The following is a 72,089-nucleotide window of genomic DNA, read 5'->3' as shown; positions in this document are numbered from 1 at the left end:
TTATCGTTTTTAAAGTTTTTACAAGTCTGTTGCCATATAAAAATACATGATAAAAAAGAATTTAACTGTATTTTTACAATGTATTCTGTTACATAGAACATACGTAATAAATCAGTATATTTTTAATAAATTTATTATGTCCATATTTATAGCTGTACGAATATAATGTTTTACGATTGATTGTATTACGAGTGAATGTGCGGTATACCTCGAATAAATAAAGAGGTAGATGCAATCTGAATTACAAATACCCTGGAAAGAAAATTCGTTCGAGCGAGATGTTTCGTCGAATACAAAAGAACGAACACGACGAATGCTGAATAAAATCTAAGCGTCCCACTCTCAGAAATTTTTCGTCCTTCGGGATCGAAAAGGGCTGGTATCGCTTCGCTACGACACGCTAGTAAAGTATTACTGTCGAAAGGACTAGCGCGAACCTCGGGCATGTCAGGCGTACATTTCCGCATCAAAATCGGGACAGTGCTGTATCGGAAGATCGAGAGCATCGCGAAGAGAAAGAACTCTGTGTTACGTACATATAGGTACGAACATCTGGTGCGACTCGCGAGTTAACAACGGTCGAATAAATTCCCGACGATATTTTCAATCCCGCACCAGGAACTCGAACGGAATTCTCGCAACATGAAAAGTCACATGAATGCAACAGAAACGCTCAACGTTACGTACAATAGCGGAAGGATTTACATAAGAACAGGAGCTTAAAGCATAGCATAAAACGATCCATGAGATGCAACGCTATAACATGTTTATTACTGTCTTTATACCACTGGCACTGGCGGGAAAAAAGAAAAATACACATAGGTATTTCTAAAAATAAGTTCCTTTCTTGACATTCAGTAAAAGATTGTTATTTAAATACTCATAAACAATGTAATTATTTCCATATATCATTGTTACTTCAAATATCAATAGATAATGAAAAACAGATTTTGATTAACGATACTTCCAAAACTTATATCATCATAATTCTCTCCATCCAACGAGATGGGTCGCTTTTGTACTTAACATAATACTTGATTATCGGTTTTATAATCATTACATAAAATCGGATTAGATACCACTTTAGTTTTGACAATCTGTAAATAATGTTGATGGATTATTGAATTAATGTTGGGGTAATATTTTTAATAAATTTATTTACACAGATTTTCTGTACATTAAGGTCTTAAAATAATGCCAATAAAGCATTAAATTATTAAATTGCTTGTCAATTTAATTTGTGATATTACTGTAGTAGTTCAGTTGCGTTTCTAAGTCTGAAAGACTAATTCGGCGCTTAATTTAAGAAACTACAAATGTAATATATAAATTTACATGGAATTATTTAAAGCAATGAATTGTTCAAGATCCAACTATAGTCGGTATAGGCATTACTTCTTACTAATATCTCTGTATTTGCATTACTGAAGAGAACTCCAAAGCGAGTCGAAACACGTACAATTAATTTAGAATAATGATAATATCATTCTTCTCGTAAAGTAATAAAAATTTTGACGTCACAATTTGTCTCCCTAATTCTTTGTCGCGCTGTACTCTCATTAGCCTTGAATTTCTTTATATTTATCGTGTTTTAATTCTATTATACACGCATGCTGTTCAGTTGTGCGATCAAAACGCTATTATGCTCTTTTAAGCTTATATTTTTACGTAAACGATTCTTGGGACATTAAGAAAGTCTTCAATCAACATGTCGACTGCTGGCCCAAAGCTACTTCTAGTAACCCGATTCATGCAGATTGCCCGAATTGAATATCAGGATTAAATCCGGCTCGGCTATCTCTGTATAACGGAAGTTCCCAGGCGGTGGTAACTTGGCTCAGAGATCTCGGTTTCCCTTCGCGAGATAGTCTCTTGCTCGCGGATCGAATCCCGATCTTATCCGACGTAACTACGCACACTTCTCGAACCGCCTTCGTAATGAGCGTTAAATCCGATTTGCTAGCTCAGGTAAACTGATAATAAACTAATGGAAACGAAATAAATCTTGCGCTTAGGTCGACGGCCGTGAACATAATTTGCGCGGTTCTTCTATCGCACGATTTTGATATGCCGAAACAACTTATACGATTTATGCAAGTCGATTGTCTCGAAGTCTGATTGCGATTTTAATTGTCATTTCCTACCGGTGCAAGTGCAAGTCTCTCATTTTAAGATCAATCTCGCGTCCGACGTGGTTTAATATATCCAAAATAAAAATTTAACTCTCCACTTTTACTAAAAAGAATTTTTCTGTTATTATCATATTCCGTTTCACATAAAAATTATTTCAAACACTTTCATTGCTCTGTCTCTTATTTTAATTTAAATATTTTATTCAAAGCCACACACAATAAAAATAAGCAAATTCGCTCGAAGATATTTATCGATCAGAAGCATTTTGAATAACTGCAGAATCATTTTATTCTGCTGTAGAAGGATATTGTTGACGCCGGTTCAATGATCTCGAAAGCCGACGTCATAATGGTAAAAAGCAACGCTTTCCTTACGTATATATCCAATGTCGCTCGACCCACTTCGCTTCGCATAACAGGCGATGCAAATTTTTGTCGCGCCGCGCGATCGCGAATGTTATTGCCTCGCGGTCTACTTCCGAAGCAAATACCGCGAGATTCTTTACGGATGGGAACGAACGCGGAAACTTTGCAAACATAAGATATAAGCACCGATTATTATAGATACCACGACAGTACCACGGGATTTCACGGCCCTTCATCGCGATTTAGTCGTCCGTCAATTTTTTGCAGCTGAATAAGTATACTGATAGTTCAAACAGTTTTTCTTTATTATTGCACCTTCCTTCTTGCAATGGATTGTGTAGATGAGAAACAAGCAATTTCTCATCCTATCGAATAAAAATTTTATTTCATTTATATATATCCATAATATATTTTTAAATTGTATTAAATTATAATTAATATGAAAATCAAATAAAATTCTTGATACTCTTTAACTTAAGATAATTTAAGTTATAAATATATGTAGAAGATCATATCATGTTTAGATTTCTGTTATTTAATCTTTTAATTATCAAATAACCAGATAAGCTTCTTAATTAATTTATATAACCATTTCGAAATAAGACAATTCTACAAATTATTTTAAAACAATTTTTGAACTACAAATTCAAAAGTCATATAGGTAAGAAAGTAGGATAAGAGGAAAGAATATTCTTTATACACAGCTTGTAATTTTTTCACGAGCAAGTCTGCATTATTCAAACTATGTCCGAGTATTTTGCGAGGCAGGATTATTTACTTCGATCCGAAGTCGCGAAAGAGGGTGGATCCTCATCCTACCCTGCCCCCCTTCTCCCTCGACTCACCTCATCATACTTCCTGACGTAGCGAAGTTGCGAGACGTATAGTGAAGTTAGAGGAGGACGGATTTTAGCGGATTAGAAACTCAGCTTGCTCTTTTTCGTAATGACATAGGGGGTTCTTCCTCGACGAGGAAATGCGATCGCGCGAGTTGGCGAACACGATGCGGGACGCGTCACCGAGTCAGGCGGAAGAGGAAGGCTGAGAGAGGGAGGGATGCACACACGGATGCATGCGAATTCCGCGTGGCACTCGGATATGTCCCAAGTACATGTGCGATTCGCAAAACTTTCTAGTTTGGAAACTTACCAACGGGTAAATGGTGATGGTATAAGACCGCGTACCTTATGAAGAGAAGGGTTTTCTAGTTCGGCGTTATATTCTAAAACTTGGCAACTATGGCTTTTAAAGATTTTTGGGAGCGCCCGGTGCCATTCCGCACAGGGCTGCCAAAGGCCCCAGGGGCGCAACCCTGACGTTTTCATCTCTAGACGCGCGTGTGAAACGTATCAGAAGTTGATCAATCCATTATCAATCGCTCCGAACGAGAATAGAGTAATATGTATAATATTTATAAAACTTTTTAGGAAGTAAAATTGGACCAATTAAAAAAGAAAGAAATTTGGATTTTTGAGATAATATAACAGTTGTGTTGTTTTGTTATACATATATATTATATATAATAAAAAAAAGTCACGCCTCTATGTTAAAAATCAATAAAAAGTAGGTCTTCAAAATTCTAGAAAAAAACGTAACGTTTTACAATAATTTATCGAATAATAATATAGAAATTTTAAGTTGCTTAGGGAATAAATCATTGTTTATCAGATTCTATTGTTAATTATTAAACACAAAATAAATTTTCGAAGTTTAAAATTAGTTCTAGAAAAAACACAACGGTTCATATCATAAAAATAATTTATAGTACAATAAAATGGAAACTTCGAAGAAATAAACCATTGTTTACTAGAACTTCATTGTTAATTATTATACGGAATATCTTGATCATTCGTATATCTTGGCGGCGAAACTTTGCAAGCTTCATAATATATTCCTTACAGAGTTTACTAACTAAAGAATAACACTTCGCCTTTGACTAATACTTTAAAGATAAGCAGAGAAGTAATCGAAAGTTTAATGTATGTACGATGTGGATATAAGTAATAATCCTGTCTCCATGCCTATTAAAACTTTGAATTTTTATCGACTCTCTCGCGATAGCCACCGAGATCGATAAAACTACCTAACGAGAACTAAAGATGTAATAAATATATAAACTCGCACTCAAGGGAACGAAATTGGGAACGTAGACAATTGCGCAATAAATTATTCATTCGCGCCTATTGTCGCGAGAGCCAATCCGGCTGCGTTGACGGCGTCCACTAATGCATATAGTCCATCGCGATCAACGCGAATTCAACGACATTCAAAATCGTGTACATTTCCGGTGGCCGTTTTGGAAGTACAAGCTTTCGAACAGCGCGGCGATCTGCATAAATTATGCAACCATTAACTTCGTACGTGGTCGCTCATTCAGCCTCGTTTCGTCGTACCGAAAATTTGAGAACCGGCGCAAGCTCTAACTTTATTCATTTATACATTTGCGGTCGTCATCTGCATTTCGCGTTTCAAATCTCATTATCATGCTTACGGATATTGCATTTGGCGAGTGACTGCGAATTCTGATACGCGAGAAGCAAGCCATGAAGTTCAAAAAATTTGTATCCCCTAATTACCTCATATAATACGATAAATTCAACTTGTCTAACGTATTACAAAGAAATATAGGAAATATAGGAAAAAAACGTTGTACGTTAAAATTTTTTTAAAGAAATGATATATTTGTCCGTGAATGTTCGATATACGGTGAAATAGTATCGACGGCGTTTAGTAGAGAGGCCCTATAAATAACTCGCAATGCCAAGCCATAATTTTCTACCGCGAGGCGAACCATAGCCGTTAATATCGACCGATAAAGCCCCCAATATGTATGCAATCAAGAGGAAGTCGATCGTTTCCAAACTATCGAAGAAGAATGTGACGGGGTGTGACAAGAAAATTGCTTTTAAACCACAGTCGCATCCGCAGCTACCTGTTGGAACTAACTGCACTTTTCTCGCTCTTGTCCCTCGGCTTCTTTGTTCATTTCTTACGGGATGTACTTGGACAAGATCGATTCCATATACCTCATGAACGAACTCCTTCCGATTATTGTCTATGTTTTCTCATTGAGTTCCCATAACTCTTTCTACTAAAGCGGAATTTATTACTCTACTTTGAAATAAAAGGTTTGATTTAAAAGGAAAACGGTACAAAGACCAAGATATTTAAAATACTGAAATTGTACATGTTATGAATACACGATAATAAATCTCAGGCAGCTTATCAAAGACATGTTTTTTTTTTTTTACTAAAATAAATTGACAGGTTTAATTAACCTCTTTTAACGTTTAAAGCGTTTAATTTATTACATTAAGTAAAGGAATGTCACAGATGGTCAGAGTTAGATTTTACAATTAGTGTCTAATATTTCTATAAACACTATAAATACTTAAGTAAATAAATTTTTAAACACTTTAAACTGCGTGTCAAGCACAGCCCGTCTTAAAAAACCCAGTTCTAAATTAAAGTTGGAAATAGTATTTAATATAATATCACAAATTAAACTGGTCATTAATTTTAATAACATAATGTTATCAAGGATGTTAAAACATTGAATTTAATTTAATTTTCTAGATAAATTTCTAGATAATTTTATTGGCTTTTAATCGTTTTACATTCATTGATAAGCCAATTCATAAACGTCAGTATGATATAAAATTATAATCGCGCGTAATAATATCGCAAGTGGATCTATTAAATCAAGCGTATAAAAGATTCTTAGCTTAATATTCATCGATTACACGAGTACATTACTCATTGAATACGAAACTAGGACAATAGTGATTTATCGAAGTTCGGAACTAATAATTTTTCGACATTTATCTGACAAAGTACATTTAGACAAGGAAACGTGTTTTTCCTTCTTTCACATAAAACTATAAAAGATTCAAAAATTTGAGAACAAATCCTTTTTCGAATTCAATTAATATTTAATTATGAAATGTAAAGTTTCAATCTTCATCTGTATAATGCAGCTTCGTAACGCAACGAGCATGAGGAGGAACATGAATTTCTTGGCCACAGTGAGATCACATGTAGATGCAGCGAATTTACGTTCGACGTAGCATTGCGGCCTCATTTGCTTCTAATGTGGCACGATATCAGAGAAATGAAGCGCTTGCGGGTCGTCCAAACTAACCACAGGATTGAAACGCGCATCCATCCTCGATGAAACCCTTCCCTTTTCCCTGCATCGTTATATCAAGTTTCGTGTAACAAGTTAACGTGTCTTACTATTACATATACTCTGTTTGATTTTCAGTTATTACTAAAGAAATATGACTCTCTCATCGACGTAATTTTCCTCTTGATATTATATCAGTCAAAGCGAAAACATAAAAGGGAAGAAGAGAAAAAGAGGAGGAAAAAAGGAGAGGATACGGTATAGAACTAAAGAACGGTTCCGCGAGAAGTCGCGAATTCAATGAGACGACACGCCTTTCCTTGATCCTGTGCGAAAAGTCGTCGAGTTCAGCGCGGTTAAGAGCGTCGTACCTTCCAATAAGCACTCCGACACTCTCTCTCTCTCTCTCTCTCTCTCTCTCTCGCTCCTTTTCAAGAGTCTTCGGAAGCTGGATATTACGATATCCGTGCGATCGCGTTAAGAGCTTCGACTTCTGTTCGCGTAGCGCCTTGAAAAATCGACATTGCTGAACCCAGCGTGAACTCCATTGTTATTGGTATATTCGACATACGTAATACAATCTACACATGAAGAGGAAAGATTCTTTGTCCTTATAAACGGTCCGACAAGCAATCGTTTTGTCGCATCATGTCCGAAGAGGAAAGGTTGGAGAAAAGAATTTCGCGAACCGTATTTGCAAATCTCCATCAATAAATTCCGAACCGACGATTTGTATTATTCCTCAAGAGTTATTTCAATTTTATATCGAATTCAACGAGCTTTCTTTTCTTTCGAGTGAAACTTGAAGAATTTATAAACAATAAATTGAGAAAGAACAAGTTATTTTATCACTCATTTTCTTAAACAGAGACTTTCTTTCACATCTCGAAATGGTCACAAACAGATTTAAGAATACTCGATAAATGAAGCAGAGTGAAATTTTGAAAAATGATTGAAGATTTAGAAGACGGATATTTTAAATTTAAGAGATACTTGATTCGACAAAGCTGACAATGAATGTTATAAGATAAAATAAACGAAGGGAAAAAATTTATACGCTGAGATTGAAATATCTTCTCTTACTTTGTGCGGATCAATTCAACATTCTTTTTAGTACAAAGTGCTTCTTCACAATTAATGTGACTGTTTTGAAAAGTTTCAAAATTAATTGTTGCTTTTTCAAGTCGTACATCATTTCAGGGGATTACGTGCACTTCGCATAAACTTCGCGTCACAAATCCGACATGGCACGCTACGCTAAGCAACAGAAACAAACGCCGTCGTATAAAGCGAGTACAAAAGGCATGAATAAATCACCGGGGCCGGGTTGGAAGTTTGCGGGTCGAAAGGAAACTTTTCATAGGACGGTCGTCGATTCTAACGTGGAGGTAACTCACCGGGACAAATTCAAGGTATGCCGCGCTGGCGTACACAATTTTTACACAAACACGACCGTAATTCCTATCCGACCGTGCGCGCTTGTTCTGGTAAATATATAGTGGCATTCGTGGAGGTGACTTCGTTCGCGAGTTTTCTTCCGATTCCACTTGCGCTGAAGGTAATTGGAAAACGTTTCATCACACGAGAAATTGGCAGCTACACGAAAATCGTGGGAACCTGAATCCGTCTCCCCCCCCCCCCCCCTCCCAATAAGATCGTTTAACGATGCGTATTTAGATATGAGATATATCGGCAGTAACTCCGATTAATTTCTAATTTTCTTTAGCAATTGCTATAAATTCCTAACTTTGATTTAGATAAATACCATATTAAATAAATGTTGCAGCGTTTGCAAGAATTTGAATTTGCGTTGGATTTAGACAAACAGAAACCACTGATGCAAATTACATGTTTATATATATAAGGCTTGGTTTTTCATTTTCTAGTTAACTTGTGGTTTATACTTAACATTCTTTAATCTGATGATAATGTCAAAATTATACTTTTCTAGTATTTTTAAGCTATAAAATTAATCATTAAATTGGTTTTTGATGACTAATTTTGAAGTCACCACGCTATACAAAATTTAGTAATTAACATAATTATAATAGAAAAATATAAATTTTGTCAGGCATATCCTGCCTGATGTCTCATGCCCTAGAAACCGTTGCCCTTTTATCCTCCACGGAGCTCATGGGTTAAAACCCGCACTATTATGCTACTTGCGCGTTTCTTTTCTTTGAAATACTATCTAGCTAAATAACGATTTATATTCTTTCTTTTTTTTTTTGGTTTTTTTAAAAATAACTTTACATACATCTCTCTAAAGATGTTGTATGTAAGAATCGTTTAATAATTTTTGTATACTTATAAAGGTTGAAAATTAAATCTAGACATGAACGATCTGCCGTGTAGTGAATTTATGCGTACGTTATATAGATATGTTCACTTATATTATAAATAGTTATAATACAGATGAAAAATAGAGAACCGAATTTTAAATTTTTAGTTTATGTTTCGATCGAGGAAAAAACACTTTATTACAAACGACTAACATAATAATTCACTTTTCTGAACACATTGACTAAATCAAATCTTGACCTAACCACATCCAATGTTATTTTACAAATAAAACAGAAAATAAGCAGATAGGAGAAAAGTTTTGAATACGAGGCGGTTCTGCGTAACAGTTTTGCACAGGTCGGGCTTTAAGCGAGGAGAACTACCATTTTTCACACGTAAACTGTAGGTACTATGAGTGAGAGAAATGTAGATACTCTGTAGATAGTACAGTTTTTGTCCGAAAAAAAATGGTGTTTCTTCACGGCAAGCTGACCCGAAAAAATTGTATTTAAAACAGCTTTCGAAAAAAATGGTGTTTCGAAACTGCCCTCCTCTTTTCTACTCATATTTCGCTCCGGATCGGGGACATAACGTTTCGCCTTTCAGTGCGCGCACACAGGATCCTTATTCAATTTCCACGGGCGCGGTTAACTCTTTTTCCTTCCTAACGCAAAGTTCACGCGACGAATTACACAAATGGACTGCCACGAATCGGTTAACTCGCGCAGGGATATCCAATCGCGTCGTAGGCGGCCGAGGAGTTCCCGGAAATGAATGCGGGCCCTTCAGTTCATTATAAATCATACGCTCAGTTATCCACCATTGCGATAGAGCCACTTTGATAAGGATTTCTCTATGATGTGCGCCGCAGAAAGCCTTTCGAGTTGCGCTCATCAGAAAACTAGGCCTCTCGCTCGTCTGCATTTTCCACGACAGAACCGCCCGCGCTGTCGCCGTTGTCGCTGCAATGCGCTTGCTATTCCGACCGCGAGCTGAAGAGGACACTCGAAGCCCCCGGTGCTCCCACTAAACGAATCTTTAGGCATAATTACTGCTAGACGAAAAATTCTAGGTGAATGCCAGGCACGTTGTCTGGGCGGCCCGACTGACGGACGGTAAACGTGATTTTCATTCCGGAACACGACGACGCTGACGAAACGCGCCTTTTTTCGCGCCGTAGGGGAAGCTTTTCATGCATGAGGCGTGCCAGATCATTAATTTGTCATACGCAATCACGACTGACGTCTGTAAAAAGTAAACTATCTGCAGTCGCTGTATCCGTCAGAACATGCAAGAACAGGGAAACGAAAATTGTAAACGAGAGAACTTGTCACGAATAATCCATTAACATGTGTGAAATATTTTCTGTCACTATCAAACGATATCATCAAGGATGAGATTTTTTATTACACGGAAGAACAGTTTTGCTGAAATATCTAAAAATTCAATTGAACAGTGATCTGAAAATAATTTTGTTGTGGACTATCAAAATAATTATGTAAAACTCTTAAACATTGATGACAAAAGGCCACAAAAAAATATTGATATTGCAGTAAATAATTTAAGCAATCTACGTAATTATTTTGGTGGTCTAAATGAATTTATTTTCAAATCTAGCTTTTTTAGATATTTCGATAAAACAACTCTTTCCGTACAATCATATTTATCTTCTTGTTTTTAGTAATCATCAAATTAAACATTATTTACAACTCTCAAACACACTTTTTGTCCTAAATGTATCTGTTCGACAAACGCGTATATTCTGCCGTAACGCAATTGTGAGAAGCGATTGCTGTCAATAGCAAATAGTTCTTATGGACAATATATATTGCGCGCGCGTATACATGCGAGTAAAAGCATCGTGGGAGCTCATCCTTTTCCAGAAAGAAAGAGAGCGGATCAATTCTACTCTGTTTGTTTTTGAACATGATGGGAATTTATGGCGAGGAGTACGCCCGACGCCAACCTTCTCGCGTAGCAGATGGTTACAGCACGACGCCGAGATAAGACCAAGACAAATTCTCCGTGGTGGTGGCAAGAAGAAAAAAAAGGGGAAGGATGGAGAGACGAGGTGAAACGACACGAAAATTCGTCACGGAAAAGATCGATGTGGCGTAAACGCCATCGCGCAACGATGCTCTCGTTAGGAATCCACTTTCTTCATCCTCAGCGAAGAAAGTCTCGATTTTATCCTGTTGAGAAAATGTACTCCATAATAACAGCCTGATGACGGCGTTTAATAACGTCAGACGAGCACGACGGTCTCAATCTTTCGACAAAGACATGTTACTAAGACTGGAACAAAATCGTTAGGAAAACCGAACGCCTCTGATATTATTCTATATTTTTATTATTTAGGTACACGATAAATAATATCGACTAACTTTCTCATAATCGATCATATTATTTATATACGGATAATTTTGGAAATCGTATGATTGATACTTCTTTTTGCAGACAATTTTTACATATTTTTAATAACGCTATGTAACGAGATAAATATATAAGATTAATTGTGGCAGACTCCTTTAAATAAAAAAGAATTTTAAATAACGCATCTATAAATTAGTTGAAATTTTTTAATGATTTGTTGTCTAGAACATTTTTAATATCGTTATTTTCCAAAAGTACGTATAATACCTTAAAGATATTATTGTCCAAAATCTTTTGCGCAGTTTTTATTATCACTTTCCTTTTGTTCATAATAAAATGATAGTATTTCGTATACAAATCCTTTTACAGCATCGTTTGTGCAACTGCACTTGAATAAATGAGCGAGCTTCCTGGCAATCTTCGCTGAACAAAAAGACACATAGATATACATTTACGTACATAAGATTTATTTAGCCTCGTAAATTTTTCTTTTTCACGCACGTCTTACTTTCCAAATCTATGTACGTATACGTCTCGTCGTTCATGCGTACCACGAGTAAAATTTTCCGAATTCGTGAGATTCCACTCGCGGTCGAACAGCGAGAGGCGCGCGTAAAGTATCTCAAGAGCAACATTCTTGTGCCCTTATCGTAGCTCTAACTGATTATTCCCTTCAAGCGTTAATCTCGGCTATGCGATGTCAGTATTAAATCCGGCGACCGAAAGCGACGAAAAGATCGCGCTTCGGGTGGGAAAGATAATTTTTCGGGGTGATTTCTCTCCGCGTCGGTATCGACGAGATAACTCGGTGGCGCGCGTTTCCATTAGCATCGGTTAAAAGTGCTTTCCATTAGCAGCGCCGTCGGGCCACGCCGAACAAAAGGGTTTGGGTACCAAAGGCGAGCGTGCGCGATGGTGGGTTACTGAAATGAGGACGATGAGAGAAGGGCGGTGGAGGATCGGTGGTGGTCGTCGAGGTCGGAGGGCGAAAGGACCGACAGATAATGGGTCTTGCTGCGAGCTCTCGGCCTAGGCGCGTATCTACTCAAAATAATATCGCGGGACGATGAGCCGTCATCAATCACGCTGCGTAATGAAAAGCCCAGGCGTTAAGGGTGTGTACACGTGCGCGAGATTGTAAATGGCGCGGGGATTGCTGAAGTAATGCGCGACTACAGTATACACACTGTATGCCAGTGTACTGAAGAACAAATTTAACTATTAAGCTGATATCATATTTGTCATATGACAAATTTTTCACCTGTTAATTAGCAGGGTAAAGAGGTTCTCGGGTTCCTCTATCCTGTAGTTAATCAACAGGCTTGAAAATTTGTCGTACGATAAAAACGAACAAATGTAATATTGATCTTCATCGGATTACTCTTCTATTGTCCAAAAGGATTTTGACTAGTCGTTCATATACTACTCTTTTCATGCTTTCGTCGTTCTATGCGGAAACTGAGTTTCTTTCTTTTACGTGGAGAAATATATTAACTATACTTGGTTAACGCGTTATTTCATAAGTAATTATTATAACCGAAACACTTGCTATACGATAATAATCTCAGATATCTATTATAGCTTCTCGGTTACACGATTCAGTCAGAGCTTTGCGTAGTAGCGATATGTGGTCTGCCCTAATTAATTACGGCGTGGTTTAAGCAATGATTCATGACCCATATATTCTATTATTGTTTCTATATTCCTACACTCAGCCATGCTCTTAAAGAAAGAGATGTTGCCGATGATTAATCCTTTGTCCTTTCTAGTTAAAATAGTTTAATTAGAACAATGAACTGTTCTCCCGCTTAGATTGTTAGATAGGTAGAGAGATAGAGAGAGAGAGAGAGAGAGAGAGAGGGAGAGGTCGATGAAACAAGAGATGACTAGATGAACGTTTCCGGTTCTCCACTTCTCAGACAGGTTGCGCACTGTATGTGACCTACCCTGCATAGCGAACAGTTTAGCCGGCAGTGACCCGTAAAGTGATCCACTAGAATCTTAGCTGCGTTACGAGAGAGAGAGAGAGAAAGAGAGATATATGGTTGGCTAGATAGGGATGGGGGAGGGGGGAGAGAGAGAGAGAGAGAGAGAGAGAGAGAGAGAGAGAGAGAGTGAGAGAGAGAGAGAGAGAGAGAGAGAGAGAGAGAGTTCCTGCTGACGGTGCAACTCTCTCTGCAATAGAACTTGTGATTAGCTAGTTACACAGAGAAGCTCGTCTGATAGGCATTTTACCACGATGCAGAGGCCTGCTTACGAGGAATGCACCTGTGATATGTCGATCAATCACTCCCGAAGTTGCCTTGTGAGACTGACAGAATGAACAGCTCAAAGGTCTAGGTCTTATCAAACTTGCAATACTATTACAGATATCGATCCACATCTTTGGCATAATTTCAAAAGGGTAATTCTCAAAAATGGACGCAACACGTAGCATATATTAGCACTAATTAGTATCGTAACATTTTTCTTATTTTACACATCCTTATAGGAATTGTTTGGAAAGTATAAGTAATTAATTATTCATTTTATATTAAAACTATTAAAACCTGTTTTTCAGTATTTTTAAAATACTCTCAAGATAATTTCCATTATATAAATTTATAAAAAATTTTTATCATTTGATATATTATTTTATTATTAATTAATTTATATTTATTATTATTAAACATACGTTATTTGTGCATATTTCAATTTTACATTCTCACACATATTTTTATTCTTGAAATTCTTTAAAAAAAAAAAAAGTTTAACACGTTCACTACTGCATTTTTGTTTTCGTGGGAAATAAGTCTTCAACTGCACGTAACTCGAATCGTTCGAAGGGGGACAAAGTTTCAACAGCCAATAAAGATACGTTGTTCCTCAGTTGCAAACGGAATTTCTGCGTGCATATAATCGCCGATTTATATCAGAGAAATGGCCAAAGGGGACGAGTTTCGCATAACGCGCATTTTAAACGTCACCTCGTAAAACGGAACTTTCGCAGTTTTTTACACGACAGTAAAAATATGCGGATGAAGTTATTAAAGTCACTGAGCTTACCTTTTCCTTGTAAATGCGACAAATTCCCAAGTCCCAAATACGTCTACTTAAGATTGTACAAGAAAATGTATAGTGGTACTCCGGCGGTTTTAAGGCGACTATGTCAACTATGTATTTCTGTGTCGCATTTTTATTTACCTCGGTATTTCAACTACACTGAGCTTAATCGACTGTGACTGCATAATATTTAATGAAGATTAAAATTGAGACGGTAAAAGATCACGAACCTGTCTTGTTCAACTACTTGACAACTGCTTTATTATAGTGATATTGTAAAACACACCGAAAGCAACAAACGCGATAACGAATCTACGCTGTTACTTTTACAATTATAGGAATCTTAAATGTAGTGAAATAATTTAGAATGTTAAAAATAAAAATATTCAAAGTATATTATTCATGCGGAATAATATACAGAACGAATGATTTTGCCAAAATATCTAAAAATTTATAGCTAATTAGTTAGATATAGTATATCTGAAAATAATTTTACTGAACTAAAATAATTATACAGAACGCTTATTATGCTTGAGTTTCCTACGTAATTATTTTGATGATCCAACAAAATTATTTTCAGATTTTTATATGCTACTTCAGCAAAATCGTTCTTTCCTTACATTCTAATAAAAAGTAGACTATTAGAATTAAAACTAAAATGGTGTTAACATTAAAAAGATTAGAAAGTTCTTTCGACTTGATACTTTTTTGAAACCAAAATTAATAATTTTAACAATAAATCTTCATTGCAATTTTGAATGTATCTATTTAAGGCGAACCTTATAATGTTGTTCAGAAAATCTCTGACGAATAATTTAATTGTAGTCGAAATCTGTAAACAACTGCTTTTATCAATACACTCCTATTACGTGAACAAACCCATGCACGTACTGTAGTCAGATAGACAGAAATGATCTCGTGAAATCGGATAGAACTGCAGCACGCGGATCTATACGCTTTAGCATTAGCAAACATAGCACCGTGCTGTAGCATGTACCGTAAAGCGACCGCGCGTTCACATGATTAGAGTGCTTTTGTTTCAATCTCATAGCTCGCGAGGTAATAGCGACGCGAATTTACGATCTGCGTAGGACGCGTTTGCATATATACGTTTAATTAGCGGTCGCGCTGCTGTGCGCGAGGTCGAAGAATGGAGCTACTGTGAAATTAGAGACACCAGAAGCGACAATTACTACGATAACGCAGCCATGTCGATTTGTTCCAGAGGCGACGAGAGAACACCTCTTACGTTCGATGACTGTACTCGGCAGACAATGGCTAATTGGGAACAAGTAGCACTCGAAAACGCATCGATTTGCCGGCACGGGTGTCGCGCGAATCGACGGAACGCCATTAACACGCCGAAAACGTACTGTTTACACGAGCTTGTATTGTTCATAAACGGAAAGATTGCGCGGAGAAGTAACGGTTGGAATTCGCTCTTCACCGATTATGTGCCTCAGTAATTGGCAATAATTCCCCGAGCTAACAAGGCCTTATTTTCATTGCTGTTTGTTCAGCAAGTTCGAAAGCTTCTCGAAGAGTGTGCGACGATAGAAAGACTAGAAAAAACAGCGCGGTTTTCTTGTAAATATTTGTGCGAGTGAAAAGGAGATATCCATATAAAATCGTTAATTACAAATTAATAAGATGCTCACAACTTGTGATCATGTTTTGCTGAGATGTGAGAATTTTCGGTATTTGTGATTTTGATTACATGTTACCAGTAGTTATTACTACTGTAATGTAAGTAATAATAACTATATTTTAATTCTATCGACAAATATATATACATAATTGCACCTTAATTGCACCAAATGATAGTTATATTATAGTAATAGCTATAAGTTATAGTTATTATCATCAAATAGTTACAATTAGTACAATTTAACTATAATTTGTGATCATTTCTTGTGATACCACTATATATTTTGCTGATATACAATTATTACATTACAACAGGAATAACCATAATTATGGTAACGTGTGGGCAATTAAAGTAATATAAGTATGATATATGTAGTTTAATACCGTAAATACCAACTACTTGTCTCTTATAGGTCTTTCGCACACAATTAAATGTAGAAAAGTTAATAAATTTTGCATGTCTAATAGAGAATATAAATATAGTAAATAAAATACAAGACAAAATGTCTACTAGTAAAGTAAAATAATATTTATAGGTCACGTTGCGTTCAAAAGATTAATTACAGGAATTTCATAGAAATTAAGACCCTTTAAGTTGTATAAGTTACTTTATTGTATATAATACTAGATAGTTTCGCAAGCCCTCCTTGCTGCGAAGTTTTTCTCGTTCGTTCAATCTCGAGCTTCATTCCGGGACTATCTCTCTAAATGATAACTGAAAAGTTCAACAAATTTTCAACAAATATTCGCAGCTACGCACGCAATCAGGCAATGATGTCACTTCAAACTCAATTACTGAAGTGCTGTTACCGCAGATTGCTAAACAAATCGACGATAGCTTTCCAAAAAGTCGTCAAACGGGAAAGCGGCGCGGTAGAAACGCCACGATATCACAAAATTTGATTAAACTAACATGACTCCGCTGATGAGTTTAAGTTTCGCGCTCAAACTCGGCGATTGCGATATTTTCTCGTAGGTCGCTCGAACGTCGTAATTAGTGGTAATTACCATCAGAGTGGACACAGCAGTTCAGTATTTCATTATCGATAATAATCGTCCCGTTTTACGACGTCGAAACGCTGCCGGCGCGCGAGGCTGAAAATGGGGTCGGCGAGCGAGCCGGTCAGCGCGCGAGAGGGCGAAAAGTCAATCAGAAATCGGGTGTTGAGGGCCAACTCGGGGTGGGAGCCAGGGGGAGAGAAGTTGGTGGAAATGGCGGATTAACCCGAATAATCTGTGGAATAGGCGAGAAGAGGAAAACTGGGAGAGTGCATGTCGTGCGCGTGTATACGTGCGAACGTGTGCGCTCGTGGGAGAGAAAGGATGGGAAATGTATGAAACGGGAGAGAAATGACGGAAAAAGGGATGGTGGGAATACATATAGAACGATAGCCTTGGACCGAGCGAGCTGAACGAGTTCAGGACGCCTTGCACGTGACGCCTGTACAATCCGCTAATTGAAGGAAAGCAATTAAAAATGTTTAATCGAACGTTCGTTTATGGCGGACGGGCACGGGAGGGATAGAGATATCCAATTGCACTGCCGTCAATTTCTATCAGCGCCGCGTGTTGTCCGACTTATGGATTATAGTCTTCTCGTTTTGCTTCTAATAGCGTAAGCTTATCGATCAAACATATTGATATCGATGCACCGCGATGTGTATTGTTATGCCATATTGCATAGCGTTGTTGCGTGCGAGATTATTATCCCCCTTTTCCCTTTTCACACACACGCACACACACGCACGCACGCAGATATGCATACATTTCATAATTCCGCACAGTATGGACAAATTGAAAGAGATTTTACGGAGAAATGTGTACCCATGATTTCTATTGACGAAATAAAAGCGGAAATCCAGCAAGATATCCCTGTCACATGCAATATATTCAACTGCTCCCAGCTGGAATAATCGAATGATTCGAATGAATTCATATCATGCCGGTCCTGATTACCCAAACATTAATTACATAGAATTTAATCATTCCTTTTTGATCAAGATAGAACAAGCTCGTTTAGTTTTTTGTCCTTGTACACAAATATATTATATAAGAAAACAAATAGAAGAATAATATACTTCTTTTTTATTAGATAGAAGATAAAATTCCGCTGGTATCAAATAATTTTTTTTATGTAACACAGTTATCAGAAAATTATTCATAAAATTAATACAAAACTTTAATGAATCTCTTTTTTTAAGTAAATATTACAATTTAATTAGTCCTCTTTTTTTCAAGATGTAAACCTGTTTAGTTTTTGTCTTGCATATTGTACAAATAAGAATATAAATGAAAGAATATACCTTTTTATTAAGTAAAAATGAAATTCAGCTGGTAATATAAAATCTCATTTTTTTTCGTGTTAAATTTAGCATAATTAACATAGTTATCAGAAAATTATTCATAAAGCTAGCAGAAAACTTTGGTGAGTCTCCTTTCTAATAAATATGAATAATTAATAAATTGTACTGTTTCCATTTATTCCGGTAACTTTAAAACTTTCGTAAATGAATTCTAGTAAAAGAAAATACCGTCGTACATTATATTTATTATTTCATTATAGTTTTTAATAATGTATAAATTGAGATTATAATCATCTATTAATAAAAGTTCTTCTTACACAAGCTATATAATGGCATTAATTCTTTGTCATCGTTAAACATGACTTTGCATTTAATATGATATTCTCATTTGTCGTATGTTCTACGTTAGGAACACTTTTTTAAGATGACCTCTTTTTATCTATTCTATTACATCCAAGTAAATTAAATTGATCATTTTGCCCTAATATTTAAATTTTTACACATCAATTATCATTTCTAATAATATATAGCCTTCTAAAAAATATGTACTGTAGTTATGTCAGCAAATTATTTTTATCGCAAAGATTTAAAATTTCTTAAAATGTAGTCTTCATAAAACTTCTCATCTTCATTTGTATTCTTACTACACTTTATAAGCTATTAAGTTTATAACGTAGAATTAAATAGTCGTTATATGTATTTAGCACGATGTAAGAAGCTCATAGGATATTAAAAACGAAATGAGATGTTAGAATATCATCTTCTCCCCAGTCTTGTCAACACGTGCATGGAGTGGTGCATTTTCCATTTCCTGCGAGTTTGCGTACTCTCGTGCCATTTCCGCGAGTTTCATCTTTTTCTTGAAGGAAAACATCATGACTTCATAACGAGCTGGCAAGATGCCGCTCTTTACGCAGTCAGAGCACACTGGCAACGTAACTTAATTATGTGCTATATTGCAAGACTTCTGATGGAATAGCTAGGCAGAGTTCTTCTCCTGGAAAATCATAAATATTTTCATTGGACCATTTCCCGGTTTACCGTGAAAGAAGACAGATCGCGATTCGACATCATTTGACGATAAGGGTGGACTATGCAGGGCTGACTATGATAGAGCGATTACATATAGAGATAAGAGGCTCCTCTTCGTGTATTCCACGAAGCGTTACGTCCTATTTTATGTCCCCTGTTTTAATGACCATCGTGCTACGCTGTATAATGTAAATATCTTTTATTTAAACATGCACGTACGTTGTACATGATATTAAAATATGAATAACGTTGTAAAAATTTAAACACTGACCGTTTTGCGCAGCTCAAAACGGTAATAAATGTAATCAGTTTTTTAAATGTATCTTTTAATGTTTTCGGTTTTGTAATATAACATTAAATTTTTATGCAATCAAATTAAATTTTTATACAATAAACATATATTATAAACTATTATATAAAAGAGTCCTTATTTAATTTTACAATAGTGTATATTTATTAATGTATAAAATATATTTACATATAAATATAATAAATTGTCCATTTTTTTCATTTATTTTCTTATTTCTAAATTTTCATCAATATTGAGATTAGTTTTTAATCATCGTATATGTGTATTAATATTAAAATATATTTTGTTATTAACCATGATTATAATAATTCTCTATCTGCAACTTGAGACTTTTTGATACAAGTGAAACTTCATTCTTAAATTTTTTAATTTTTGCTTAAATTTCAATTTAAATTTCATCATTTGAATTAAAAATTATTTCGTACTGTAATAGAAAAGTGTTGAAAGGTAATTTTTTTAATCTTTAAAAGTCTCGTATAATAAAAATACTTGAGCTGATAAAAAAAACCCCAGACTGCAAACGAAGGGTGAAGTACATGGATTATATATTTATTTTAGAGAGTTACGTAAAATATGTAACTTTCTACAACGTAACTCAATTTTTTAACATTCCGTTAATTACCTAATGAGTTAATAAAAAGGAATCTTCATCATCTTTGGAAGCAGTTCATTGCGTTTTTACATAACTCAGCTTAACTGAGTTTTATGTAACTCAGTTATATAAAAGCACGATGAACTGTATCCCAGAAAAGGGGATGAATCTTTTCTTCGTCGTACCGTGTCGTTAATAACCTTTGACCCAGTGCGTAATTAACAGCGTGTTATGCCTTAACATTAAGGAGAATCTGAGCTGCTCTGTGAGAGAACGCTTGTCGTACGAACCTCAGGCAGTTGTTCGCATTGTCCGTATTGTTCAGGAAAACAATGCTGGTAGAGACGAATGGACCGCGGGCGTTGTACGACGACCTGTGTGTAGAAACTGTCGGTACGATGTGGAATCCGGTGACCACTCTTGTTTCCTGGATTTTGAATCTCGTGCCGAGAGTTTGAGATGGTAGGTAATCGCCTAATTCATATAGCTCGGCGAGCTTGCAAAGAAAGTTCAATAATATGATGAATTCGTAACCTAATTCATCAGAGTGTGAGTATCAAATGAAATTGATACAATAACACATTTAACCTTTAAAAAATATAAATAGGACGGTCTATTGATGAACAAAAGCATCTTATGTGAAGCAGAATTGGCCAACCTTTTGGCTAGCATACTATTATAGAAATTCAAAATCTTTAATGTGTTGCCACTCTGCTACAGAATTAAACCAAAAAAACTTATCTTAATGTGTATTTTTTTCTTTTACTTTGAAAGCAAAATAACTTTTATTTAATAAAGTTTATTTCTTTCAAAAAACCATGAACTTTAGTAATTAAGGGCGAATGAGAGTGCAGCGTTGTTATTAGTATGCACATTAATAAGAAGTGGATTTGTTCAAATTACTCCTTTATTCTAAATAAAATAACAGAACTTAGGATTTATTTCTTTCATTGTATTTTGTTTTACATTCGTTTTAAAGTAAACTACAAACTATAAAGTAAATTAAAATATTAATCACAGGTTGCATGTGTTATTTATTTTCATGCTTGAAGCATTATTCTATTTTTGTCCTTTGATTGGCTATCGGATAGAGTTTTCTAAAGAAATATTCGATAATCATATCCAAGCAGAATGCAAGTTATGTCCTAACATTAAAATTACGTCAAAAGGAGTTTAAATTGATTACTAAGGCCTCATCTGCAATAGTCGCATAGTTTGTGTCGTAAGTTGCAAACTTGTTGAGACATCAATATCAATATTATAGTTGACGTTTCAGATTGACTATCAGAACAAACTTGCGATCTGCGACATAGCTTGTACGATTATTGTAGATGAGGCCTAAAAGTTACTTTTCAATTATTTATGATTTTTTTTAATGTTATTTTGGCGTTATTGACTTGTTATTTTACTTGGACATCAAAATCATTGTTATGTGACAAAAACGCAACAATTAAATATAAACATATAATGCCTTTAGTACAGAAATATACGAAACGAGCGTAGTCGTCAGAGACCGAAAGTATAAAAAAGATTTTATATAGTAGCGTACGATTACTATTTTGTTGCTATTATGTGCCTCTTACTTTTTGATTTTTCTCTGATGATGCTTCTTTAGACATACTTCTGACAATAGACTATTCCTGTTATGGAGGATCACTGTTACTTTGATGTAGAGAAGTGTAATCATGAAGGATATTATCCTTATTCCTTATTCATCAGAACATTTGTAAGAGAGAGGGGACAAAAGATATTTTTAATTATACCTCTAAAAATTATACCTTCACACATCAATAAAATATCCTATTTTTCATAATAATAATTCCTATCACAAGGTAGAAATAAAATTGATTATAAAATTATCAATTTTGATTGCACACATTAAAATAGAATTTTAAAATATGCATCACAAGAAATGTACACGGTAAAATATTAAAAAATTTTTAAATCTTTTTTTATATTTTTATACACAAAATTAATTTTATTCATTAAAAGTCTATAAATATAATAATTTAAACATTTACACGTATATTTTAATATACATATATGTATATTTTTTAGTATAACGAAATTAATTAAAGCCATCTTTTAGGACCCACTGTTTCTTCCTTGAATATTTGAATTAATATTTATATGTATTAAATAATCTTCGTATCGTTCTTCATTCGTACTATATAAAAAGTGCACCATGCAAAGTAATTTTTCTTAACGCAATGTTACCATTTTATTTACCTAAATACGTACAATAATAGTCATTTGCTTTTACTGTTACTATGACTCTTCATTATGTTAAAATGATTTCGGACTGTAAATGCAAAGAATATCAACGTATAATCTGAAGTATTTTAGTGAGTGCAGCATTATTTTCGACATTCCATTATCGTTTACTGTGTTAGAATCAACATAATATAATACTAGGACCGTGTGTAATCTTTTTCATGGACGTTAGCCGGAGTACACAGAAGGCAGATTGTACATCGTGGCATTACATCAGAATAAGCTAACAGCGCTCTGACCTAAATGAGAGACGAAAACATTAATCTACTTCGTGATAAACCGTGTTTTCGCGACTGCTGGCGCACAACCGGTCGCGGAACCCTTTTAAAAGCGAAACGTGAATTGAAAGGCGACGAAGCGTATTATTATAATGGAATACCTGAACATTAGATATACCGTCTGCGACAAGAGCACTTTACTACTAAGGCAAAAAAGACGGTAAAGCAGAAAGGACTTAAAGAGCTATTTTATTTGAACGTTTCAACGTGAATTGCATACCGAATGCACCTTTAAACGAATCGTTATATGCGGTTTTTGAATAAATATTAAACGATATTTGCAAAACATTAAACGGTTCGGTACGACAAGATTTTAATGTATTTAAGTAATTAATTATCTCTATCGAAAATAGTGCGATAACAAGTCTGTGAATAACATTTATATTCGTTTAAATAATTTCGTCGATTTTGAAGTAGTAATAATTTTAGCCATATACGTCACAAAATAGATTAAATCGATTACTAAAAAGAATTGAAATGAAATTGCGCATTCATTCTGTGTGTGTGTTTTACACGGTAGATAGTATAACATATGAAATAATGAGGAAATTTATGCATGTTTTGCATAATTAGTGTAATGTTCGATGATCGATTTTCTCAACTTATGTTTCCTCTATCAATTGTTATTACAAGAATTGTTAAAACTTTTTTATGTGTTAATAATGATCCTATATATATGGAAAGAACAGTTTTGCTGACGAAAAATTCAACTAGACCTACAGATTTAAAAATAATTTTGTTAGAACCATAAACGTAATAAATATAAACTGTGTATTTCTTCACATCAATTTTTGTGCTTTGCGAACAAAAGAACATATTAGAATTTCTCTTCAACTTGATACTTTTATAAAGAGAAAGCGATATGTTTCAAGTTGCTTACTTTCTTAAACAAATATTGACAATTTCATAGGAATGAGCAATCTATTCTTACTATGTATATCTACGGTTAGATCACATTGAAAGAACAATTTTGCTGAAAAATCTAAAAATTTGGTTACATACAGATCTGTTGCAAAATATTTTGATATCCTGATAACCAATTTTATTATCTTACTTAATTGTTGTAATGTTTAGTAAAATTATTTTTCAGATCTGTATCTAGCTAAATTTTTAGATTCTTTAATAAAATTGTTCTTTTAAAGTATGAAATAATTATGTAAGACTCAAGCTGATTAAAGCTGGTTAAAATATTAAAATTTTTTAAGCATTGCTCATTATGCTTGAATGTCTTACATAATTATTTTCAAATATTTATTAACAATCTAACAAAATTGTTTTTAGATAAATATCCAGTTAAATTTTGGAGATTTCAGCAAAACTGTTCCCTTCGTGTAGCACAAGTTCGTTTATTTCCGACATACAAACCGCGCATTAAAAATATTATATTATTTTCTAGAATTGTTTTTTCCATTCTTTACTCTCGTATATATATATATATATATATATCTCACAGATTTCACCATTACATTGTCAATTAAAAAATAGTTTATTTTCTCTTCTAGAGAAAATCTTACTTCACTCTTACGCCATCGAATTTTTACTCTAAAAATGTTTATAGATTTTGCACATTGTTTTTGTACGTTTATAAGGAGTTCTTACAAATTAATTAATCACAGAGATTTTTTTTAACAGACTTTTATGCCACACTGTAGCTGTATGATGTAAATTATGCTATCTAAGAGCGTTTGAGATTCTTGCAGCGTGTAACTATCTTTACTTTCTGCGTACGTACATCGCACGCCAAAAACTCGCGGGTTACATCATCGACGATTTATTCGCGAAAAATAACGCGGCGCCGAAATAAACACTAAAATAAACCGAGTTTTCCTCTTTCCGCCTCGCGCGTTATCGCGTTTGGCAGAGTTTGGACTCTTTTCAAATATACTCCCAGGCACTCCGGTCACGTGTGCTATAAAAAGATTTTTTCCTCATTTTTTTTTTATGTTATATACGCAACGTATGCACTGCTAGCACTAAAATCTCTAACGTTCATATATGGTCGAACGTGCCACGTATCTACTTTGCCTTATGTACGATATACTCGATACTGCAAGAACGCTGCAGTTTCTGACGATGCAGATTAAGAATCAATATCTCTCTACATTTCTTCGCGTTAAAATTAAAAGTTGCATTGAAAGTGTCGGTAAAATGCTTATTTTTCAATCGAAATATTCTGAAATAGTTTGAATAACCATTTCACTTACAAAAGCGAAAACACCACGGAGAGATATTTGCAAACTGCCTGCGAGAATATTGGAAAATCGAAGTTGGAAAGCATCGAATATTGCGTACAAATATATTTTTATCAATTTTTAACCATTCTTCGCGTAACAGCTTAATCACTTTTTTCTCGCAACTCTTTTATTTGGAATATCTCTGTGTAGCATACACGTATAAATTGAAACTCCGTTCAGATAAAACTCTTTCGGAATTCGAGGAATAAGATGCCGCTTTCAATTTACATCGCTTGTATTGCAAGAGAAATACTACATCTTCAATAGCTTATTACTCGAAAGCCATCAATGCCTCGCTATTAAAATTGACGGCATTCTTCTATATTTGGCCTTTGGCATCGATCACTACACGGAAAGCGTTCAATGCCCGCAATGACATTCCGTATAACCGACGTAAAATAAGGAAGAAGAGGCGAACGGAGGCGAAGAAGCAAATCCATCGTGGGTACTTTAATTCGAAATTGATTTCTCCTACCATGCCATCCTCTCTTTTCTAGTACAACCCTTCCTTCAGCCTCTCAGTCCTTTCTGCCGTGTCTCGTCATCTCTAATCTTTCCGATCGATTTAAACTCAATCGTTCTTTCGCCCTTCCTCTTTCACTAGTAAGTTTCCGTCCTTTTGGCGTTCTTCTTTCGAGGACACCTCTCTCCGTTGACCCGATTGCTCAGGTTTTTCCTTCCACCTTACTGTTTCGCAACTGCCTTTCGTGCGACTTCGATGCATCTCTCCAACCCTGACGTCCGTGCCATTTCACTCTTAAGTAATTCGCCCAACCAAAACGATCTTATTCTCGTCCATTTCCTTCAATTTCATTTCCGCTCGACAAGCAGCGACGGCGGCGTAGCGATATATGACGATATCGAGTCAACGATAGAGAAGGTAAATGCGAATAAATTCTCAAGGGATGTTGTTAGATAAAATGCGCAACTTTCTTTCTAAAAATATTACTTTTATCGTATACACTTATCATTTCAGTTTAAACTTTTAAATGATAGTAGAAATAAAAAACGTTCTAAAAGTATATAATTGTAAAACAAAATTACGTTTTTATAAATACAAAGTATACATTGATGCATCGAAAGACCGATTTTGCTGAAGTATCTAAAAATTTAGATACAAATCTAAAAATAAATTTTGTTGATCTATTAAAACAATTACATTTATAACATAAGCATAAATTTTGTAAAAAGTTTTCAAATTCTAACAATCCATACAGATATAATCCGAAAAGACTATTTCCACATTTATATCTAATTAAATTTTAAATATTTCAACAAAACTGTACTTTTTTCGTACATAAATATGTGCTCTATATTTATTAAAATAGATATTCAAAAATATATTACAATAAAAATTTTAAGGCTATTTTAAATTATTATTTGCAACACAGTTTTTCGATTCCTTCCACTTATGTCATTCGCATCACAAATTATATTCTATTTAAAATTTGGATAGGAGAAATGTGTGTGTTGTGTGAAAAAAAAATATATCCTGAATATATAAGAAAATCTCTATCAAGAACAAAATTGGAGCAATTGTAACGAAAATACCAAACGTGACAAATAGGATCCACTTTACTTTCAATTATACGAACGTTGCTGCTCATTAGTGTTGGAATGGACCTAATTGAACGTATAAATTAAACACTAAATTAATTGTTTTCAATTGCTCGATGTTGCATCCCATGTGTCATTATCCATAGCAAATATAGTTCGCAAATTAGAAATATAGGGGGTTAAAAGCCTTTACTAGAATTCAACGCAAATGGCTTACTGTTTAGTCTCATTACAAATAACGAATTTACTTAATCGCAGTGCCAATCTATTTGATCTCAAATTAATGTGTTGTTGAAATCTAACATTGAAACAAACATTTGAACAAACCAATAAATGGTACGTTGATAATGCGCGGAATAACGTATCATTATTCAATTTTTTAATAGCAAAATTGGCTTTAAAGCAGGAAAATTTATTCCACTTTCTCGAAGTACGTAATATTTTTAATGTTTAATTTTTCGTGGATAAAAGTCGACGTTTCCATCAACAAAATTATTACTGTAATTCTTACGAGCAAATACGTAAACAACTTTTATTGTTATTCCCTATATTAATTGCGCTGATAACGTGATACAAATTAAAATTTTGCATACGCTCGAAAATTCGTACCAACATTGAATAATTTCGTTGATATTTACTGTGTATATTATTGCTCATTGTGACAATCACAATTATAAGTTTAATGGTGTGAAGCTTAAACTCATGCGGGAATTGATTATTTGATTAAACGTTTGTTGAAAGAGAAAACAGACTGAGTATAATAAATTGAGTATACAGATATCTGTACCACCTACTTTCATACGCCACACAATAGAGAAAGTTAAATGTTTGATTTAACTATTTTCTAAATTCTGTCGCGTACATATTTTTCATATTGAAAGATCATTAATTAACATCTAGTCAATCATCATTAGCGTAAAATTAACAAATAACATTAATAAAATTGCATACGTGCATTCTCTAAAAGTGAATCGGTATATTATCACTGACTTCAGTGCTACACTTATAACTATAATAATACACTGATTCACTTTTAGTGAGCATGTTGCTTAACATTATTCTTTATTCTAACTATTTATAATCCATATAGAAGTATATATATATATATATATATATATATAGCCTTAAAAAAGTTTAATTAATCTCTATAAACTTAATCAGCAAACAAACCTACCGCGGAAGGATGTGGCTCTTCTGATGGAAGCCGCGGCTTGCTGTCTGCTCTCATTAAAGAAATTTAACGCGGTGGCACGTAAAAGTCATAAATACATAGGCAAATATCGTCTGACATGCTTTGAGATGCGCGAAGTGCCGCAGAGCCGGCGCAACGGGATCGAGAAGCAATTTCCCAGCTCATCATCAGGACCTTCAGCGTGAGCAAATGCTCCGAGATAGCACAGCGACGCAAACATAAAGAAGACCAATTTCCATGCGGACAGTCGGAGTCTTTGGCGCGAGCCGAACGGTGTATAATTATCAATTAACAGCGTGAGCGCCTATAAAGTGCCGCGAGCGCACTCGCAGAATGTGAAATAATTGCTTGCAAACTCGCGACGCGATCGACGGCAACGAAACTAGCCGAATTTGACAGTGGAGTCGGGAAGATATGAAAGAAAGACGGAGATCTCTAGAGGGAGATTTCTGCTGCAAGAAGAAAAAGTTGCCCTTTCTTTGAAAGCCTTTTCTCTCGAAGGCAAGAAGAAAGTTCAATGTTCGCTGATTTTGTTACCAAAAAGAATATCCTAATTCGCTCGTTGATAAAAAATGGGAAGTTAAAAAATTATGTATAAAATGATTAGAGCAGCGATCATGTAACTTTTTCCCTAAGGCGAAAACGTGAAATGTGAAAATTTATATCACTGAAGGTAATGGAGAAATTTATCACTTTTCACGTTTCCGCTCTAGGGAAAAAGTAAAATAATCGCCAGCAGTGAAAAGCGAATAAGCAAACTACTTCTGCGGCGGCGATATCGATTCTTTATTTTTATCATAAATATAAAGATATTAATAATAAAATTGATATAGCATATTTTACAACTGTGACATTATTACAATTAAGATTACGAGTTGTGGAACGTTCTGTATATTAGTCTCCCGTCTTTCTCCATCGTATATTTCAAACGAATAACAACATGTAATGTAACAAAAAGAGTTAAGTAGAAGAGCGCTTGATATAAGAGGAATGAAAAAAAAGAGGGAACACGCAACAAGAGTTCTTGAACCTTTAGTTATACAATTTAGTCTAATTAATATTACAATAGTACATTCGCGAATGTATGGAAATTCATCATTTTCTCATATTAAATTGTTAATGTACATATAACAGTTTTAATTAAAAAAGTTAATAATTTATCGTTAATAGTTTTTAATAAATTTTTTCTCTGGATGAAAAATAAATGATGTATATTTTTGTATATTTATGATGTTTTGTATGTTTAAATGTATATTTTTTATATTTGTATATATTTTTACTATTCAGTAATATTTTTACTGTTAAATTAACAGTGTTAATACATACAATTACGATAAATCAGAAAGATTTACAGGTAAAATTAATTATTAACTACTTAATTGATTGATAACTTCCTGTTGCAAATCTAAGATAAGAAATATCGGTTCTTATTTTATTATTTTCTTCAACGACTATAGATATGATATTTGTGCATGTGCAAAAAAATCTTTCGTTTTTAATATTTCCAAGTTAAATAGCTGATAAAAGATTTTTCGACCCTCGCGGCATCATGGTCCATTCATAGTGAAGCTTTCGCTTACGTGGCAGAATTTTCGAGAGGATCGAGCAAAAGAGTATTCGCAAGATCGCCGGAATGAAAAATTCTGATACGTTGCTTGCAATTTTCAGCATGCCAGTATGCATAATAATGCATAAAATTGAGATTATGCCATATATAGTATAAACAATTTATACAAAATAGATTGGACCGATTATGTGTAAGAAACAAATTTTTTTTTATAAGATATAAATTTTTGAGAATTCTTTCTGTTTTTAAAATTATAATTTAAATTAATTCTAGGAGCTATATGTTAAAAATTAACACGCGATTTCTCAATTCATGGAATTAATGTTTATGTTATGAAATTAAAAATAAAACCTAAAATTAAATTAAGTTGTGTGTGTGTGTATAAAAAAAAACAATAAATGATTATAATAATATACTTTCTAAATATTTTTTAAATTAAAATATATCTCGCTGTATTTTCTTTTCTTTCTCTATAAAAATAATGTTTTTTTCATTATTATATCACGTATGCTTCAAACTATTTAATATTGATATATTAATTGTATTAAATTTTATAGCATATACAATACATATATTTATAAACATTATAAAAATAATTAATACTTTACGTTTTTTTTATCTTGGTCTCTAAAGGATTCTCCTATCGGGATTTTTACTAGAAACGTATTTATGGATCGATCTTATAACAGGCCGTTTAACACACTAATCTCTTTGTTATTAAAGCAACAAAGTTTATGAGTAAAGAGCTCTCGTTTCCTCGGACTTTAATTGCACAGTTATCGGATAAATAATCGCTATTTCCGTCAGAATACCGCGGTAAAATGAGTAATTGCGGTCAACCATGCAAAATTTGGCTTGGATAAAGAAATCCAAGGAAACCGTGCCTCGCTAGAACAATTAATCCCATGATCTTACTTTTTTAAAGATCGGTCTCGTCGATAAGACGAATAAAAAGAAACTCCAGCATCGAAAATTTATGGGACGATTTAAGTATGAATAGTTTTTTAAATAACAGCTTCGTCCCAAACACTCTACAATATTAAACAATGCCATGAATAAACTAAATTTAAAATTTATTCTTGTAATAACACTAAACATAAACTTTATTTTTATAATTTATGTTACGAAGAATGTGATTCTAAGTTTTTCAAAAAGTTTGTAATTGCAGAGAAGTCTGACGGATATGTCAGTAATAATCCTTAGCGTTATTTCTGTCTTATTAATATTAGGCGTTCCACCATCCTATCATGACATTCCTGGCATTGCGATCGCGTCTTAACATCATATGATGGAAAATCGATCATTGCGGAAATAAAGGCTGTCACCGCGACTATATATGAATAAGAAAGATCTTTTGACCCAACCTTTTCTAAAATATATGCAACAAAATCGAAATACTTATATTCATATACATCATGACTCGTTGCTTTTTCCAAAAAGTATTTTATATTTATATTCGTAAGACCAGAGAGATGAGAGATTCTGGGATCACAATATTATTCAAAAATTTTGAAAGGATTAAGAATGCAAGAAAAAAGCCAAATAACATTGTGAAAGCTTAGAATTATAATACAACTCCCATTTCTTTCAAACTAAAAAATAGAAAACCTAAACGCGACTAAAGAGAAATTAAAATTTCTGATAAATAGGCAAAAATAAAAAAAATTTGTAGCACATGTTACTTGTTATTGTTAAAAAAAGATTGAAAAATCATTATCACACATTGATGCATTATAACATCTACTTAATAAGTGAATTAATAGGAAATTAATGTGAAAAAAGGGGGGGGAGAGAGAGAGAGGATAGAGGGATTACTTGCGGTGAATGAGGTGAGAGTGTAGCATTAACTGCAGCTAATGCATTAAACTTGGTAGAAGAGCACTCGCGAAACTTTCGTTTATAAATACCGTGATTTTTTTTTTCCAAAACCACCGGACCATCGTATTACATTATCGTTAACGTCGAATGCAGTACAATTCTGTCGCCAATGCACAACGCTATATACCATCCCTGCGATGTATCTATGCGGCTGTTCGATCGGCGCTGCTTCCATTATTATAACTCCCATCTCCCAAGAGTCACGGGAAAAATAAAAAGACTGGCTGCGCAAAGAAAAAAGAATGCTTGCAAGCCCCCTCACAATAACTGTCGCCGCGTTTGCGATCGTGCTTGCTCAAACGAACTTTAAAGCGCGTGATGCATCAAAAGAGTCTCTTTCGATTTAATTCTTCCTTCGTTGGTGCTTCGCGGTAGCAAAGAATTTTTTGCTTCGTTATTTAAACAGTTACAGTCGATGGTTTGAAAGTATATTTTTAATCTCTTCGTTAAAAGGTCGGAGCAATCGTCATCATTATATATACATTACTTTTCTCACTCCCTCTGACGTTAATATATTTTTAATTGTTATACATTCTCGTCAAGAAATATTTTAGACATGATTCATTATATTTCACTGTATTTTGATGTTTTTATTAATAATTTAAAATGATTTTCACTATTTTGCAATAATCTGTTATCTATTTGCTGCACAAGCATAAAATGAGAAAGCCTTACCATCTGAGATAAGAGCTTCCTTTTCTCTCTCTTTTTCCCCTTCTACTGTTTCTGAACATTCTGTCTTATTTCTGATATCAATATCGTTGTCCTTATTTGACAATATATATTCAAAAATACAATATTCACACACAGTTCTCTAGTTAAGCCTTGTAAGTGCTGTTGCCTTGTTATTTGCTTATCTTGTTATTCATATTTTCTTTTTTCATAATTTTTAATATTCGTCATTAAATACAATTTATATGCAATCAAGTTATTGTCGTCATCTTTGTTATTATTATTATTATTGAAAGGAAAATGATCTTTTCCCATCTTAAACTGTCAATTATCAGATTCAGCCCTGCTGATAAAGGGCTTGGTGCATGTACAAGTATAGGTACATATATCCTCGAAGTATGTCATACATGCAGGGAGTTAGCTCGTCGCATCAGCATCGACGTTAAAGTTGCTAGTCATTATAAATGGGCTTACGTCGAAACATTAGGATACATTAGAAACGAATACATTAATCGAATTTCGCGGTCTCGGGATGGTTAACGAGGTCACGGTGATACGTGTTCCGCGGGATTATGCGATAATATAGAATTTACGAGTTTCTACCTCTTTACCGTAACAAGTTGCACGAAACAATCCATTTTACGCAGAAGCGCACGTGTACTTCATCATCACATTACATATTAATTAAATAAAATCGCTAATCCCTCCGTCAAGGTATGGAAACGATCTTCCATCGTTGCCTTATCGCCCGTTCATTTTAATCGGGCTTTGACCTTGATAGCGCAGCTACATCGGCTTAATCGAATTTCCTCGACGCAAACGGGCTGGCATAATAGCGGCATGGCGTTATTTACCGAGAGTACCCGATAACATAACCGAGTCATCCGCTACAACAGGCTACAAAACTGGAAGATGCTCTGATAATAATTTCATTCCGCTTGGCGCGCGTGTCGTGCGGCCGCACGTGCGCCAAGATAATGCATGATAATCGGGCATTAAGGAGCGAATTATACGGCGCTTAACGCCCGTTCCCCGCGCCTCGGGGGTTTCACAAACAACGGGGTTTTTACTCGCTCACGTTGTATACGCTCGCCAATTAAGGACACGGCCGCGATTAAAGCGAGCGGAGCAAGCCCCTTTAAGGCTTCGGCCTTTAAGACACGCTCCCTTGAAATGAAATTTGCATAGCTCGGCTCGAATGGGAACACCGAGCTTTCTTAGCTCGCTGCCTCTCTTTGCAATACTTCCCCTCGGAAGTAAGGAGGGAGGGTTACCGTGACGAAAACGAAGACTCGACCGTCCAAGTTTAGTCATTTGTTTCCGAGACGGTCGCTACAAAGAATTAATGAAGATTAGGAATAAGCGCGAGAGCAGTGAAAAATTACGAAAAGATTACGACTATTGTGGATTATTGTGTCGAAAGTTCTTAATTTATCTCACTGCTTTGCATTACTTTCAGCATACATTCCTACATTAATCGCAATCGAATGATTAAAATTGATAGTATTATGTAGGTCAAAGAGATACACACATTTTACAAAAATATTATTTCAGATGTTGATTGGAAAAATCTTGACTCGGTAATTTTATATAATTTGCTTAATTACACTATCCTAGAGATTTTAGCTTTATAAATCAAACGTATATATTTTAAAGAATTAACGAACTATGAATTAAAAAACAAAACGCGTGATATTCTATTAAAGAATAAAAACTTTCGTACTAGGATACGGGTGGCACAATATTGATGAAAATGCTGGCATCAGGATGCACATCCGATAACCATGTCGGGTAACCAGGCACGCATATGGTACATCGTGATAATCTTCGACTTAAGCCGCGGCTCAGCTCGATTGGCAATTGCGTCAGGTGCTGAAGCAAGAGGGGGTTACTCTCACCCTCTAAGCCCGTAATCCGAGCGGTCGGATCGGTCGACATTCGACGGTGGGTGAAATATTATTAAGGAACATGAGATATGGCTCCTTTAACAGAAAAGAGAGAATGTGAACAACCGCGGGATAAATTAGAAACGGCTCGAAGAAGAGAATTGAGCTTTTAATGCCGCTTAATCTGCATGATAGGGGAGATGCGAATACGATCGCTTGACGATCGTATTATTTGCAACAATTTCAAAGAGATACGTCAGTTACCTGTCGATGGAAGGAACGCTTAGATCGCGCGAGGTCGATCACTCCCGCCACTCGTCCGGGAGCTGCGGAGCTTAAAGCACGGTCGACAGCTTAATTGATGTTGACCGACAACAAACAACTCGATATTACTCCTGACGTCGCCGTATGCCATTGATCGATCTCGATGTCTTTGAGTTCACAGAGTTGACGTGAAGCTCCTTGTTTGCGTGGGGATGTGACTTACCAAACGGCGGTATAATCGATTAGCCTGTTCTCGTCACGTATCGTGTCAAATTTAACAGATACAACGATACAGGGGTACTCAGGCATTTCAATTTGATTCGTCAGCCTTCATATTAACAGCGAGACGGGAAACGGTAATAGATAAATGCGAGAACGTTTCGCTAAAATATAACATATTTTAGCGAAACGTCAGGGGTACTCAGGCATTTCAATTTGATTCGTCAGCCTTCATATTAACAGCGAGACGGGAAACGATAATAGATAAATGCGAGAACGTTTCGCTAAAATATGTTATACTTTCTCGCGTCCAGGTATTTTTTTGTAAAATGAAATAATGAGTCATTTCTAAGCAGACTCAGTTTGTAACTTGTTCTCATAATTCCTACACTAAGTTATTATCTAAATTTGAAGACTTAAATCATTAAACATTAACCAATCACAATAAGAATAGTCGATTATGATTGGCCAATTTTGTATAGCTTAAGACTTTAGAAAGGTAATGATTTATTGTAGAAAACCTATATAAAACTTGTAAGAATTCAATAAGTAAAATTTTATACGTGTGTATACCATATAAAATCATTAATCATTTGTAAATATCCACAATTTGTAAACTTACGGTAAGTCTTACAGCTAGCAAGAAGTTATCTGATAGAAATATTGCTTAAAGTTATAAACACTTAAAAGACATGCAAGTATTTTTACAAGTCTTGCAAGAATATATTCCGTTCTTTAATTCTTTGATTTCTGGTTTTTATTCTGAAACTACTTGTTCTTTTTATCGGCCATTAATTTCGATCACTGCACGAATCAACTTCTTTATCGAGGAACATCCGTGCAAGCCGACTTTCGTTCGTGTTTTTCAAAAGAACGGCAACGCTGCCCAGAGTTAAAATACACATACCTAAGTTCCAATGATCCCAGATTGAATGGATTCACAAAAAAAAACTTTCATTCGCAAACGATTTCTAGGCGCGTTCGGTCATAGCACTCGTAAAACCGCGCGGCAATGACACGGACGCAGCCCGATGCTTTCTCCCTGTTATCCCCTTTATCTCCGTCCTGCTGCTCGTTGCGCTACGAACTCTCGATACTGGAAACAGTTGTAAAACCTGCCGTTTGCCACGCGGGAACGCAAAACATTCTACCGGATCCACTTTAAAATACTCCATGAACGCGTCGTGAAAATCCTCCCGTCCATCCTTTCGAACAATCGGCGGAACGACCCGTTACGAAAGCACGCGAGCGTGAAAACGTCATGCTAGAAAATCGAGAATCTTTTTTTTTTCCGCGCCGCCGCAGCCGGCACTTGTGCGCGTTATCAGCTAATCGCGTTGACAGGATGGACCGTAAAAAAGTTTGTCGCGAATTACCTATCTGACGATGACACGCTGCGTGTGCCATCTCGTATTGACGCATCGATTCTAGGAAAGGCAGGCAACGTCGTTTAAGTGTTTAACGATATAAAAACGCCGTCAGTTCAGTTTTTTTCTCGAAAAAAAGTTTCTCGATGCGCATCAAAGCTTAAAACAAAAAAAATGGTGAAACGATATCGAGGCAAAAAAGTGGCAAATTTCGATCGAAATCTTTCCTGATAAATCAAGTTTTGATTTGATGGGAAAAAAATAATTGGAAACATAATTAATTGATTATTTATAATCCTTAAGACACCTGAATACGTTCTCTCTCGCTGCGAATATGAAGTTTTTAAACATTTGCATTCTTCACAAGTAAGGATGGTATTTTTAATATTTTCTTTGTTCTTATTCTTTCTTGATGCACGCTTCTCCCGATTTAAAAAGAAATATTATGCCGTGGAAAGTTTAAGCGTACTTACAGGTCGCTGAGGAACTTTTAGACGCTTGAACTTTCAAATACGCCTCTCGAATTACTTCGCAGGATATAGGAGAACTATGTATATACGGATTCAATCTATTTCTGCGGACTACTCGAAAAGCAACCGGAAACTAAAAAAATTTCGTGCGTGTCCGCGATCTGGATCCGATTCCTTAAATATCGAGTTATTTAATACTTTAAGAGATACTTTTATTCCCGCTGCTGTCAGATTCCTCGAGTTTATGCGAAATATTTAACTTGAACACATATCCTGTCAAACATGTGCATGTATATCCTATCAATATTTAGTATAGATATGCATATATGTTTTATACCAAAACCTGATATAATAAGAAATGCTGGTTTAGAGCTTTCAATTTTTAACGAGTAAATACGAAACTAAGAATACAAAAGCGAGGAACAAATGTAATAAAAAAAGACTATAAAAATTATAATTTTATACATTTAGAAAAAACTGTTACCCAATTAATTGCTTCTATAAAGTTCCTATAAAAAAGGAAGTTCTCTAATTACTTGAAATAGCTGAATTTTATAATTATATTTGAAATAAAAATATATGTGAAAAGAAATATAATATCTGCAGAGAATTTCTCATCATATTCTTGGCATAGCTATAGGCATATAGTAATTTTAAGTTAGTATACAACTTGCAGCTTGTATCCAATTTCGGAGTTATGCGCTTTATAGGCGCTCGTGAAAATAAAATATCGCGCTAGTTTACAACAGTCGATCCGTTATGCCAGACTTTCTTTTTATTTCATGCTCGGCAAATCGAATAAATTGTTGAATGAAAAATTGGTAAACTGTATCCGACATTGCGTTTAATCTCAACTTGTTCTACATGTATCCCATAGTAATCCGTAGAACAAATTTTTTAGACAATTGAGAACATGTGCAGCGTTTTAACAATGCGGTGAAACAATGTTATATTTTTTCTCGCTGTAATATAAATATATCACATGTATGCAACCCCCGCGTTTTTTTATCTTTCACACCTTTCCGTATACATTCAAAATAATGGAAAATTATATACCTTTGTGAAATAAGCCTATAAAAAAAAAAGATGTATAATATTGGTAAAAGAAATATTGTCGAGCTCTAACGATTGTAGTTTAACAATCCGTTTTCCTCACGGACTACAACGCTTTGATTCTATCAAAGTATAATCCTTTGTAAAGAGAATAAGTCGTCTTATATGAAAGAGGAATATTCAAATAAATTGATCCATCCCATTTATCCGAACCAAATAGGATTTGACACTAGACTGATGAAAGTTACAATTCTCTTTCCGTGTTATGCCGGTATTAACGATTGTATTCGCGTTTGTATCTCTTGATCAATCAAAATTGCTGGTCAGCCGTTTCTTTCTGATAAGTTAAGAAACACAAACGCAGACGCAATCTCCAGTTGCTAATGTGATACTGGCATAAGGTTGTAATCACGCTATAGCTATTACATGATTGTGATTAGCGATTAGCGTTTGCTTTTCAAGTAATCAAAGCGAAGCAATCACCAACTGTTCTGTTTTAATTGGTTGAAAAATAATCGTCAATTACAATCGCTAATGTGATTACAGCTTAATGAACATAATATCTGTATCACACCAGCAATCAGGAAGGAATTACTGGCCGATAGTAACTTTTTAATTAGTAATATGACTCGTGTTATGCCCGTGTCATACTTATACGCCTTGGAGATTGAGGATTGCGAATTGAGGATTAGAATTCAGCCAATCAGAACGAAATGGATTAAAATTAAAATTATCTAGTTGGTCGAATTCTAATCTTCAATTCGCAATCCTCAATCTCCAATTCGTAGTGTTACACAGGTAAAACCAATGTTATACAATCGTCTACAACTCCGGCGAGGTCGAAGTCCTAAATCAAGGTACATTTGAAACATTTGCCTTTCGAGGCGTTACGCCTGTTGTACCATCGTTACATCCTTCACAAACGGACCACTACCGCCGCGCCGTGTCGTATCTCTGCAGGACATACTGGCTTTTGCCGTTTTGCATGCTTTTCTTTATGCGCTTAAACACATGTATATGTACACATATAGTATAACGTACGTACGGCGGTTGTGTGCAACAAAAGCGAGACGGGGCCAATGTTATCGGAATGGCGTGAAAGAAACGCAAAGCTGAAACTAACGAGCTTAACTTTGCTCCGCAACCGCAGCAAAGCCGGCAGGATCAGACGGAAAGTCTGTTTTCCCGTCTCCTGTCACAAGCACGGCGCGGCGCAGATACGCGCCGCCGCGCCGTCGAATCTCGTTTCGCCAACTTGGCTGCACGTTGACCCGATGCATTAGACGTCCTTTCGGATTTGACAGGAACGGCAATTAAATCAGCGCCGATTAATGAACGACGCGACGATCGAGTATTTCGAGTGAGCATCAAATGAATTATTGGATCAAGTATATCTATATACGTGATGATATCGTTGTATCATACATTTTTACATTTTTTTACATTTTTACAATTTAAAGAATAGTTTAAAAAATAACTTGTACATTTTATATATATAAACAGTTAATTAATACTATTAAAGTTCTTTTATATAGAGTTTTTGATACTCGATGATTTGAAATATCAATCAATACACACACGTTAATTATTTATTATTTTTTTTAACAATTCAACATTTAACAAAGCAGCTCAATTCACTGATCATTAATCGATATTATTGATTATTTATTAAATTTTTTCAATCTTTTCTTTTCGTCTTATTATTTTCTTTAAAAAGAGGATAAAGTAGATCGAAGTTAGGTATAAATATTTTTAAAATTGAAGTGACAAAAAAATGTGATCAACTTTATCTAATTAGATTTGAAAAAGCACACACACACACAGGAAAGATATCGAAATGGAACAAAAATGGCACGCGCTAGATTATCTAAAATTTATTATTAGTAACAAAAAAATTATAAGTTGATCATTTTCATAATCGTTTTTCATGTTACTTTATCAATAATAATAAAAATACAAAGTAAAGATAAATAATTTTAGGGGATAAATAATATTTCGTCTATATTGGAAACATTCATATATTAATCTTTTTCTGACAAATTTAACAAAATGAGATTTTAATAATTTTGACATTAAATATGACAGAATCGCGTAGTTTTATTAAATATGGACACATTTTAATTGCAATACGATCAATATTCGTTTTCGAATACACATTTTATTTTTCCGGAATTTATAATTATAACGTAGAAGTATGTTAATCTTGCCGCGTTTGCGTATGGATTATTTTATAGTTTGTTATCAGGATCCATACGTATGTAAACGGTATCAAGAATTTTTATAAAAGTTTAACTGAGTCGTTTTCAAATGTTTTCATTGTGATGATAGTAATAGTAATAATAATAATAATAATAATCAAATAATATAAAAATTTACATCTTTACGTATTATAAGAGATAACATCAATATTGAGAGACTGCAATAAAGTACTTTAACTTTTATATTCTTTTTCCGTAACACAAAGAGACCTGCAACTTGCTACAAAACATTTTCTCCCTAAATGGATATTATGACACTGTTGTCGGATGAAAATCTTATCTTGACAAGCTGCTCGCAAATTACCATCATATATCGCTATCCGATTGAAAGCTAAGGGTTGGGTTAATTTCGTTTCTCGCGGGCGCGTCCCCGCCCAGAATTCAGGCACATAACACAAAAACGTGATAAATGATTTATTTACCACTCGGTAATTATTCTCGCGGAATAATTCACTCGGACCGTCGTTTCTCTCTCGTTCGCGGCCCATTATTTGTGCTTCGGCTTATACAAGCCGCACGCGGTTTCTCATTCTGGTCCCGGCAACGCGAAACCGTTACCGGAACGCGTTCGGTATACCGGTGGTTAAATTTCCACATGAAAATGCATACAGGTGTACATAAGACGTATGTAAACGAGACTTGCAACAATTTACCGTTGCAATTGTGCGTCAGCGCCATTTGTATCTGTCGCGTAATAACGTGCACGTAACACTCCTCTCCTCGCATCGCGTCGTTCATTCAAGAAAATTGTTTGTGATGTAAACCAAAAAAAAGAGAAAGAAAAAGGAATGGAGAGAAATGTCCACTCAGAAAGAAGAAAACTCGGCATGTCTCAGGCATCGCGCATTTTCTCTCCAACTACGAATAATAGAGAATAAGTTAATGGGATGCTGCTTATTTCGAAACAGCGACGACTCTCGTGCTTAAAATTTAAGAAAATCAAACAGAAAAGGAACGAAGTTCTAAATATAACGGTTTAAGTCGAAGAAATTTTAGGAATTTTATAGTTTAATGTGCAATAGAAACTTTTGTATTCAAAAATTTACCCTCTAAATTCTTTGAAGTGAAATCTCGCTCTTAAGATTGAAATTTCTGCTATTTTTAAAAAAGAGACATAGAATTTTCACTTTTTGGAGTAAGATTCTACTGCAAAGAATTTAAAGTGTAACTCATAATTACTTTTTTTTTATATAATATAAAACAAATATCCATTATTTTTACATTTATCAAATTTAATATTTGACAATTAATTACTTAATAGTTACTAATATTATATATTCATATCTGATTTTAATTGATAAAAAATCGTAAAATTTACATATTATCTACCGTGATTATGCTTATTGAATAGAATGTACTCGTTCCTCTTTTCAAAGAATTTTAGAAATATATTTTTTAGTTTCATCATATATATGATGTAATTGCTTTCTTTTGTACACATACGCTGTTCAATTAAACGTCAGATTCAAGAAAAGATATTACTTTGTGCTTGATTTTATTGAAAAAAAACAAGATAATCAATCGATCTTATTGAATTGTTACTTTCATAAATTTTTAGCTTGCAACATAAATAAGAATTATTGATAAAATATAGATATTATTAGTACATGTGCAAATAGAAAGAGTATGTGTCACTATCGACCGCACTCGAAAGCATGTCTCTTGGTATGCACGCCTAAAATATTTACGAACACCCGCAAGTATGCATGAAAGAATATGAATATCCCTGGTTGTCTGATTCTTTGTATCCATTGAATTTAAAATAATGGTCATATTTTTAATGCGTCACCGAGAAGTATAGCGTGTCACGATGATCTACTATTCAAGGATCTTCGTATTATATTATAATACCACGGACGAATAGAAATCCCACCGCGGGATTGAGATAAATAACGGCTATTTGTCGAAGTATTCTGCTCATAGAACTTAATTGATTCTTTAGCTAAGAAAGATGTCACCGTAAACGGATTATATTGCAAAATTTGTCTTTGTCTCAAGCTTCTCTCTTTCTAAATTTTAATAAAATCATTATTCTTTAAAAAATGAAGGTATATAAAATAATTTATTTATAATGCAAATGTAACGTCATTCTTTACGTCGCATATAATAAATGGAATTGAATGCGAACGTAACTAAGTATGCGAAATGATTGAGAATTCGATTTTATATAGGAAGATAAATATAAAGCAATGGGAAAGTCATCAATTTTCATATCACATAGAGATCAATATGTATTTGCACTCAAAATCACACACGGTAATTAAATTTGCTTTGCCATTTTATCTTACCAACAATTCAACATTTAGTAGAGACAAATAAAAGTCGTGCATTTACAGTGAAATACCAGATCGAGCATCCGGCAACAGATTCGCGAAACAAGCGAATGTAGCCGAATACTGATATTCTCGTAACTATGAAATATGGAAAACAAACGTGCGCCTGGCTGGAGGTGGACAATAGGTACAGCTCGTTTCAGTTGCCACGAATATTTCGTTACACTTCGGTACGCGATGAATCAATATACTGACTTTATTTAATCATTTCGTCACTTCATCTATCTATTTCTTTATTTTTTCACATTTATAAAATTTAATTATTCTTTAATTTCACACAAACAATTTATTTATTTAAAAACAACAATTTTTGTTGTTATGTAGACAATTTCAAAGCTTAATAACGTCATAAAATTTTATTTATATATTTTAATTTTCGCAGAAAATTACAATTATTAGTATTCGATAAATTGAAGACACACATTGGTTTCCATGCAAGTTTTTATACAAATACTTGTATACTAATAGACTCTGCCTAAACTTTTTAACACTCAATACAAAATTACAGAGACTATACTGTTTCAAACTCGTTAAAAGTTGAAATCATTGTTTCTATACTGAATCTGGTACACCTTCCATCTTCTTCCTCTAAAGTATGTATCTGATTATAAGAGCAAACCAAACCTCAACATTTTCGTCAATAGAATAGAATGTTTCTTTCTCTTTTTTCTCGAAACGACAATATTGTCAATGCAGCCATTGCGTCGCAGTATTCACATACCGCATTCCGAATAGCAGAGTCATGCTCGTTCATCCATCGCTCGATCACTTGATCCAATTGCTAGTCTCTTTCGTGAATGCCCTCTAATTGAGAACTGCAAGTTGTGGGATCCTCCAAGATCCAAATGCACGCGACCGGAAGTCGAATAGTCACGGTCGTTTCCGTCGTTAGTGGACTCGTGCGCCCACCACCTAATTGCGAGGTGCGATTCAATGGCGGTGGGAAAATCGAGAGGCCGAACTTGTTTGCGGTCGTCAGAAACGAGTGACGAATTAACAGCGGTCGCAAACGACATGCCGATGGCCGACTGCTGCGGTTAGCGCGACTGGGGCATTTGGAACGGCGCGTAGAGCCGACGTTCGCCCCGTGGGTTTTCATTGAAATTCATCGGGGAGAACGGAACAACTGTGTAACTACAACGCGCGGGTATATTTTGTACAAAGCGCACGAATACGCGCGCGCGAAAACGGGATACAGCACGAGAACAGCGCGACGGATAGTTGAATATTGGCCGACATGACGAATGTAACCCTGCCTTTCCCGTGTCCGTGTAACTTTGTTACGTATTGAAAAGCTTTTAACTCTTAAGCACTCGCGCAAGGTCAATTTAGCTAGAGTGAATTTGCTCACGTTTAAATTTTTTATTAGAAAAATGAACGAGAGGAAAAGACAAAACCGTCTTGTTTAAAATTTGCTATTGTTAAACTCCGTCTGGAAGTAGAACATTAATTTCATTTTGCTAAATAAATTTTACGTGAAGAGAACAGTTTATTGGAATCTAAAAATTTGAATAGGTACAGATCCGAAAATAACCTTGTTGGAGCATAAACATTATTATAATACGATGGTATAATATTGTTCAAAATTTTGATATTCTAGCAAACAATTTGAGAAATCTACATAATTATTCTGATCAATGGTCCAATAAGAAATATATTTTCAGATTTGTGCCTAAATAAATTTTTAGATACTTCAACAAAACCATTTTTTCTATACCAATTTGTGCTTCTTTTCTTTCTTTCGTGTATAGAACGTTTGAGAATTATTTAGAGCGTGCGCTAAAAGAATTTCGAGAAATTAAAAAATTTGATTTAAATAAAAACAATAGAAAATATATCATTTGCATTTTATTGTGTTATAATATATAAATTTAATTTCGCGCTATAATTTACTCAAGATTCTATAACTTATTTACAAACGAATGTTTCGTGGAATTCTCAATTCTTAAAAAATCAATAATTGATTAAAGACGCTAATGCGAGTCAGGCGCGATACTTGGTTTACAGTATAAATATTTAAACTTGTTCATTTATTTTTCGTGAATGGTCATTACATTACTAACTTTGTTTAAGTACTTCTCTCTCTCTCTCTCTCTCTCTCTCTCTCTCTCTCTCTATGTTTAAAATTTCCGACTACGTTTTACATAAAAATAAACTAATAGAGTGACTTTCTTTTTATTTACAAATTCTATAAGAATTATTTTTATGTATAATATATCTGTATATCATAAATATATATTGTTTATATCATGATTGTATGTTCTTAATATTTTGGAACTCTTGTTCTTTGTGAATGACAACAACGATATTCTAAGATTACGAATCGCGACAAAAAGTAATGTAAAGAACGTGAGGTTTAATATCATCACTCAGTGTTAACTGTAGATGGTTTGAAACAAAGATTCATGAAAATTAAATGGACAAGTTTAAATTTATATTTATATTGTGGCTGATATAAATACCGCGCTTGACTCGCATTAAATCATTTATTCAACTACTAATTTATAAATTTTAATTAAAAAGACTTGTCTTTGTTTGCAAAAATTTTTTATTACGCAAGTACGTAACAGTTAAGGCTTTCAAAAAAGAGAGAATCTTAAAGAAGTACAAAAACGTTAAAAGTTTTGGAAAAGAGAATTTTAAATAAGTATGGAAACGTCGAACAAGAATTTTATATCTAAAGATTTTGTGACGAAACTAATCTATAATAGTTGAGAATGATGTTTGAGAATGAAATTAGATATTATTGGAATTTTTCAAGTACCGCGTCAGCGAAAGGCAATGATTGAAGCAGTGATTGGAAGATAAACGTTACGGGCTTTCTTTAAAGACTTCTGAAAAGATTTTTCTAAGGATATAATGCATGAAGAATACAACGCATTTCATAGTTAAATAAGAGTGGTACAATTGATTTTACGTAATTCTTTGTAAAACCTTGCGATAAAAAATGTCGAGCGCAAATTCAACCCCGTGAAATACCTTAGTTGGAAGCTATTGCTGCGAATATCTCCGTTCTTTCCGATTACCAACGCAAGATAAAGTATCTCGTACTTTTACTTCTCGCTTTTTTATTACGGAATTGTAGACTCGAAGAAACGACGGAGGGAAATTAATGGTAAAGAAATTTAAAAAATCAGGAGTAATGTAAATACTGTCTTTTCCATATATACATCATAATTCCATTTCTTTCTTATAATAATGTTAAAAATATAACTTCATTAACTTATTTTAATAATTTATCAATATTATTTATTATATTATAATAAACTTGTTATGATATGTTTGCAAAATATCAGAGATAATATATACTTAAAGTTTTAACGCTCTGTGCGACAAGTGAAAAAAAAATTAAAACGTTCGTTTTTTAATCATTCCTCTGTGTTTGCTAAATTTTTAAAAGTTACGAAGTTTACATGAAATATTAAACATTTTGTATGATGCATATACATAAGCTTTATGTGTGTATTACTATATAATTAAAGATTTCAATTTTACATTGTTCATTTCAATTTTATAACTTTTCTCTCTTTTTTATTATAATTTCTATCTATTTTAATAAAATCATTTATTATTACTCATTTTATATAGTAAATTAGATTATAAATGATGTAAAAATACTTCGTAGTTATACGTTAAAATTTGATTTTATTCAACAGCGAAATATATACGTTTCATAAGAGTACATTTAACAATTAATCTTTTACTCCAACATATTATTCCGGAATGCACGAAGATTTATAGTTAATAAAGTGATACAATTGCTTTTTCGTAATTCTTTATAAAACCTTGCGATAAAAAATATCGAATGCGAATTGTTGTATAATCTGGGATTTCCCAATCAATCACGGAACATTTCAAGTCATATATATGTAAAGTCAGTTATGTATGTAAAAATATACAGATTCAATATATCAATGAAATTACGCGTAATGAAGTTTTCTGTCAATTTAATTATGGATTCATACTCCCAGGAACTTGAAAAGTTTAGAGATAACGTATAACAAATTCACACACACACACACACACATACGGTAATTATTGTACTCGGACAATAAAATTATATGTGCATTTATCATTGTGTAGCCTGTTAATTATGTAGAGATGCATATGCTAATATTCGTTATTTATTTGTTTATTAATTCAATTTAGACTTACCGTAGTGTATGTATACGCACCTATATTGCGGTTTTTATTTTATTCAGTTATTGATACACCACTGACTTAGTGCAATAATCGCGGGTAATAATATAATCAAATGTTTTATGCAAATTACACAGGCAGTCATTTAATTCCTTAATGTACTATGCATGTAAAGTGTAACATTTAATATGCCGGCTTTTTCCCCTACTGCCGTTAAGGCTGTACGTGTACGCGTTTATGCGGTACGAGATTAGATATATTATGGTAAACCATTAAAGAGAGCTAACCCCTTGAAAGTAGCACGCATCACAGTTATCCAACCTCGCGAGCATGTCAGGCTCGCTTTAACGCTAATTAATTCTAACGAAGAGCACTCGTGCATCGAGATCTTGACAACGTGGAAACCGCAGCGTAGGAACAAATGCGCATGTATGTACAAAGAGCGTTCCTGAAGATACTTTTTTCCGATAATAACCTACCGTATAATTAAAAAATAAAAGTTAAACGCTATATTCTTTAACGTTCTATTTATTATACCGGACCAGCGGGTTAATGAAATCCTCCATATACATAGAGTACAATAGACAAATTTATTGCTACCAGAGAAAAAGAGAGAGAGAGAGAGAGAGAGAGGGAAAGTTTTAACAATTATTCACCAAAGAATAAACCAAATTGCAAAGCTCTCTTTGTGCACCTTACAATTTACCGGTAACATCAAAAAAGGGCTTTACGTAAGAGTTTTGTAATAACGGATTAATTTGCGTAAATCTTCTACGGTGTTTTATCACGTGACAATGAGTATATAGCTACGTGTCGCTTTACCAATACTCCATTAACGCGTATCATGACATACGTCGGTGGGAAGGGAGAGCTTTATCCAGTTACCGTAATTTGTTCACTTCGCACTGCACGTAAACACGTCGGCGAAATTAATCGATCGACTATGCTCCGCCGAAGTGCCGAAAGAATTTCTAAAGAATTTCCACGGAAAAATCGGGTTTCCGGCTCTATCCACTCCCTTCCTCGCACGCCGTCGTTATCCCGCAAGCGGGTAATCCACGACTGGGAACCGATAGAGCCAGCCATTTTCCTATCAGACATTGGAAAAACGTGTCTATCGAATTGGAATATATAACGGCTGTCGGAGGTAGAGGAGATCCGGGCAGGATACGCCCGGTACGTGGTAGTTTCCACGTATCATCTTCCTCATACACACAGCCGCGCGTGGCATCCGACTCCCCCCCTCCCCCTTCCCCCGGATTTCACGACCCATCCCTCTCGCCAGCGAGCGCCATTCTTCTCACTTGTTCGTGCACGAGCCGCGCACCGGCTCTCGTGCGAGAGAATATTTCTTCTTATCGACAAGTCGCAATAGCGGCGTCTGGGAAGATACTCGCTCGCTCGGCACGATGGGCTCTTTATGAGCGAGGCAGATTTACAGGCGTGGAAAAGCCCCGGCCCGCCGCGCGCGCCAGTAGAAAGAGCTCCTCCCGTCCTAGACAAGAACGCGTGCCTTTATCGGGTGCACGATACGAGAACAGCTTGTATTAAGGGAGTTATCGTCTCGAGCAGCGTTTTTATCTGGCGAACGGTGCAGCCGTGAAGAATGTTCAAAGGAGGACGCGATAAATTGATGCGCGCTGGAGTTAAACAGAGAAAATTGGAGGCGCCGCAACGTATACAATTCTCGAGATTTACAGTACATGTAAGGATAAAAATTTCAAAATAATTTATCGTCAGCATAAAAATGACATTTAATAGATAGCTAAACGTTTTATTTATTCTTGTGAATTTTCTCTATGGGAATTTTATTTTATTTTATTTTCAAAACACACAACTAATGTCTATTTCTATAATCAATACATATATGGATTTCATCTCAATCCTTTTTTTTTTTATTCTCAGCAGAACCAGGATAAGAAAAAAATTAAAATTAATCTACATTAATAGAAATAATGACATTTACTAGAAAACGAGCTCGTAACACACTTGAGTTTACATTTGTCTTTAAGTTTTCAAGGAATGTAAAAATATTTCCTTTAATTTTAAAGATTATATAGTATCCAAATTTTTTCTACTGACTATATAGCTTCCTTTTTTCTACAAACTGTGAATTCAGTTTGTAGAAAAAAGGGCCATATTAATTGCCCCACTGCACAGGGCGAATAATCGATACTTCATGATTTCCGGGTCACTTGGCGTCACTTGACGGGATAGATACGTTTGCAAGTGCAAAGAAATCCTCATACGATGTACCCTCGATGGTCGCCAACAAGAGCGAACGTTCCCTATACCGATTGATATAACGAGGTGTATTAATTAGACCGATCGATAGCTTGTGATTAACAGGTCAGTCATCGCTACTTCGCGTTCTATTTATTTGTGTTCGCTCCGGCTGCTCTCTCTCTCTCTCTCTCTCTCTCTCTCTCTCACTCATTTTATTTTTATTATGCCGATAAAGCAGCGCTCCAGGAGGCCTCGAATACAAAGACTTTGATATACTGTCGGTGAATGTATGCAAATGTAAGGGTGCAGCTGTGCGGTTGATGAATGCATCAGAATATGTTAATTAACATGGATAAGAAAGATAGCGCTGTGACTAGCCTGCGAGTAATGCCATGCCCATCAATTTCTTCGCGTCAATTGTAAGCGAGCTTACACTCTATTATTGTTTCTTTCCATGAGATATGTAATTTGTTCGTAAATATTGTTGCTTTAGATTTCGTTAAGAAAGAAAAAGAACTGTACGTTTTTTTATGTACAAGGTACAACAAAGGACAAGTATTAACTGATAATCTCTATCAAACTCAACACGTATTCTATCTTGTTAAAACAGAAACAAATAAGGTCCATCCATATTCACTGCGAGATAATTGATTTTACCTTCCTCAATAAAGCGTTTCAGAAGCAAGCAGAGTAAACAGGTGTATTGATTATGTATAAACTTATCTGCAAAAGATGGCTTGTTCTTTTGATGTGCACCCTCACTCTTTACTCAATGCTCTCGCTCGTTATTGTATGTGCCTATATGCCGGATAAGGAACGTGATCGATGCATAATTATATCTGGTCGCAATTATAAAAAATTGAGATATCATCTTTACAATAATAAAATACAATTACGAAAGAAATCTATTCTCGTACCTATAAATAATTAATTATTTATCTCGTTACTTTTTTAATATTTATATTAACTAAAATAAAATATCTAATTTCTAATTATTTTATCATAACTAAGCTTCGTAATTGTTTAAACAATTTGCAAACTCTGGTCGTAAAATTGTAACGTTCCTTATCAAACCATGAATTCTTTTCTATTTTTATTTTGAAACCAACTAAACAATTTATAAGGTTTCTTGTGAATTACAAATTTTATTGAGCCGCCACTATAGATATATTACGTTTTCACCGTCGTACGCACACGTCGGGCCGGGAGATTCTCAGGAGAATATTCTCTTCTTATCGTGACAGAGAAATAACATATTTTACAACAATGAGATACGGTGAGCCTTTCGAGAAAATAGAATCTCCATGCTACGAAGAGATTGATATATGTTCAGAGCAGGTTTAGGGTTTATCTATCATGCCTGCAGGCAGTCGAATCGGATAGCTGCTGTAGACTATTTTCTAGTTTTCTTTTCCTATTGCTAGCGGTTTTCTATTATCGTGCACATATATCATTGATGCGATATCTTTTATTGCAATATATTTATATTATATCAAACGTATTTGTGATGAATTCCAAGTCCGTATAAAACTGATATAAAAAAAAATACGAATCCATTTTGTCATCTTAAATTATTTAAAAGTTCGAATTAATTTCATATTTATTTCAATTAAGAGCAATAACAAAAAAAACCGCAATTAACTTATACAACACAAATCATTTCAGCAATATTGCAGCAAACGTTGCATCAGTGTTGCTGCAAGCTTCTGTGTGCTGTATGGACAATAATCATAATAAACTATTAATAACGTTTAACAAGAATCGAATGTATGTATTTAACATCATTCGAGTTGCGTGTTATTGTTAATAATATAATCCTATTAAAATGTCAACAATAATAAACCAAACGTTTCGAACGTTAATATAATCATCCTCATTGTTGTATAAAGATTAAATTACAAAATTATCGATGACAGTTGGTAATATATATTTTTATTTCGTGAAACTTTGAAGACGTGATGTTCTTCTTGTATTACGCACTCAATTATCTTTTTAATCAAACAGCCTTTTTATTTTTATTACTAAATACTCTAGTATTTGAATTTATTAGAACCTAATAATGTGCAATTGTTCGAATTGTTTAATATCATTATTTCAGTTTTATACTTTATAATTATTTTGCCTTGAATAATAATTGTCTCTTCACAAACAAGATAATTCCGTTTCATTCACACTGTTAAATTCAATATGTCATTTATACTCAGTTAAAGTTTTTAATCATATCTATAGCCATATATATCGCCATACTGCTTCTATCCAATATGTCGTTAATTTGATTATAACAATGGAGTTAAACAGTTTAAGTCAAGAAAATGTATTAAGTTCAATTGGTAAATTCAGTTTATTGTTCACTAAATGCATACGTTAATATAAACGATGTTTATTTTGAAACTAACCACAGAAATAGATTGATTTACTTTTTGATACAGATGGAAAAGTTAAAAATAACAAAATTATGTTATTTAATTCAACGAATTGGATTACCATTGCTGCTTTAATATCCAGCAAGAGAATTAAAACTGGCTTTACATCTCGTGATAATTTATCCTATGTAGAAATTGAACGGAACGTCTAGATTTCTGCAAGAAATGCAGCAAATCTCATCGGTTGGAACTAATTCGACATGGAGTAACGTCGCGTCCGGCTATCCTAACGTAGAATTAAACGGAATAATGTAATCCTCTTGTGACTAACAGATCGCTCGACAATTTAATTCCTTCTCTGTCAATTCAAATCGGTTACCGAGAACATCAGCCGGTGTCTCAGGCAGCGCGGCGGGCAACGTCGAAGTGCCGCTATACGAACGTCTCGTGTCACCATGATTGGCCGCCGCTCAGCTGAAACGTAAAGCGACGCAGTCGCGCGTCGACAGATGTTTGACTTTGGATTAAACGATCCGTCAGACCTAAACGATCGCCGTTAATCGCTCGAAAGCGGCGGAATCGCGTTACACGATTATTCACGCGCACGCTCGTAATGCGCGCAATTCAAAGGGAATTACGCGAGAGGTGAAAGCCGATTTACTCCGACGTATTCGGATCGGCGTGGCGGACGTAACATCACGGAAGCAAAAACGCGATTATTACCGACGTTGAACGTTTCGATCGACATCGTGAATGCGGATGTTGCTCGATTCCGGTACACTTTTCGCTGCACTGGAGGCACGTAATGTATGAAAGCGTACAATATTACGTAGAAAGATTCTGTATGAAAAAAAAAAAAACAATTTTGCTGAAAGAGATTTTAAAAATTAGCTATACGTATGAAAGTAATTTTGTTGAATCATCAAGATAATTATTATGTAAGGCATTTGAACACAATGAGCAATGCTGCAAGAAATTTTGATATTCAAGCAATTAGCTTGAGCATCCTACATAAAGGAAAGGAGGCGGTTATAGAATAGAGAATTGTGGAATGCTACAATATCTCATATATTGTAGTTCGCGCTGCATTTTGGAAGCCACTGCCAAAATTACTTCTCCACAATTTACTTAGACGTTGTATGTAGGCCGCACTGGTCATTAAAGTTTATTGCGTTGTCGTAAAAACTGCACTTCAGTTCCACACGAAGCAGACAGTTTTAAAAGTGTGTACGTAATTTTTAGAAATACGTGTTAGTATTAATTTTGCAACTTTAATTCAATTTGAAGACCTTGAATGTGGTTTCCAAATATGATATAATTTCATTAATAACGAACGTTACCAAAAAATATATGTGTAGATACATCCCCCGACGTATAAATATTAAGAGAAAAATGTTTGATAGGTATTGTAACAATTATATACCTATTACTATAGTTATAATTGTTCCTGTTATAATAATTAGTAATAATATAACTATAATATAGTTCTGTCAATACACACTTTTTTTAGCCCTTCTTATTGTCGTTATTAATTTTATTATAATTTATATCCACCGAGTTATTTCAATAAAACAAAGTAGTATTCCGTAACTTTCTCTCTCTTCCTCTTTTTTTCTAATTATTTTGAAGTTTAATAAAATTATTTTCAGATATCTCTCTAACTAAATTTTTAGATGTCTCAGAAAACCGTTATTTCCAAGCGTAGTAATTAAAATTTCTTTGTCTCTCGCTTTATTCCGCGTACAATATATTACCATCTAGAAAAAGATAAGCTTCTCCAAAATAGCTTTTTGACTTCTAAATTAAAATTTAGTAAAAAGTTGTTCCATAATATCTGAATATAAAGCTAAAACTAAAGAGATTGATGTCTATACAAACGGATTTACATTGGCTTTTTCTGTCACGTGTGGTTTTAAAGGGGTAAACAACGGTAATGCGTAATCGCGCTTCCGCTTTCTCCATGCAAACACAGTGGGTCATAATTCTGCTTCTTTTTATAAGTATAAACGGCGTGGCGAAACGGCGCTTTTGCAGACGTTAAGAAGTTTCTTAAGCTTTTAGGAGCACGAAACGTTGCGAGTACTTGGAAGCTAAACTCGCCGACAAGAAGGAAAGCAGAAAAATGGCGTGGAAAAAGAAGAAAAATGTAAAACGCCATTCTGCGACGATGAACCAGGTCAAATAACCGTTTGCATCACAGTCGTCGAACAATTAATCAGTGGCGACAATTTATCCACCGTTTACGTAAGTAATAAACGGAATGGTGAGCATTTGTCACGTGAGAATCGCAATTACTATGCATCTGATTAAAAATAAAAAATAACTTGTAATCTAAGTCAATCATTCATATATTTTGTAAAGTGTTAGAGATGTTTCAAAGTGTAGTTTAGTTGAGAAGAAAGACAGAGCTTCTTGATAGTCAGATGTCGACCTCATCGCGCGCTTTTTCACCAAGTCCAACTGTCAGTGTGTTATTTACATTCAACCCATATACATATCGCACCGTAATGCGGGAAATTGTCCTCGCACCTTCAACCGGAAATAAATGTCAATACGGTGGCGGGCGAACCGCCGCGCCGCCGGGACCCCCGAGACGCAAAATGAATGTAAGGGATCGTCTATGCTAATTTATGGACGAGGCTTCCCGTGGTCGCAAAATGAAAATGATAAGCGTTATTTAAATCGCGTACGCGGCTAGATGCAGCTACGTGTCGTGAAAATGCGGCCAACGTCGGGCGGTGTTTGTAAAATACACAAGTATTATATGGCGGGACGCGCGCGAAAGAGAGAGAGAGGAGAGCTCGCGCGCGTACACCGCGCACTTTTGTTCGCGCTACTGCATTATTCATGAGTGTACTTATAAGCCACTATTGCATCGCGTTGCTCTGCGCTCCGCGTTTCACCCCCTCGTCCTGTCGTTCTCTTCTCTCGCGCGCTGCTGGAAGAGCCGTTCTTCGCGCGGCGAAAAATCGACTTCGAGTTCTCTCGAACGTATACGCGCGCACGGACGATGTATCTCGTAACGAAAACTTTATCGGAATCGCGGGGCCACGCGCTTTAAGCCGGGGATCCGGCTTTCGACAGGACGATGTGGCGCCGACGCGACACAGCAGGCTTTTAGCGATCGCCGAAGCTGCCTCTGTGGCGGTTGCTTGCCTCATATAACGTGGGGCTTACGATATTTCGATAGTGTCGATGTTTCAATGTTATTCTGTTTCTTTTATTTATTCCGCGAGCTAATATACTACTGTAAGACCAGCGGCATGATCAACATATGAACCGCCTCATACTCATTTCTACTTACGTAAATTAATCCTTAACCTCGTATAGAGTCACCAGCAGTTACGACGAAACTAATGCTTAGCCAACGCTACAACTGATGGCCAAAGTTCTGTCAGTCAATACACATGGTTTATTACACGATCGTATCCTGGGTTAACTTTCATCACTTTCACAAAAATTTTCAAGTGATTCTTACATATACTTTAATGCTTTAGACAGTATTTATAAAATTTTGTATTTAAAAAATAAAAAAATAGAATTCATTATTTAGCTAAAAGCTTCTAGTATTTCAAAGTATAGAACTACGCTGGATACAAATAACTCAATAGTGTATATATATATATATATATACATATATATTAAGAGTTAATTTTAATCTGGACTGATCTCGATTTATAATTTACTCTTCATCTTTTCTAATTCTATAACTAAAAAGAGATGAATAGTAAGTGAACTAAATAAATAATAAATAAGTGAATAATAAGTGAGAACCACACATTGGTCGAAACGGGCATCAGAAATCGAACTGATCAATTCCATTTAGCATTTGAATTTTAATATCAAAGTAACATATATACTTAATTAATTCATTCGTTAATTTTCTCCAGCTTCTGTTATAAAGCCAATTAGTTTGGCTTCTAAGGAATTGATTTTTCTCAATATTGCGTATTTTTATCGTCAAAATGTTAAATGAATATTACAAAATATTAACTGAATATGTGGAAGACAATATTAAAATCGCTCAAGTGGTCGATAATTATGCGATTTTCTACACATTCTTATAATACATATGTACTAATTATCTGTTTATTGCTGCTATTAATTTAACATTTTTTTAGCAGCAGGAAAATTTTTATTTTACCTATGAGCATCATAAGATTCCGTTTTGAGGAAATTAATAGATAATATTATTAATGTTACCCATTACTGATAATCTTTTAATAAATAATAACTACATGTATCGGATTGCTTTGACGTAAATTAAACTTTAATTTAAACTTATTTATATAAAACTCCTGCTGTTCGTACAAAAACTGAAATCGCGAAATACATTGAGGATTAACTGTAGTAAAAACACACAGGAGATTAACTCACGTCTCGTCTCGAGACGAAATTAAATTTTAATGGAAGGGAAATAAATCAATTTAATCACCCATACGACTACATACACCAACGAATAGTACATTTAAGTATACTGTTGACTATAGTAAACTCAAAATTATACAGTCGCTCAAAAGACAGGAACTAACGCATTTTTTACAAGGTTGAGACCCCGAAGACAAAGGCATACGAGATAAAGAAAAACTCGTTAACATCGAAGTAACTTTCTTTCGTGTCAATAATAATCCATAGCTATTTTTTGACCGAAAGAAGGATAGAAATTTTCAAGGGTTTTCCGACCACTCGGGAATCATTTATTTGTATTTGATTATATTTCTCATTTTTTACCGTTTGTCATCTCGATTTCCGTTTCCCCCACTCCAAGCGTCGTGCTTGTGTGTGAATAGGTTGATATTTTTCATAAGATTATTAATTTTTTTGTAACACACAAATGTTCTGAGAAACATAATCTAATTAACGTTTTGTGGTGCAATATTATTCGCATTTGATCCAATTTGGAATTAATTTCTAAATCATTGAGGCATAACTACAGTGATTTCATAACGATTCGAATAAGGATTTTATTCATTTTATTTCAATATATCAATTTTTCCTTTAGTCTGGCATTATAATGATTATTTTCGGTTTCTATGAAGAAAAATACATAAGAAAACATACAAATAAAATAAAACGATCCCCCAGTGCAGCGGTCGGAAAACCCTCGAAAATTTCCTCCGTCCTTTCAGATCTTCCGCATTAAATTAATTAAAGAGTCGATCCACGACAATATCACTCATCACAATCAACGTTTTTAATAAACTCAATATTTAACATAAGCGTTGCATTCCGTTCTCACTTTGAAAGCAATGGTGAGAGTAAGTTTTCTTTCATAGTAAACAGCACGAAAGAGTGAGTTTACGAGGGAAGAAGCTACGTAAGACGGCGGGAACAGATGTCTCGTTAAAACTCTCGGAAGATCATTCTTCGGTAAACGCGTCGCGCCAGAATGTGAAAACGTGTACTTAACCACACGTAACTTGTCGAAAGTATTTATCGGATGTCTAGAAGATGGCATACCGGGCGTTCCTAAGAAGCTTTTTCCCATTTCGCGCAAAGAGGCTTTATTCCTTAAGCTTCCTTCAAGTGAAATATTGATCATTCGTTGAAAGCTAATGTATCAAGAACATGATACATCACGACACTGTAATAGGGAAAGTATCTCATTAATTTCCTTGAGATGATTATCGTTCTAAAAGCAATTTTGCACATGCGGATTGTATGACGTGATTGTATGAAAAATGAAGATTTTATAAATTTCTTTGAACTTTTTAAAGAGTGATTGCAAAAATTGTTTATGGGGGAGGGGTTCAGAAATTTTAGAACTCGAACTGTATGCTAAATGATATCTTATGATAAGACATCAATCACAAATTAATTTCAAGTTGAGTCTAGAATTGGTTTAAGAGTTATGGGAAAGTTGAAGTTCATTAAGATGTCAGCCCATACGTTTTGAAACACGAATTTTTGAATCCGACAATTTAAAATTTCCTAATTGGATATTTTGATGACTGACGAACAAATTCAAAGTCGAAAATTCAAAATAGATTTCAATTTGATACTGCAGACCATATATTTGAAAAATGTTTTTATTTTTACGAAAAATATCTTGTAGCGATTTTTTAAGTCGCAAATTATAAATTTGAAGTCAAAATCTTTAGTTTTCTTAACGCATGTATGTTTCGTCAAAAATGTTCTCGAAAATGCACGCTAGAAATACGCATCCCGCATATTACGTGTGGTGTGTACTCGTACTTCTCTCGCATTGGTAATGCTCTTCTCCTCATGCCTGTAATATTTACGAAGTACCTACATCGAAATGTCGCAAAATCGAGTTTTTCTGGTATTCGTTACTCACTTTGATCTTCGTGTCTCTTTACAGATTCTATGATTTATTTTCGTAGTAGTATACATCCTACGATAGTCAGCTGACACTGTTTTGCAAGAATATCTCCATCTACCTAATTTATATATTATTGTATATGAGTCCGTGATATTAACATTTCCTTATTTTCTTTATATTTTACAATTAATAAAAGATTAAAAATTGCGAAAACCTAAACCTATATAAGTATTATAATTTATTTTGATATACATATATATATACGCATACACACATATGTGTTATCATTCATAAATTGTTACATAAAATCAACATAGTTCAAATAACAATAATAAAATAATATAATTTAAAATATAGAAAAAGATACATCGTTAAAACGCTTTATCTTGTTGCAAGTGACGAAGACTCTGTGAGTACGAAACTGTGAGTCTTGTGATTATTCGTCGGTTTTTTTTTTGTAATACGAACAAATTCGTAATGTAATTGTAATAAACCTTTGTATTTTCATTTCTTTTTAATTATCCTAATAAAATTTTTAATTTTTTGTAGTCATTGATCTTATCGTATTTACTTTAGCTTTAGACGTTTTAAGTTTCCATATAAATATGTTTTTTTTTTTAATTTAAATTTTGTTCTTTTGAAACGCGAAGTTGCAGCTGCTTGAATTTCAAAGTTTATAGCGCTATGTTTCAATAGAACTTTTGTTTCAAGTCAATATATTTTTTTGAAATCATTAATGGAATTTTATTTAAGTTCCAGTGTATTTATTAATCCGAAAGAGAAAGCGAGAGAGAGAGAGAGGGAGAGAGAGAGAGAGAGAGAGAAAATTTTGTCCACCAAAAAGTGTATAGCTAACTTTTATATGAATTTCCGTTTATCCGGTGTGAGTTCTAGTGCAAATACAGTGAATTTATCATTTACAGTGATATGCATTTTACAAAATCAAAACAATCAAGAATTCAATCATGTAAAAATTTGAAGGGTGCAAACTTTTTGAGCGTGCATTATAAATATCAAGTCCTGCGAGACTTTGCATCGTTAGCAAATAGTGTAACAAAGTGGATAAACAAACTAGAGAGCCGTTCGGTAGGTATCCTATGGGAAAAATTCTCACAGCGTGTCGATCATATTTTTGATCCCCTCGTTCCCACTTGCAGATATATCCTATTTTATGGTCCTCAATTTTTTACGATTAAACGTAAAAAAATATTTAACTGTTGCAATTTTACGATGTCGCAAATATCATAAAAATTTAATACCTTTATTTTCTTTCGAATCTTGCGTGTTCAACTTGCGTGTCCAATCTTGCGTGTCTAATCTTGCAATGTTCAATCTTGTAGGGTCCAATTTTGTATAGCATTTCTGCAGTATCCAATCCTGCAGTGTTCAATATTGCGCGTCCAATCTTGCAGTGTTCAATGTCTTTTTCCTTTTTCTATTTTTAAAATTATTTATGTATTATTTTGTTTTCTTCTTTTAGAATTATATGATACCATTATTTGACAACATATATGAGTGTTTTATATATATATATACACAAGATAGTTACGTTATTTTTTCGCATTTAGATATTATCATGCATGTATATCATTTTAACGTTAAAAAATTTAGAGTTATGATCAGTTGTATATAGAGCAGGTGATGAAATTCACTATAAAGCATTTCACATGAACTTCCGACTACAATCTAAATCTATTTATGTCAATTATGCTTTTAACATCTGTCAATACGACTTTCCATTCTGTATCTTACAAAGGACATATAATTAAGGTGGCACTTGTCGATGACTAGGACATTCCCTTCAGTGTGAACTTCATACATTTATCGGCCATCAACACACGAGACAAACACTTCCTGTAAAGCATAGGCATGAAACGCGCATGTTGGTACACAACCGACTCGCACACACAGACTCTCATGAAATTTCGTCTCGATTCGGCGAGAGTCGACGCTCGTTTTGCAGGGTACACAATATGTGCCCCGTGAGAGCGCCCGCTGCTGGAAATCAGCAGTTTCACCGTGAATGCCGACGGCGGGGACCACAAAAAGTGGTAGAAAGTTACGGTTGATATGCGTCGCAGGCACGTAACACCCAACGAACACGAGAACCAACTTCTTGCTGGTTGGTACGCGATACCGTCCATCGTTCGCTGCGCACGAGAGAGGCAGAGAAAAGGAGAAAGGAAGCGTGAGAGAGAAAGATGCAAGAGACGGTATACAACCTTTGTGCAGAACGTCCGCGTGTATGCGTACCCGTGTTTACGCGTGACACGTCGCGAGAGAGCGTTGGGTCCACACTCGGCAAAATCTCTCCAATGCGAGCTGTCATAGCCTGCCAAGGGCTGAATTGGCCACAGTGACAATACCAGTACCTTCGATGCTGAAACTCGAGCTGGGGGGGAAGTATAGGGCTCGTCGTCAGAAGGGTTGAATAGATATAATACTTCCAACAAAAATTGTGGATTCGAGTGTTGTGTTGTCACTCATTCGACCAGTAACAAGGCCTTATCGCGTATTTAAATAAACTTGAAAGCGAAATTTTGTATCTTGAAGTAATAATTTTATTGATCAGGATGGTTGTGATTATTGATTTCACTTCAAAAGACATTGCGAGTGATAAAAAATTAAGGATTTGGTTATGTTATTTTTTAGGCAACACAAAAACTTGTCGTATATTTCTATTAAATTCTATTCACACTTAAATAAACTTTCTGTATCTGTTTTGTATAATATCTTGAAGAGAAATTCTTCTTTTTAATTCACAAAGTAAGTCTAATTAAAATCGAGAAGTTTTAAAGAAGTCTAATTAAAACCGAGTTTAACAGAGAAACAGTAAATTCGCTATGTACCATCTTTTTATAATAATTAATTGTAATAATATTTTGTGATTAACTTTACGAAGGTATTAAAACAAAAACGTAAATTTATCCAAAAATTATTTTTGGTTAATACATATCATCTGAGCACCAGAATTTCTTGCGACTTATAATACTAATTAAGAAAAACATTTTATTTCCCAGAATACGTCAACCTCTTTTCGTCGGAATTCGTATTTTCCCTTGTTTTTACTCGGGCTACTTAAAGTTTGCTGAAAGCATTCTTCGTAAATTCTTGTGTTTTTCAGCGTCTTGACGCTCGGCAGGACGCCTCGAGCGGCGTCAACGAAGTAACTCCGAAGGGTTAACGATTCTTCAACGTAAGGAACGGCAACTATTCTCCCATCTATCCGAGCTTCCATTTTCAGGCCGTCGGCAGTTTGCTAAACTATCTTACGTAACAGTTAGTCGCAAAAGGCAAAAGCGTCAACATCGTTTTTTGCACATTGTCCTGTATGAAATTATATTCTCGTGTAGGAAAATTGATAAATTAAAAAAATTTATTTAGAAATAAATATGGGGAAAGGAATTATGAACACATACAGTACGGAAGAATAAAATGAAAAAAACAGTAGACAACGTTTTGATCTACTTTCAATAAATTGATAAATTTGCGTCGTGCATATTATTTATTTTCTTTTACATTCTCATTCTTTTACAATAGCTTTTATTATAATATAATTTGTATATAATACGGCAAACAATAACGATAAAATATTATTATATGTATCTCCTATTATTATATCGATATTGATTTTGTTAATCATTTTATTAACAGATATTTTCGTAATAATAGAAATAAGTGCATGCGGTTTTATTTATGTAGCTTTCTCGGTGCTTTTTTATCATTAAAATGAAGAGCGCTCAGAATATACAATAAGTTTTAGAGAATCATAAAATTCACGAGTAAGAACTGCGTTAAACGACCAATTTTCTCCATTTTGACGGTGAAGCATCGGATCCCGATAAGCGGCCACGATTATTTAATTATCACCAGGGACGCGTCGTAGAGCGTCGCGGAACATTTTCGCGCGGAAAAAACGATAACTATTTACATACGTACGCGTCTCTGGCCAGCTGCTAACGGAGGTAGCGAATTATTCCGTTTGAATCGAACTTCGATGAGAACGAGCCACTCAGCGAGCCGGGACACACAGAGATATTTACACTGTCAGGAGGACTGGTGAGAGTGGATTAGTGCGCGGTCGAATACGTGGGTGCGTTACACGGGACTCAACGCGATTTTCCAATTTACGCCGATCGATCCGCTGCGCCTGACCCGAGGCGAAAGCGCATATCGCGCATAAAGTAGCCAGTTTTCATTATTGAGGCAAATTCGACGTGGCGGACTACTGAATATTTGCAATTCGAATTAAGGGAAGTGTTAATTTAATGGAACGGCAAAAATAAATGCGCGACTGCGAGATATTTGAGCATCTTCGGTTGAAAAAAATTCGCTAAGACATTCGTTTCCGAGCTTATTCCGTGAAATATTTTTGGCAAGTGTCTAATTTTTTATTTAAGGATACAAATATAGGGATGGTGAGAGAGGAGGAGAGAAAGAAAGAAAATAAATATTAATTGAAGTTCGTTAAGCACGACATTTATATTTTTAGTTATTAGAGTATCTAGGAGTTTATCATCTAATTTTCTATCTACTGTTTTTTTTGCATTTTATTCTTGCATACTGTATTAAAAATTATAACCTTATTACCATATTATTTCTTATAAAATGAATTTTAATTAACCAATTTTTCTACACAAGAATATAATCCAGAGAAGTATCGGATTATACAAATTCTTGTAACATTTTTCTAATTATTCATAATATGTAATTTAACGATATATAACCGATAAAAATTTACTTAAATCTCACGCACGAGTAAATTTATTTTACGTAAAAATGTATCACGTGTATTATACGATCGATAATAATACAGTTTCATAAATACTGAATTTATAGCATAATAACAAAATCGGTCGATCGGTCATTAAGGCGTTGAATCTACAATAGTCTTCTATGAAATTTCCCGCAAATGGAAAAGCGATTGACGCATATTAGCGTGTATGAACATGAACGGACCGTGTTCCTACCTAACGGCAATCACATCAGTTCTATCCATCGTACGCGTTTGTGTCGCACGAACTGTCATTTCCACACTGTACACTGCGCGATTCATTTGCCCGTCTCTCTCGGTCGGGTTTTAAGGCTGCGCAAACAAACGATGATGTTTGATGGGATACCAACGGCGAAATGTCGCCGTGCCGAGTCCGGTATACACCGGCTTAAAGAAAAATGATTTCCTCCACAAAATGAACACTACCTACCGCTGATTCGTAGACGGGTGAGAAAATTCGAGCCCGCTCCGCGGCATTTTAAAGCCCGTAATCCGCAGAAGAGAGGATATAATGGGATTTACGGCTCGAATTGAATTTTCGTGCATAGGGATCAGCACCGCGCGCACCGGCTGAATTCGAGCATAATAAACGGATATACACGATTTTTTAACCACGTTATTTATTTACGTGGATATTTACGCGGGCGGCGTAAGTATTTTTTTTTTTTTAAGCGGCTGCAAAATTGCGATTATTTCCGAATAAAACGGAAATGGTTTGCACGGTAATAAATAAAGCTATTATGCGAAACAAATTTTTATCGTAATTATATATCATGTAGCATTTATTAAGTTTTTAATATAATATGAAATATGTATAGAGAGATATTTCGTAAAAACTCATAAGTATCTATACAAATCAATGAGAAAATATGATATAACTTACACATGCATTATAATTAAAATATTCTGACTTTGCGGGAATAGAATTTCAATTGCACAATTCTTTTTTTTACATAGCAAAGAGAATTGTATAGAATTTATAAAGAGATATCTTATACAAAGGTGTAAATCAATAAAAAAAATATAATTTATACTGTAATTAAAGTATTCTAACTTCACGAACAGAATCCCAATTTGTGAATTTTTTTTTATATAGTATGGCAAAGGGATTTGTATAAAATTTCCTTTCAGATTCTGTCACGAATTATAAATCGGAGCGAGCTTTATCGGTCTCTTTTACAGAGAACATTCCTATCGTGCGTTGTATTACGAGAGGCGAGAACGCTGGAAATCCAAGAAAGTAACGATAATGCCCTCGCAACAGTTTGTCGAGGAACTAATGGTTTTGGTGCAAGTTCGGACGGCACCTCGCGTGGTGCATCTCCGTGTTGTGTCCTGTGCAGAAAATAGAAGCTCCCTGCGGTCTGGATTGAGCTTCATGCGAGGTGCACGGTGTTTCGAGGCTCGCCGCTATGGCTCGTGGTCCGACCACGATGGCCGTTGATAACGTCAGATACGCTGGGGAGATGAGCTTTACTTTGAAAAGCCCGCAGCACCATCGTCGAAACTCGGCGATTTTTATGCGGCCCAGTCGCGCCTTGGAGGATTTACTATTCCAGCGAGCAGCTGAATTTTACGACGCCTTTGCGTCAATATACAGCGAGCGAGGAATGCACGCTAGTAATGTAGGAGTGAGGAACGCGCAGTGGGAAAAATGAGAATATGAAATAGAGCAGAGAGATAAGGGAGTACAAAGAGACAGATAAGTAGACGGAGAGACGAAGCGCGAGTAGAGAGTTAGGAAAGAAAACGCATCGTCAAGCGCGTGGGAATAAAGAATTGTTAAGAATTGTCCGTAAGTTGTGGAAAGGAAGAAGAAGAGAAAGAACGGAGTTTTGTTATACAGAATGCAAACACAGTGATAAAATGGTATTAAGGGAAAGGGAAGTAATACCGGCCCTAAGATGCGACAGATTATTTTTCCGTAGAGCTTATTTCTGTAAAAGTTGTTTTACATACTAACAATATCTTTTTGCATCGCGCATAAATTGCAACGCTCTAAATGCACATTTAGATTGGATTATTAGTGAGCATGGAAAAAACGGTTTTGTTTAAGTATCTAACAATTTAATCAGTTACATCTGAAAATAATTATATAAAACACTTAAATGTTGATGACGTTGCTGCAAAAAGCTGTAACATTCTAGCGGTAAATTCAATTATCCTACATTTAAATAGTCCAAACTATTTTCAAATTTGTGCATTGTAGCTCAATTTTTGGAACTTCAACAAAAAATCATTTTTTCCGTAGTCTCTATTTTAAATTTACCGCATCTATCATAATAAATAAATATTACTTTGTAATTAAACGTGATTTAATGGACATTGAATTTTCTAGATTAAAACTGTATAAGGTAGACACAATTTTAGGTAGATAAAAATTTGATATGATGTGCTTAAATTTGTATTTGCACTTCCTACGATGGAGAAATCTAAATTTATTATTTTTCTTTGAAAATGTTTTAAATAATATACAATTTTCTATTTTCTTTTTAACCTCGTGATATCAAACGGACTAGACGTCGAAACGTACTATGCCCCATCAAAGTATTAATAATGAACGAGAGACGTCTGTGACGGGTATATATTGCAATCTTTTCGCGTGACAAGTGCGCATGCTGGTAATTGACTAGCGAAACGACGTGGCGCGTTTACGACCCTGCGGCACCTTGATTCGTCCATGATGGCCCATCAAGCTTTTACGATCGATGATACCCGCCATTGCGTTTCTCAAGGTCCGTTACGCAAACAATTGCAGGGAAGCGTTAACTTATTCACGAATATGGATCTACATTTATTTTGCAACATTCGATTTGTCCGTTTTGTATTAATCTATTAAAATCACTACCCGAATGATACTAATTACGTACAATCGTCATAAATTAAATCAACTGATAATATCACGCTTCTATGAACTGACGCGATTCTATTTATAATACTTCGAATAATGTGTCGGAAAATGTGTAGATATTGTACAGTGATTATCAAAAATTTCCAGCCAATATGTAATTTTACAGTATTTTCTATTAATCTATTTTCCAGTTTGTATTATAAGTTAATAAAACTTTTGTTATATAATCAACTTAAGAACATGATATTTTAAATACTAGAATACATTAAATAAGTACTTGTACACTATATTTTTATTTGCAAAGATTTTTTTATCTCAGTGATACAGTAAGATTATCTTAGCCGGGAACTTTTGGTAGCCACTGTATTACATCAACTCTCGTTATATTCAGCATTAATTCTCATTAAAAAAAAAACCGATAATTCACGGTAAAAAACATTTTGTATTTGTGCGTTGGGTTTATTCAAATCCTTAAAATTTTGTGTTGAATTTTTATAACATATAATATAATATTATAAAATTATAAAATAAATTGATATTTAACATTTATCAGTGACAAAATAACACAGTTTATGAATAAATAAACAAGAGAGTAATATAAAAATAATTTTTTTTTCTATAAAACGCATGAATTCGTAAATCGAATAAATAAAATACGTGTTAATTTAACATATAAATATTAATTTTACTAAAAAAAATTTGCCTACAAATGATATCAAATTGTATTGAATATTTTGTATAAATTTTTTATTATAATATTTGTTTATTATTTTCTAACATATTCATCTTGTGTTAAATTTTACACAAATTTCCCAACTATAGCGAGTTGAGAATGAGATCCTCTCTTAATAAATTTATCTCCTTTTTAAGACATCTGCAAATATCGTTAACATCGCACTTCTACCGGGGGATGAAAAGAGCTTCTCGTGTATTCACCCTCGCGCCTCGACGCACTTGTACACCGTATAAATCACGATTGTATCGCGCCTCGATCCTCAACAACACGAAGAGAGCTCGTTCGGTGTCAACGCTCGGGCACCGCGTAATCATATTCGTCACGAACAGGCGGCTTTGTCGCATGAATTTACGCGGGTTTACGATTTCGCCGCGCCGGTGGATCGTATCGTAACGGCGAGCGGCAACGAACACGACGCGTATGTTGACGAGGTGTCCGTCTCGATCTACAACTCGGACGATCACGTTAGAGATCAGGAAATTATCGTGGAAGCCCGACGCTAATTATCATCTCGCCCCATCGTTGTTCCCAACGAACTCATAACATGAGAATTTCGATCGATTGGTCGCTTCGACGGAAGTCATCACACACCAGCTGTCAGACCGCCACCGCCCTTTCATTATCTTGCATTTAATCGCTCGGCTGTCTCTTCCTCTCTCAGTCTCTCCTTTTCTTTCTTGATTGTAATGTTATAAGCCTTTACTGAGTGAGTTACCATAAAATTAGAAATAAGGGAAACCGAGGAAATATCAAAGAAGATTGAAAACGGTTAAGAGAAATCAGAGAAGAGTTAAGGAATTATTTTCTGGAAAATTAAAATTCTTGGCTTTAAAGAAGTTTAATATTCGTACATCACGCTTACGAAGTTTTGAAATATTACTAACTCTTAACAATTAAATGTAATCAGTATCAGAAACACTAACAGTAATTTACATTACTATGTTAAATTAATCTTCCCATAAAATATTTAACAGTTTTCATATCAGAATGAAAATAAGAAAAATTTCAAAATATTATTAAAATTATGAAATTTTGTCCGGAAATTAGCAAAAAGTTATGGAATTTTAGGATGAGAAATTTGTGGCAACTCTGCTTTAATAATTAACTGCTCGATTTCGCGTGGATAGACATATTGTATTCATAGTTTACTATATTTTTAAATTGAGTGTGACTTCTCTAATTCCATCACAGAAATGTAATACTGTCAATTTATTATTGAAAGACAGTAATATTAATTATTTATTTGAAATAACAGTATCCTTAATATCTACTTAAAATAAGTAATTATTTAAAACAAACATTACGTAATATTCTTCGCAATATATAATATTAGAATAAATTAACAGATTTAGATTTTAAATTGTAATTTGACTCTTATTCGCCCTATTTAACGTGTTAATTATTGTTATATAAAAGAGTCCTTCAAATCTTCAATTCATTTATTTAAAATATGTCTTTTTCAATATATAATCAACTGGTATTAGATTTCTGCAAAGATTTTATGTACATAATGAAATATGTACACAAAATATGACAAGTACAAAATCATACACATCATAATAAAAATTTTATACATCACACTTCATATAATTTTACATATTTTTTTAGCGCGCGTGAACAAATAATTAAAAATTAAAATTATATTGTCTTTTATATTTTTCATATATTTTTATATCGTTGTTCTCTGACATTTTCGTCCGTGTAATTCATAAATGTTATGAAAAAGCGTGATATTGTAATTGTGAATGGAAGCGTAGAAAATTTTCATAAAAAATTGCTTTTATCCGCGATAAACGCGTCAGAGAAAAATATATAACAATTTGCGATTAATAACAATAATTGTCAACTCACAGGATGCGCTGTCGGACCTCCAATCGTCACGTCGCAATATGTGTCACTTCATATATTGAAAGCATTATTCCAGCAATTTTTGCAACGAGAAAGCTTGTCGCGATACTCGTTTGATTTACGACTGCGTGCACCGGAATGCGCTAGAAAATGACTGAATCATCGAGTTTCGAATTCGCTTGCGATAGTATCGCCATTGTCGGCAAATCCCCCGCGTGCTGGAGCTCGTTTGCCTTCAATGACTCGGCAGTTCTACGAGAACAACAGGACAACCATACGAAATCTTATCGTAACTGCAAGTGGAGGACCGTAACGGCAGCCGTGAGTCAGCGCGTCGTCGACGATCGCTTGATCTCTTTTTTAGTCTACGGTTATGGCGAACGTGTTATTCGAGCGAAAAATCATTCCGAAGTACGAAAATGTTCAAGTGCATTTAACATCATACGGCAAATATATGTTTTTACACGCAAACATATTAAAAGCGACAAAATTTTTTAAATTTTATAACATTACATTTCCCAATAAAACATTTTGTTTTGACATAGAGGAGTGTTGCCGAATACCACTTAACCTATTTTTAATTTATAAGTTATACATGTTAATGATTCAGTCGTAGTCTTTTAAAAATGGAATATAACAATACATATAAGCGACAATGTATTAAAATAAAAAGTGAAACACAGAATTATGACAAAAAAATGATAACATCACAAAATAAAAAAACATTTAACCATTAATAATTACTAAATTAGTAGGATTTATGTTTGGAACAGAAATAAACTTTTTGTTTCTTTAATACTTCTGCACAATTTTCGCAAATCCATACTTTGCATTCAATGCGCTGGATCATATCTTCAACGTGTGCTTTCATGCAGATAAAGAAAATACAGTCTTTTTCTTGAACAGAAACAATGATGTCTTCTACGGTGTAATTTGATTCTCGAGAATTGTGTTTTTCTTTTCGTATTTTGTCAGTTTAAAAACATTTTTTTTTTTTCGAAGCTGTTATTTCGTTTTTACGAGGACTACTTGTAAGTTCTACAGCTTCTGAGTTGCTCTTCTTCGTTTTTCAGTAGACGTACTTGGTGTTGATAATAGTGATATTTCTATTAGAGAAACTTGTAAAGAACTATGTTGTACCATTAGAATTTTGTTCTAAATCTGAAATATTCTTTGCAAAAACTTATAAAGAACTTTGTTTTACTATTTCATTAGAATTTTTTTCTAAATCTAAAATATTCTTCTCAGAAATTCGACCTAAATCATTTTCATTGTTTCCATTTTCATAATTTTCGTTTTCCTTATTTAAAAGATTGTTAGCAATAAAATCATCATCATTAAAACGAATCTATTTATTGGTCAACATCCAGTACTTTTAAAAGCATTCGCTGCATTGCCAACAGATTGCAGCTTTATAAAACTGTTACTATTATAGAGGCTATGTCAAATTGCGTAATACATTAACTAATATATTATTTGACATTCACTAATGTAGTGCTTGATTATATACTTGATCATATATTATTACTTGCATAGGACCAAAAATTCCAATATCAAGGGTTTTCAGTCTTTGAGTCGAATGTCTTGAAAGTTGTAACATGATTACTCCATTAGCACGTGCCAATTACAATGCACCCAAGTTTTTTGAATGTAGTGTGACCATCGAGTAACAAAAGAATTTTTTTATTTGTAGTTGATTTTGTAAAATCAATAAAATGTTGTAACTATTTTACAAATAATTTACTAGTGACAAATCCGTGTTCCGCAATTTCAATTTATAGGTATACTATCTGCTGGTGCGCACCATAATCTAAGTGAGGTACCATTTCCAAATATTGGTAGAACATATGCACTGGCACAACAAACAAATGTTGTTCCTCTTTCTCCACTAACAACTCGACCGATTCTTTTTTTTCCTTTCTGTCCAATTATCTTTGAACAATTTTTCTGTAGAGTGAAAAATCCACTTTCATCTACATTAAATATTGTAACATCTATTCTATTTGTCCTGATTATCTCTTGTAAAATAATATACGGCATTTTTATTGAATCTTTTAACTCGTACCATAGAAGTGTTTTCAGGTAGACGGTACAGATAGACTTGGATGCCTCTTCATAAAAGAGTAAAATGTTTTACCATGTCTTCTTTGTAACACGGTTAAACTTGTGTGGAATACAATTTCACTCCGCAATTTGAAAAGCTAATGGACGCATATCTGTAATATTTAAAAAAAAAAAAGCTTTTAACCTCTCAGAATTAATAGGAGTAAGAATATTTTTGAAATACTAGATTTTTAAAAAATCCAAATACGTGCAGTTATAAGATACATAAAAAACCATAAAAGTTTTGTCTAAAACATTTTTCTGTGCAGCTTATCGTTACAATGATAATCATTGATAAGAATCAAAAATAAACTTTAAAAAGTTATTTTCGTTTATATTTATATTAATTTACGCGTTTCTTGGATTTTTGTGTTTAACATGTGTTAAAGATATTTTAAGGAGAATCGAATCGATTCCATCTGCAGTTATATTTTAATTAAAATATTTTCCTTTTCAAAAATTAGGATTCTCGAATATAATCATGCGAATTTATCGTATATTTATGACGTATGCGTCTGTCGTAATAACAATATTACGTTGATGTTTGAAAAATGTAGTTTATGACATTTTTCGAGTCTGCAAGATTCTATCTCCGATTTTAGTTTCAATCGTTTCATCAGTTTCGATTCTACGTGATACGAGTGACGAATGGAAACGCCAAGTAGCCGAGTAGTCACAGACGTCGCCGGTCAGACAACCGGGGATGTGGCTCAGCCGCGCACGAGACGCTCTTTTTCTATTTTCGCTGTTTTACGATCATTCCAACGTACCGTCGAATAAACGTTGTTATGCTGAATCGGTTACCTATCTCGTATGACAATGAAATAGGAATGATAGAAAAACGCTTGTCTTTCTTCACATTCGAACTCGATCAGAAAGTAAATATTACGTGTTTCGCATAATGGAAAATATAAATATTTGTTCAACTAAAGTTTTATAATTATTGATTGTGGAACCTTATTATTATACTTTGCCTAATCATTTTGTCTAATTATTTTGTATCTCTAGTACCTAATGATTAATTTTTTAATTTTAACACCTCAAAGATTAATTGCTCAATAGAATTCTTTTACACTTTCTCTTCAAATAATTTAGACATACTACATTCAGAAAATAATTTATAATGTACATAAAAAAAATGATATACAATCGACGACGATAATAATTTTTCATCAAAAAATAAGTAAAAAGTATTTGAGCTTTAAAAATATTATTAATTATCGAGTCTATTCTGTCGAAAACAAAGTCTCTGGAAAAAGCTTTATTTCATATTTGCAAAGACTATTCTGTTGTGAAAATCTCGTATAAAAAAAACATTATTCTATATTTTCAACTTACTTTTGCACGACGAATCGTATTTCCATTGGCTGTAGCATTAACTTTTCAGCGTAAAATTTATTACCTTATACATTTTAGTATATAAATATCATGTACTCGATTAAGCAGAGAATTACTTCAATAACCCCAAAAAATCTTTACCAAAGAATACCGATTAATTTTTGTGAGAAATATCTTATTATTCTTTTTATAATGTATCTACTTTTGTTTAAAAATTGATACATCCTCATCTAGCGGTTCCCACGGAATCTTCCGTGTGTACCAAATGTATAACGTATTCTATACATTTCCACAATCCCAAAAATAATCCGCAGCGCTGTGTATTTCGTATCGCGTATGCGCCGGTAAATATTGTTTACCGATGGAAAAGTGTCCGAATCGCGTAAACGCTTCGGTGACGGCGAACGAAAAGAGTGGAGATGTCGAGGAGCCGGCTTATTTCTGAGCCAGGATATCAGAAATCGATGTGGCGGCTTAACCTGCCGTGTATCTGCGCAATAATACGTTGAGGCTACACGGTGGATAAAGTGCAGGATAGAAACGAAGTCAATTGGTGATGTAAAATCGGAATTATTTTTATATTAGGCCCGACCGGGGCTAATGCATGTGTCGACGCGTTTTCTGTGAAATCGAATCGATCCTTCATTCTTTTTGCAAACGTTCTTTCTTATTGAATTGAGAACATTACGGTGAAAATTCAAAAGAGATTTATTATATGAATTTCCCGGACGAATAAACACAACGATCAGCGCGAGTATTACTTTTTATGGACGCGAGTCGAATTCGCATAGAGCGAGAGATCGTAAAACGAGTTTAAGATCGCAATCGAATCGCTTAAACCCGAAATAAGATGGTCTACTATAGAGAAGAAATATAAAGACTTTGCTCGAGTTTATTTCTTCTGCGTTTTACATTAGTAAGGTTTTAGCAGTGTTTTACAAAATAGATTATTTTGTAATTTCATTAGTTTCATTAGTAAGTAATGTAATTTTCAATAAGTATGTTATTTATTTATGTGTTGCGCTATATTCTGAAGAAATCTAATACTTGCCAATTTAATACTGAAGATAATAATTAATTATTTTAAATATTAGAAGCAGTATTGAACAGTCACATTATTGCTCTTCATTAAATGAGTCAGTATTAAATTTCTATGAGAATTATTATAATAAAGTATATTTGAAATAAATGTGGAGAATTTAATTATAAATAAATTTAGAAGTAAAATTGCAACTATAAATACGCATGTATATAGTATATATATAATATATTCATGTGCTTTTAAAAACTATTTGCATTTACAGTTTGATAGATAATACATAATAATCAGATTGAAAATGATGATTAAAGGTATAAGAACTTATAAGGAACTAAAATTACTGTTCAACTAAAATTTCCCAGAAATACATGAACTAACTTTACTTACAACAATGAAAGTTAACGACTTAATTAGCTAGAACACGGAATATTATACATTATCGTGATGGATTAGTTTCAATGATTAATAACGAGCTCATGCTAATCCGTATGTATAATATCGACATATTACAGCTCATTAAGATTTTCTACGCGTCATTTACTAGATCGGTATTGCGGTATTGATTTTCCAGCGCCGAAACGGGATGGACTACGGCCATACATTTTTCAGTGAATCTACAATTCTCGGATGTCATCCCGACGTCCACCTTACAGCTCTTTTCTTTCTTGTGTGGCATCTTT

The sequence above is a fragment of the Cyphomyrmex costatus genome, unplaced genomic scaffold (assembly GCF_001594065.2).
Source record: "Cyphomyrmex costatus isolate MS0001 unplaced genomic scaffold, Ccosl1.0 scaffold26, whole genome shotgun sequence".
Taxonomy (NCBI): Eukaryota; Metazoa; Arthropoda; class Insecta; order Hymenoptera; family Formicidae; genus Cyphomyrmex; species Cyphomyrmex costatus.
This window is presented reverse-complemented; position numbering follows the sequence as displayed.